Source organism: Rhinoraja longicauda, chromosome 2 (assembly GCF_053455715.1).
Source record: "Rhinoraja longicauda isolate Sanriku21f chromosome 2, sRhiLon1.1, whole genome shotgun sequence".
NCBI classification, from domain to species: domain Eukaryota; kingdom Metazoa; phylum Chordata; class Chondrichthyes; order Rajiformes; family Arhynchobatidae; genus Rhinoraja; species Rhinoraja longicauda.
This window is the reverse complement of record NC_135954.1, coordinates 71,971,451-72,032,398: the sequence shown is the minus strand read 5'-3', so window position 1 is coordinate 72,032,398 and position 60,948 is coordinate 71,971,451. Positions and strand designations below refer to the sequence as shown.

The window sequence follows — 60,948 nt, the reverse complement described above, 5'->3', positions numbered from 1 at the left end:
CGATGACACTCAGCTTTACCTCCCCCTGAAACCCAACAACCAGTCAAATTTAAACAGCCTCTTACACTGCCTTGAGGACATAAAATGTTGGATGGCACAGAACTTCCTCCAATTAAACGAGAGCAAGTCTGAGGTCATCCTATTCGCCCCCCCCCCCCCCCCCCGGACTCCATCAAATCGATAACAGGCAGTCTTGGAAGCCTATCCTACCTAGTCAAACCGCATGTCAAAAACCTCGGCGTGATATTTGACTCTGCATTAAAGTTTGACAAGCAAGTCAACGCTGTGGTAAAAGCCAGCTTCTTCCAACTTCGTACCATAGCTAAAATCAAACCTTTCCTCCAATTCGACGACACTGAAAAAATCATTCACGCTTTCATTTCCTCCCGCCTAGACTACTGCAACTCCCTATACACTGGGATCAGCCAATCATCCCTGTCCCGCCTGCAACTGGTCCAAAACGCCGCAGCGAGACTCCTGACAGGTACCCGTAAAAGGGACCACATCACGCCGATTCTGGCCTCTCTCCACTGGCTCCCTGTACGGTACAGGATCAACTTCAAGCTCCTCCTATTCACATATAAAGCCCTAAATGGACATTTCCCCCCCCCCCTACATCAAAAATCTTCTAACCCACCTCTCTAACTCCAGGTCCCTCAGGTCGGCCGACTTGGGGCTACTCACTATCCCGCGGTCTAGGCTTAAGCTCAGGGGTGACCGCACTTTTGCGGTTGCAGCTCCTAGACTGTGGAACAGCATCCCTCTCCCCATCAGAACTGCCCCCTCCATCGACTCCTTTAAGTCCAAGCTCAAAACCTATTTCTACTCCCTAGCGTTTGAGGCCCACTGAGGAGGCGCTGTGAACTGTTTTGTATGTGCTGTTTGTGTGCTACTGTATGTTTCATTTTTTCCTTAGTACCTAATCAGATGTACAGCACTTTGGTCAACGTGGGTTGTTTTTAAATGTGCTATACAAATAAAATTGACTTGACTTGACTTGACCACATACCGTAAACCAGGCTCTTTGGATTACTGCCAGTTTTTTTCCAATTTCATTAAAACTTTGTTCTAAAAGTGTTAATCTTTTCTCTTCATAAATGTTGCCTGACTTGCTGAGTACTTAAGTATATTGTCTACATTTGAATGTAAACATTTTCTTTATCCTAGTCTATACATCTCATATGAATTTTAAATCTTTACATTTGCTGAGAAATGAACCCAAGCATATACATAATTTCCTACAAGATACAGTCCCTGTTGTCAAAATTTTGTGTTTTCACTTACTATTTACAAGTAACCAAAACAATTCTTTCACAAAAAATAACCCCAATGATCCTTTGATAAAAATCACTTATTAGCCATTGATAGACAAAGTGCTGGAGTAACTCAGTGGGTCAGGCAGCATCTCTGGAGAGAAAGGAAGGGTCAGAAGATGAATTTTCCAGAAGAGTCTGAAATGTCACCCATCCCTTTTCTCCAGAGATGCTTCCTAAACCTCTAATTTACTCCAGCACATTTATTTTATCTTTGGTATAAACCAGCATCTGCAGTTCCTTCCTAAACTTATTAGCCAAATTAGTCTTTTTAGGTTAATTTAGGCTAAACACTCTGTGGCCTCAAACTTGCAAACAAAAATGAATCATGTCACAATTTACTGAAAATTGTCAATGACACACCCTTTCTATAGTTCATTAATATTTTCTTGTATCATTCCTATCAATATCTGTCTGAAATGGGTTTGTGGTAAAATGTACATAGGTACAAACATTGCTGTGTTTAGAAACAGTACTGCAACTAACCACGCATTTGAAATAAATGCAGCACATGTGCAGCGTGCATGAACATTAAATCTGAATAGAGAAAGCAAAGTTTAAGCCATTTATTGTTTATTTAGGCTAAGATTTTATCTTGTTAAAACTGTTTATTTTGTTACCCTCAATTGTAGATCATTATCACCTTCATGGAAATTTTCTGTTGGGCCCCTGACCTATCTACATTATGTCGAGTAATGACAGTCTTGGCAATAATAGAGCAATTCTAAAGATACAAAAATAAAGTATCCAGCATCAGCTATAAAGGATCTAAAAATACATAAAATGCATCAAAGTATGCTAGTTTAATGGTCATTTTAAAAAGTGATTCAAAAATTGCACATATATGACATCATGCAGTGAAAACATTTGAAAATAAAGCAATCAATATCCAATTATGTCCTTTGAAGGAATGTGTAAACATGGCAGCTAATTTGTGCAAGAGACATGTCTAGTTTTAGATCCATTTACACCATAATGGGTAATTTACGTAACATTGAAAACACAATATAAAACCCGAGATGTCAACTTTTATTCACCAAATGATACCAGGAAAAAAAACCCTTATACTTTATATTTTAATTATATTTGCCTTTGTAGACAAGTGTTTTTGTAAGTCACAATCAAGATTCAATGAAAATCTCGAATACTTTGCAAATAATGATACTGAAAATATTTTTAGTGCAAATTCCTGTTCTTTTGAATGTATTAATATAAAAAGAAACATGGTTTGAATTTGAAATCTTCTGTTGATGTTACTGATATTCATCTTTAATCGAAATATCCTTAAGAGTTATTATGATTTCCATAGGACATTCGTGATCATCCAAACTTTGTCTGAAGAGTTGGGTATGCTGCCATGCAACATCTCCATCGCCACCACTCATCTCAGCTTCCAAAATTAATTCAGCAGATCCATTAAAATTAGAAAATGAATGAGTGTTTTGATCTAAATTAAAGAAAGAAAGTATAATTAACACCACTTTTACCTACTGCTTTTCTTCAAATTATGTGAATCAAGGGAAGATATCATCAAATTTAATACCATAGCAACAATACACACCCCCACTTAGATCTACATTGGTCAAATTTGATTGAAGATGCCATTGAATATTTCCAGATTGAAATGTCTGGCTGGTGGATCGAATGGAAACATTGACAATCTTCAGTCCCACTGAACCACATTCAAACTTCCAACTGACTCTGGCAGATGCTGCTCCTTCTGTTCGAGCAATGTATACCTGTTTAAAAAGAAATACTACACTGTAGTAAGTTGCATATAGTTCTGTAAACAACTCATTATATTCTTCGTATAAAATAAATTGAGGGTGTCACGTTCAGCACCACTTGACCAATAAACAATTACAAGACACAATAATTTATAATGAAGAGGTTAATTTTTGATACTCCGATGGTGGGAATGACAATTTAAAACCAATTTTAAAAAAGAAAAACAAATGTCAGCTATATGACTTCATTCATTGAAATTTTCATCAAATCTGAGTGTATGCATGTTTTGTACAACACTACAAAACAAGACACGCATTTCAATTCTCAATGTTTATAGATCTTGGTGTAGCTTGCATAAGGGACTTTTCTGTTTTCCCTCACCTACCTTCCTCTGTACAATACTGTTATCATAAATGCTATCTCTTAGCATGGTCTGCACTACAAGAAATGAAAACTTACTGATACTTTTCATTCCTGTATTACTCCTTTATGCACATTCAGATATCCCTTACACTTTGTACTCTGAATCTGCACAGAAGCTTAGACTAAAGCAACTGAGTCCATGAAAATACAGTATTAAATGGCTCAGGCAAAAAATGATTCAGAAAGAGACTACCAGCTACTGTTACGTTTCCACTCAAGATTCCTCTTTTGTATAAATAGCTTGATGCATTACATTCCAATTATGCAGTTATTCCATGTTTGGCACATCTGCTCCACAGTAAGAAAAGCAAATTAAAGAAAGCACAAACAGGGATGGAGGATACAAGTGTCCTTTCTTAAAAAAAAACATTTACAAACCAGATACTGCTGAATTTTAGACATATTGGAAAGTCATATTGGGCGGTCATGGTGGCGCAGCGGTAGAGTTGTTGCCTTACAGCGAATGCCGCGCCGGAGACCTGGGTTCGATCCTGACAATGGGTGCTGTCTGTACGGAGTTAGTATTTTCTCCCCATGAGTTTTCTCCGAGATCTTCGATTTCCTCCCACACTCCAAAGATGTACAGGTTAATTGGCTTGGTAAATGTAAAAATTGTCCCTAGTGGGTGTAGTGTTAATGTGCGGGGATCGCTGGTCGGTGCGGACCCGGTGGGCCGAAGGGCCTGTTTCCGCGCTGTATCTCTAAACTAAACTAGAATTGTCATGTTGTCTTGTTGAACAACAGGCACAACAACAATTCACCTGCCAATCCTACAGGCCAGCTATGACTGTTTAACCTCAAGAATCATATAATAGCTAAAGTTTGAAATACAGCTCTATCAACACAATTGTGTACAAATTGAGCCCTTAGCAATGAAGCAGAAATCATATTCAACGACCTTTATCTTTGACAGTTGTAAAATAAAATGTTATATTGAGAATGAGCAGGATTATATTATATCAATGCTAATCTTTAAAATGCCATCTGTGAGTGCAGCTCAATATTTCAATTACATAACTCATGCAATGTAAAATAAATCATATTTTCAAGAGGTTATCTATGTAAAGATCAAGTATCTTTCAACTCAAGAAAAAGATTAAACTCATTTTTCTGAAGCAAAAGATCCAAAGTAAATGCACATGGTTAAACATAAGTATTTGAGGCTGAGATCAAAGACTACTTTTTTCTTTTAAACACAACATTTAAATAACATATTAACAAAGACACATATCTGGTCTGCAATTCCACAACTCAATTTTGTTTAGTACCTTTGTTAAGGTACGCTGATGAAGCTGCCTTTACAGAAAAAAAAGAGCATGGTATATAAATATTAAATACAAAATGCTGGCCTTTGCTTATGATGGCCACGTCTTGTGAATAAATAACAAAAAAACATTGATTGGAATACCAATAACTTGCAACAACTTAAAGCACTTAATCCCAACGGTGAGACAAATGCTGTTTCTCCAGAAGCCAGATTGAGACTCAGTAGTAATTCATTTTCCCCATGTAATCATGCACTGCATCTGTAAACCTCTTCCCAGAAATCAAATATCAGTCTAATACTTGACTATGTTTGACACGCCAATTAGCATGCCAATTTGAAGGAATTGTGTGGACAACCTTTGGTCAGGGGTCTACACAGTAAATGCACCCTTTCTGGTTTTTACTGTTTGTTCTCCATTGTTGTCTATAATCAGCTTTTAAACAAAAACACTCAATTTAGCCCAAAGTTTATCAGAAATTTATTAAAATCCCTAACGTAAAGTAAAAGGCTTTAAACTTTAAGAAAGCAGTGTACATAAAGCCATACCATTTTCCAGTCCTGTTCGACCTTTCGAAACACAGAATTCATTTTCCAAACACCGTTTTCCCAGTTATGAATGATTTCATTGTCGTTGGAGACTCGAATGTAGTTATTTTCAGCTGCACTGTATTTGAGATGAAATAACTTTGCTGCTTTTTCTTTTTCAGTAGCTAGAAAACTGAATCCATGATTCTGTGCAGGAAGATAATTACAAGGTGAAAAATTAAGCCCCATACCATAGAAGTCTCTGTGAACATTGTTAATTATATTATCGTAAAGAGTAAAATTTCAGGGTAGAAAGTAAAAATAACTCCACGTGCTTTAAATATGCAAAATTATTATACTGGGTAAATTAGTTGAATCAGTTGTGAAATTTCTTGTGCAAAATTCATAATATTCTTAATACATAATTTGCACGATTGCAACTCCAATTTCTTAAGTAGAACACCAGATAGGAAAGTCAGGTGGAAAAGAGACCATGGAGAGGGGCAGGCAAAAATCAGGCTATTCCCACTAGCAGGATGCAAAAAGGATTGGAACGTTACAGACTGCTTTTTTTCACGACAGGAAACATCAGGATGAATTACAGGAACTCTAACTCCATCAGAGCTGAAAACAATTTGGAGCACAAATCAAGCAATAATGGGGGCTTGCAAGAAAGGTACTGCAATAATCATAGGTGAATTTAATCATCAATGGACGTTACAAATCAAATTGTTGAAGTTATCTTGAGGACAAGTTCACAGGATGCATTTGGGATGGATTCCCAGAGCAATATGTTAAGAAACCAAATCAGGGAGCATGTTATTTACCATCTGCATTATGTAATGAGACAGAATTAGTTAATGATCTCACAGTAATGATTTCCCCAAGGAATGATCACGGCATTGTCAAATTTCAAGTTCACTTTGAAATAAGAAACTTGGGTTCAAAACTGGTGTCCCAAACTTAAATAAAAATCACTTTTCCAGGCTGACGCCAGCAACAGCTTACAGTGGGATTATTTCATAAATCAGAGCAAAGGTACATTCTAGCGAGAGTACACATGAAATATGCACCATCTGTGGCGACCTAAGGTGGAAGTTCCAGAAGGTATCAAATTGAAAGAAAAGGCATACAATGTTGCAAAGATTAATGGTAGGATAGAAAATTGAGAATTTTTTACAATCCAGTAAAGAATGACTGAAAAAAAGAGGAAATAGACAGAATATGAATGTAAACTAGCAAATAACAAAAAGAGACAAAGTTTTGATAGGTATGCAAAAAAGAGAGTAACTAAGGTCGGTCCCTTGGAGGGATGAGTGGGAAATTAATAAGGGAAAGTAGAGAAATAGCAAAGGTGGTGAATTATTCCAAGATAATATCCCAATAATAACAAATAATGAAAGAGCTAAAGGGAAAAAAGGTCGTAAAACAATATATCTCACTCGAGAAAAAGTACTAGGCAATCTAAAGGGTATAAAAGCAAATAATAGATGCATTGGTTGTAATCTACCATAATTTTCTCGACTGTACAGGTCCCAGAGGATTACAAAACTGTATATGTTTCATATTCAAGTAACTAGACAGAAACCAGAAAATCACTGCCTAAAATCTGTGAATGAGAAAATGCTGGAATCCATTTGCAGGATGTAATAGCAGGTTCAAAATCTTAAAACAAGCAAATTTTAACATTTTTCATGAAAGAAAAATCATGGTTGACCAATCTGCTGAAAGTCATGATGCAACTCTATAGGACTTTGGTTAGGCCACATTTGGTGTACTGCGAGCAGTTCTGGTCACCCCATTACTGGAAAGATATGGCTGCTTTGATTAGAGGGTTTCAACTACAGGGAGAGAGGTTGGATAGACTTGGATTGTTTTCACTGGAGCGGAGGAGGTTGAGGGGAGACTTTATAGATGTATATAAAATTATAAGAGGCATAGATGGGGTAGACAGTCAGAACCTCCAAAATATCCAACATTAGAGGGCATAGCTATAAGGTGAGTGGGAGAAGGTTTAATGGAAATGTGCAGCGCAAGGTTTTTTTATAAAGAGGGTGGTGGGGGTCAGGAATGCCAAGCGTGGTGGTAGAGGCAGATATAAGTGTGGCATTTAAGAGGCTTTTAGATAGGCACATGGAAGTGCAGGGAACAGAGGGATATGGATCATGTGCAGGCAGATGAGATCAGAACTGATCATCATATTCGGCACAAACATTGTGGCCCAAAGGGGCTGTTCCTGTACAAAATCATTCTATGTTCTATGGAGTTTTCTGATTACAAAAATGAATAAATGATTCCCAGAAGACATTTGATGAGATACCACGGAATAATTTACTGCACCAGAGTGCTAACTAGTAGAAAACAATTTGCATAAGTGGTTAACTTTCAGATTGGCAATGAACAATTGTATAAACGTGGTGAGGCTGCATTTAGAGTATTGTGTTCAGTTCTTGGCACCACATTATAGGTGAGAACTGTTCTCAGTACTCAGTTCTGGGCACCATGTTATAGGAAAGATGTTGTCAAGCTGGAAAGTGTAAGAGAAAATTTACGAGGATGTTGCCTGGACTAGAGGGTCTGAGCTATAGAGAGGTTGAGTAGGCTAGGACTCTTCCTTATTGCACAGAAGAATGAGGTGCCTCTTATAGAAGTGTATAAAATCATGAGAGGCATAGATCGGGTCAGTCTTTTGACCAGAGGACATAGGTTTAAGGTGAAGGGGAAAAGATTTAATAGGGGTAACTTTTTCACACAAATGTGGTGGGTGTATGGAACAAGTTGCCAGAGGAGGTAGTTGAGGCAGGGACTATCCCAACGTTTAAGAAACAGTTAGACAAGTACCTGGATAGGACAGGTTTGGAGGTATGGGCCAGACGCGGGCAAGTGGGAGTAATGCGGCTGGGACATGTTGGCTGGTGTTGGAAAATTGGGCAGAATGACCTGTTTCCACAATATATCATTCTATGACTAATTAGGGGGGTGGCACAGGGTTTAATGCTGGGTTCTTAACCATTCACAAGCTGTACTAATGACATGCAAAAGGAAGTTAAGTGTTTTCTTGCCATATTTGCCTAGAACACAAAAATGGACCAGTGGATTAGCAGGTTGTGACAAGCACATGAAAAACCTGCAAAGAGATCAAAATAGATTAAAAGAGCAGGCTAAAAGTGGGCAGTTGAAGTATAATATGGGAAACATGAAGTTATTTGCTTTGGAACAAAAATAAAAAATGTTACTTATGTAAACTTTGCAATACATAATGATCTGGGGATTCCAGTGCCTGACCCACCAGGAGTTGGCATTCAGCTAAGACAAGTAAAGGTCCTCTCCAGTTTACGAACCTTGATTCGTAAAGCTTTAGGAGACTGGCTGCATAGATTTCGCTGCTGCTGCAGATTTGTAATCGTCTTCTGTCATGTGGGAATTTGGTTCGTGGCCACCTTTCCAACGTGCATACTGTCTGGATACGAACAGTTTTTAGAACAAGAACCCCGCTATAACCTAGAGAGGACCTGCCATTAGGAAGGCAAAAGGAATATTGGTCTATGTTGCAAAGGATAAGTATTAAAGTTAGAACATTTTAATGCAATTCTACAGGGAGTTGCTCATATAGTTTTAGCCTCTCGTGCAGGGGTCGGCCTGTGGGCCAAATCCAATGGTGAGTTAATCAAATCGTGTTTGATTGCAGCAGCCGAAGAAATGTGCCCAGAAAAAATAAACTTGTTTAAGACTATTAGCCTTTCGGCAAGAACAGTTGCTTAAAGGATTGAGGACATTGGGTGCAAATGGTTTTCCCTGGCTCTTGATGAATCAACAGATGTTACCGATACAGCTCAATTGTTGTTTATTTGAGGATTCAATGCTGAGTTTGAAGTGACCGAAGAATTAGCCTCGATGAATAGTCTGAATGGAACAACTGCAGGTGAGAATATTTTAAAAGAAGTTGAGAAAACACTAATTCAGTACAACCTGAAGTGGAATGTGCTAAGATGTGTTAGTATTGATGATGGTAAGAGTATGTGTGGAACAGAACAAGGCTTAGTTTGACAAATTTACAAAGCTTGTAAAAATGTAAGGTGTTCAAAGCCTATGATTAATCATTGTAAGAATCATCAGCAGATACTTTGCGGAAAGATTTGAATCTATCATGTGTTCCTGAACCAGTAGTGTCAACGATGAACTTCATTCGGTATCATCCTTAACCATCGTCAGTTCCATAAACTTTTGTCGAAATAGAATCTGAATATCCTGACTTGCCCTACCACACAGCAGTTCAATGGCTTAGCAGTGGTAAAGTTCTATTGTGATTTTTTGATCTCAGGGACGAGATTAACATTTTTCTGAACAAGAAAAACCACCCTCAACCACTATTATCGGACACTGAATGGCTTTGGAAATGAGCTTTTGCTGCAGACTTGATAATGTATCTTAATGAATTCAATCTAAAATTACAAGGCAACAAAGCGCTTATATACGAAACTTATGCTGCAGTAAAGTCATTTTGACGACAATTAAGGTTGAATGAATCTCAAGTTATGTCAAGCTGTTTTATACACTTCCCATGCTGTCAAAAGTTATCACAAAAAGCGAGATCTATATTCCCACACACATTTATAGCGGATATATTTTCCAAACTCAAACTTCAATTTCAGCAGTGCTTTTCGGACCTTGATACAAGCGCAAAAGAAATTTCCATATTTCAAAATCCATTTAATTGTGCAATTGAGAGGATTTCCACCTAACCTTCAATTGGAAGTGAATAATCTGGAATGTAATGAAATGCTAAAAGGCAAATATCAAAAGAAGAATCCAATGGAATTTTATAAATGTCTTCCAAGTGATAAATATTCTCAATTACAATCCTATGTTCGTGGACATATCAGTATTTGGCAGTACGTATCTGTGTGAAAAGACATTTTCAAAGATGAAATATGTAAAATCTCACGACAGATCTGCATTCAACCCCAATTAAGTGAAATATTATCACAAAAAAATAATTCCATTCTTCTCATTAGTAGATCAGTGTTACAAAAAATTGTACTCGTTATCACTGTATTTTGAATTTCGTTAATAAAGAATTTGAGGTAAAAAGGTTACCGACCCCTGCTCTAGAGCAGTGGTGTCCAAACTTTTTTCAAAGAGGGCCAGATTTGATAATGTGAAAATACCCAAGGGCCAATGCCACCCCCCCCCCCCCCCCGGACCTTTAACTAATGCGCTCCCCCCCCCCCCCCCCCCGGACCTTTAACCTATCCTATTAGTAAATAAATCATTTTATAAGTGGCTGGCAAGAAATGAACCTATGCTTATTCTTCAAAAAGGAAGTATCAGTCCTTCTAACAGATGCAGGAAATGATTCCAAAGATTTGGGAAGATTTAGAGCAGCATACGCGAGTAAAAACAGAATTACCAAATGCAACTTTTGCAAGATCATCATGAAGTAGGAATCCTCCATGTCAGGGGGAACCAGGAAGACCCACTGCAATTCAGGTGAGAAAGACGAGGTTACCATGATCAACGTTTGGAGGGAAATGCCCAAGACATGAGGTGAAAAGGTCAATGACCATATCACAGACCTCCCAATATTTGATTTTACAAATTCTGAATTTTGATGTCCAAAATTCAGAATTTTACATCAAAATTCATAATATGGCGTGTAATGCAACTTTTCAGCAAAAAAAAGTATGCACGTCAAATGCGTGTACGCGTTGCGGTACATTCATGTGTGAAAAACGAGGCGAGTCGGGGCCAGCGGCGAGGCGAGTTGGGGCCTGCGGCGAGGCGAGACCGGACCAGCGGCGAGGCAAGACCGGACGAGGCGAAACCGACGAGCGGCGAGGCGAGGCCAGCGGCGTGAGGCGAGCGGCGGGCCGAGAGGCGAGGCATGTGGTTTGCGGAAAAATGTGAGGTGAAATCGGAATAGCGGAAATGAAATAAGAAAGCAGAAACTTTCCGCCAAATTCGGAAGGGTTGGTAGGTCTGATATCAAGATGATCAAGATCAGTAAAGATTTCAACAAGTTCTATGTCTAAACTAATGTACAGCAATCACACAATGCTTCATGCAAAACAGACACCCCCATTCACCTGGAAACAATCTAACAAAAACTCTTAGGATTTCACAGGTCCTTTAATGCTTCAAACATAATTTAGCAAAGAGGCGCTCCTAAATTGTAATCAAAACTAGAGGCCAATGTCACTTACAAATGGCAAAGGAACATGCTTTATGATCCAATTTTGTTGCTAGCATGTGTGGAATAGACACATTCTGAATTCCTGAAGATAGCAAAGGAGAGGTGAATGGAAGGCTTCTAATTATCAAAGTATGATCTTATAAAAAAAAGAGTCAATGCCCAAAAAGCCAAATTTAATTTGGGCAACAATGGAGGTCATTGTATATGTTTCTCAAATTAATAAGTAATAGTGATCACCTGAGCATGAGCTCCAGTTTCTCCTCTAGTTACTTTCCACAATACAGAACCTGATGTCCTTCCACCGAGTTCTCCTGGATTTGGGGGTTTTGGTGAAATGAATTCAACAAGTTCAACGATGTACCGTTCCAAAAGTTCCTGCTTCCTCTCTTGTGGAAGGAAGTGTTTTCTCTGCAATTATAAAACAGAGTGAAATCACATTTCAGGTTAACCAGATGGGTCCATGTATATTGAGGCCATCTTGTTCAATTCATATTACACAGTACCCTTAATTATAAGACCAACTTAAAAAAATAAATTTCTGATTAGATTTATTGCTTTTCCTTTAATGCCAATACTCAATGCAACATTTAACTGACTGCATTTAGTGAATAGCTCTGCTAGCAGTGCCACTTTTGTCAATTAATTCCACATCTTAAAAACATTCAGTTTAGTAGATTCATTGGCCAATGTAGATTGTAATTAGTGTGTGGAACAAAAGCTCAAAATCTGTGAAGGAGAATGGGGTGGGGGTTAAGAAAATGTAGGGAGAATAAGTTACTGGGGAAATTGGTAGGGAAATAGGACAGCACTATGAGCTGGGCCAATGTAGCCTCCATCTATTTTCACTGTACCTCAGTACATGTGACAATAAACTAAACTAAATCTATGTTGCAAAGAAATAGGAAAAATATATAGTAACTTAATAGAACACGCCTAAAACTGTTGGGGATCTCATGGGGAAGAAACTAGAATGGGATTATCCTTTGTTAAAGAGTTTGGAACGAGGGATTTAGGATTACGTTTTGGTCATTTGGGACGCCAATAATCAGAAATGTTTTCACTCGAAGCTTAGTTGGTCTTTGCCATTTCTACCCAAGAATAATGGTCCAGTATATTCAAAACTGAGATCGACAGATTGTGAGCTAACTGGAAAATATACTCAATGTAGGCATTCAGCCATGATCTTAATGAAAGGCACAGCAGGTGGTCTCTTTGTCTATCCCTGTCCTATTTCTTGCAATCTTATGTAGGGGAACATAAGCAAGAGACTGAGAACCAAGGATAGTGGGGGAAAGGAGATTCTCTTGCCCCCAGTCCCAAGGGCAGATGATGAATTGAAAAATGGCACAAATATTTACTGTAAATTAGTGATATTAAAAAAAATCTCAACCAACTCCTCATTGATTAAAGCTTTTGGTTCACTCGAACTATAAAGTAATTTATATTAAGTAATGTATTGTAAAACAGTTCAGTACATAAGTATTTCTGCGTTTAATTATTTCTGTTAACTGCTTTACTTTCCAAAAACAAAATTATTAGCACAATTTACACCTTTGCACTACATTTACCTCAGAATTTAATTTATTAATAGTTTCTCGCAGCAATCCTTCCCCAAGTTGTGTTCTGCGAGTCAGAAGCTCTGTATGCTTGCAAGAATATCTCCAACTGACATCAACCACCTGAAAGAGTAATTGGGACATCACACAAATTTCATTCAACAAATAATAATCAAAAGCTTCAGCTTGTAGTTAGATGGTTAAACAGCAAAGAGATCTGGTTTCTGCTGTAATTCTAATCCCGGATCGATGAAACTCTAAGGGTAGAGAAAAAGGAGTGAAGATGTACCAGACCATATATATAATATAAGAAAATAACTGCAGATGCTGGTACAAATCGAAGGTATTTATTCACAAAATGCTGGAGTAACTCAGCAGGTCAGGCAGCACTCAGGAGAGAAGGAATGGGCGATGCTTGGGTCGAGATCCTTCTTCAGACTGATGTTAACAGACCATAGTTGGAACAATATTAGAGTCCCGAGGGTTTCCAGACCAAAGTGGGTTGAAAGGTCATGAGGGGAATCAAACACAAAGATCAAAATTTTAAATTCTGAGTGCTGCTCAATTGGGAGCTGGATAATGTACTGGAATCATGGGTGAGCAGGAATAAGCGTGGGAAGAAGAACTGTTTGTGAGTTGCAGCTATGAGAAAATAAAGATGGGAGGTGGTTCCGATCTAAAACATGCTGCCAGAAGAGGCGGAATCAGATGTAATCACTATGTTAAATGGACATTTAGATGGGCATTCGAATAAGTAGAGAGTCTTAATGTGGGCAAGTGTGATTAGTGCAGATGGGCAAAAAGATCAACGTGGGTGTGGCGGGCCAAAGGGCACATTAGTGTGCTCCACAACAATGACTATGACCAGAATCATAGCTGTATCTATCTCTACATTACTAAAACTCTCATCTTGTATATTTGTGGGTTTGTGTGTTTATGGGTAGATTGTTCCCGAAATACAGCTAAAACAGTACACGACAGCGCAACAATTTTAGGCCCACCTTACTCACCATTGGCCTGCGGTTCAAATGGTTGTTATATTTTAAAGGTTTTTCATTTTTTAAACTTTAAAAATCACCTTTTTAAACTTTAATAAATCCCTTTTCCACTTGTCCCGGACGTCAGCCACGTTCGACGTCACAATGGGACCCGCCCGAGTGATGGGAATGGCGGCCAATGAGGGGGAGGGGGGGCGGTGCCCAAGATGGCTGCCAGGGGCAGGATCCGCCCAAGTGACGGGAGTGGCGACCAATGAGGGGGTGGGGGTGCCCATCTTCTCGCTCAAAGCAATGGCCATCCCCGTCGAGCTGCCGCTGCTGCTGAGCCGTCGAGCTGCCGCTGCTGCTGAATGAGGGGACAGTCTCGAGGATCTCCAAGATCTTGGGTGCCCGGGTTGAGGGGGGGTGGAGTGGGTGAAGAGGGATGGGAGGAATAAGGGGGGGATGGAGTGGGTGAGTGGGGGGGGGGGGGGGGAGTGCCGGACAACCCCTAAGTGTGGGGGGGGGGGTGAGGAGGGGGGGCTAAGGGGGGTTGAGCGGGATGGAGTGAGTGAGGGGGGAGGGAAGGTTGAGGGAGGATGGAGCGGGTGAGTGGGGGGGGGGGGGGGAGTGCCGGAGAGCCCCTAAAAGTGGGGGGGCGGGGGTGACGTGGGGCTAAGGGGGGTTGAGGAGGATGGAGTGTGAGGGGGGGGAGGGGAGGAGAGGGATAAAGGGGATGGAGCGGGTGAGGGGAGGGTGCTACACCAATGCAGGAGAGCTTTGGGCCCAAACGGGTCCACCCTGTTCTAGTCTATTATACAAACACCATGAGTACTGAAGTGGTCTACACTCTGCAACAATTGCCTCAAGTATGAAAAGCCTCGCAAATAAAATGTTCTATTCAGAATATTACTGAATACTTGCCACTCCTAAGACCACTTCTGTTGATCAGTGCATTTTTAACTAGACTCTTATCAAAGTATCATCTTCTCACAAACGTACTCTGACCACAGTGATCATCTACAACAACTCCAACTAGTGACTGCACCTGATTACCTCCCAATCAGCATTAAGAGAGTCAAGAGTATTTTATTGTCATATGTCCCGAAATGGAACAATGAAATTCTTACTTAAAGTAGCACAATAGATATGTGAACATAGTGCAATAGCACCATAAGGGAATGACCATGAATATTTTGAACACTATTAGCTCTAATGGAGACACGAGTATGCATATCTTGTGTAATAAAAAAGTGCTGGTGGAACTCAGTGGATCAGGCATCTGCAGAAGGAAATCAAAAATATTTCGGGCCAGGAGCCTTCTTCAAGCTGATGGAGTAGGGGTGAGAAAATATGAAAAGAAAGGGAGGGGTGGGGCAAAGCCTGGCAAGTGACAGGTGGATATGAGTGAGGGATGATTGACAGATGGGTGAAAAATAAAAATAATAAAATAAGTCATATTTTTGAAATGCAGGCGCATTACTTATTGAACTGCATAATTAAGGAATTAAATAATTTACAAAGATGTTTACAATAACAGGCTGACTGCCACCTTTGTCTCATTTCCAGAATCTGCATTCAGTTATGAAATCTCTCCAGGTGTAGAACGTGATTGTTAACCAGTCAGGAAGTATACAATTGTAAATCTTACCTCATCCTTTGAAAATGCAAAAATATAAGACAACTTTTTTCCCCATCCAATTTCATATAGGAGTGGTTTGTCACAGACATTTTCACAGGGATCACAATGCAGCCACCTTTTCTGGGAGGTTGAATACACCTCTGTCCACACATGATCTGAAACGATAACCAATATTCAGTTCCATCATTAAAAACTGGCCGCCTGATAATTGCCAGCATTAACTATGTGAATTTGGGAAAAATACGGTGGCATAAATTCTAATAGTTAATTCTTAATACAATTCATACCAAATCAAGTAAGAGCAGATCAATTATACATCAACACCTATTATAATTTATGCGAATTAAAACCCAGTTAACTACTGAACAATAGTTTATTAGAATGAGATACTTTATTGTACGTCTGATGACAGAAATTGAAGATAAATAGGCTGAAGTGTCAATAGAACCAACTATTAATTACCCACTAAGTAGTTCAATGAACTTTTCCAGTAAACTGCTTGCTGTCATTGCATTGCTAATTGTTGGTTATTTAACAATTGGTGCAAAAGCTTTGTGATTTTCCTATTAGAATTAACTATCTTAATTCATTATGGCAAATTTGAATTTAATTTAACGTGTCACATTCTTCTCCGGGATTCATGAAAAATTTCAAATTATATGAAAAACTATTCCACTAATACATTTCACTGAGGACAGGAAGGAACATTTCACCCCAACTTTCTTAACCATACACCACCAATTTTGTACTAGTTGACTTAATGCTCTGACAAGGAAAATCACTAAATACTTAATGTCTTTCATATCTCAAGAAGAGCAAATGTTATAATTAGATGATGTAAAAGTGCTTTACAAATTCACAAAACTCGAGGAATTAAATTATAATTTGCCACGACGCTTAAAAAATTTGAACATAATTTTTTTTCTAAGTGTTAGTTTGATTTAAAGAATTTGCAGTTGGAGTTGGACAACGTAGAAAAGGCCTTTCAGTCCAATTTATCTATGCCAACCAAGATGCCTCATCTAAGCTATTCCAATTTGGAAGTTTTTGGCCATATCCCTCAAAATCTTTCCTATCCATGTCCAAATGTCTTTTCATCATTACTGTACCTGCCTCAACTACTTCTTCTGGCAGCTCGTTCCATATACCCACCACCATCTGTGAAAAAGTTGTCCTTCAGGTTCCTATTAAATCTTTTCCCTCTCACCTTAATCTCACAACTTCTAAAGCTTTACTCTATTCAGGGCCAACTTAACCAAAAGACCATAAGACATAGAAGGAGAATTAGGCTATTCGGCCCATCGAGTCAATTCTGCCAATCAATCATGGCTGATCTATTTTTCTCTCTCAAATCCATTCTCCCTCTTTCTCCCCATAAGCTTTTGACACGCTTACTAATCAAGGACCCACCCATCTCAGCTTTAAAAATACCCAATATCTTGAACAAATGTGGATTATATTACCTGTTGTACACCAGACAAATCTTGCTTCAAATCCCATGGTTCTGCAGCAAAGCGTGAAGCAATTGGCCCATTCTCCGCAACGCCCTCTTCTGGTTTCCAGTAGCTTCTCTGCATGGTTATACCTACAGAGTTCACAAAATGAATATCAAATTCAATACACTGCCAAAGTGATGTACAAAAATGTGACAGAAATATTTCAGAATTTGTTTTCAAAACACAGAAGCAGCCTACAGCAATGGATATGCAATGTCAGTAATGGTCGACTTCCCATGAAATTACTGTTATAGCACAACGAAAATTGGAACCGAACTAAATACTTCAATGTGCTTGCGTATAATATTAACTCGCATATTGTCCAAGATAAAAAAATCCTGTCCTGGGCCTCAATTCTAACATAAAAGATCAATTACAAATTATTTTTTCCAGTTGTCAGTTATTTTCAACCTTCTAGATATATAGCTTTTACGTAGTTATATTTCAACTTTTTGAAATCATGACAGACTTACAAAGGCTTCCTTGCTCGATCTCATATGCTTACTACAAGCAACTAACAGGGATTACTGCATTCCGAAGAAACAAAGATCCATTTTGACATTGATATTACACTATTTAAAACAATTTTGAAAAATGGCACTGTAAAGCAGTAAATACAAGAACAAATGAAGCGGATGAATGACTAAACTTTACATTAATAACCCATCAACCATAGCTCACTCATTGAATTAAATGTTGATTTACAACATGTTAGCAGATTTTAGTTTACAATATTCTATAGGCTGGAATTAGCTTGATCCAGTCTGAACCTTGGACCCAACAGCTGCTTTAAACTTCTGCCAATCCAAGGGACAAATAGAATTCCAGTCCTTGTTGTCACAGCCACCCCTATAAAGCAGTCTGCAAGCAGAAGCAAGGCCTTGGCACTGTGTTTTGAAAACTCTTCCCCAAACACCCAGAGGCCCTTTTATTGACAGTTCATACACATGCTATTGCACTGATTTTTTTTTTCACGTGTAAGGAGAGTTAAGTAATCACAATTTTTACCTCAAAATATATTTTAAAGATATTTTAGTTATAAATTAAATATCAGCATTGAGATTAAAAAACAAACAGATTTCAATCATTTCCCCACCACTGAAGTTACACTAATAGACCTGTAATTATGGCAGACCGTGGTGCGGGCCTATCCCCCGGCAGCAGGCCTGGCTCACCAGCCGTGGATGCAGGAAACTCCTCCCCAAGAGGCAAGCTGCTGAGCCCTGCCTTCCTCATCCCCCATAGCCAGACAGGAGTGTGAAGAGATTCAAGACGGCGGCAGCGGATGGAAAGAACAAAGGGCTAATAAACAGACCAGCTGTAGGTGGCTGTGCAGTGCATCTTGATGATGGAGTAGGCCGCTGGAGGCCCTGCAGCAGCCTGAGGCTTGGCTGGATTCAGTTCAGTTCTAGTTTAGTTTACTTTATTGTCACATGTACCGAACCGAGGTACAGTGAAAAGCTGTTGTTGCGTGCTGACCAGTTAGCAGAAAGACAATACAAGATTACAATCAATCCATTTAGTGTATAGGTACATGATAAGGGAATAATATGATAAGGGATTGGGTGCCGCTCCAAGAGGTCATGCACGTGGGAGGTTATGCAGTGCACCTCAACACTTATTTTCTTTTTAAGGCATAAACATAGCATTATGATCATTTACCAGTGAACCAAAAGGGTTAAACAGCAGAGAAACCCTGATCCCAATGAATGTCAGGATAGTGCATGAATTTTGAACCTTGGAGCACAGAAACATCAGTCAAAACTCTAAGCAATTCTTAATTCTCTCATTTATTATTTCAACTACCATTGCACTCTTAACTGAATTGTCCTGCATCTTCCCTTCCCTAATAAACATTCTGACCAACAACGATACTACCTTGATCATGCCTCTTACCTAGCCTCTATTTCTGTCAAGAGAGCCAAGAATCAAGTGTTTAATAGTCCTACGTAGGAAAACGGAACAATGAAATTCTTATTTGCAGCAGCACGACAGGTTGATAAACATATTGTAAACAAACATAAATTAATACATACTAATATAGTGCACAACAATGTAAAGCAAGAAGCGCAATCAAGGCAGTTAGCAGTTTGAAGTTTAGTTGAAGTTTATAGTGTTCAATATTATTATTAGTTTAGTTTAGTTTAGAGAAATAGCATGGAAACAGGCCCTTCAGCTCACCGAGTCCACACCAACCAGCAATCCCCCCATAACAACAATATCCGACACACACTAGGGACAATTTACACTTGTAGCAAGTCGATTAACCTACAAACCTGTACATCTTTGGAGTGTGAGAGGAAACCGAAGATCTCGGAGAAAACCCACACGGTCAGGGGGAGAACGTACAAACTCCATACAGACAGCACGCATAGTCAGGATCGAACCCGGGTCTCTGGCGCTGCAAGGCAACAACTCTACCGCTGCGCCATAGAACCGGCCTGTACATGTGCCAAGATAGAGTGAAAAGCTTTTGTTGGTTGTCTGATGGCTGTTGGGAAGAAGCTGTTCCTGAACCTGGAGGTCACAGTTTTCAGACTGGTATACCTTCTTCCCGATGGCAGGAGTGCAATGAATGTGGCCAGGGTGGTGTAGGTTCTTGATGATGTTGGGTGCCTTTTTGAGGCAACGCCTCCTATATATCCTTTTGATGGTGGGGAGTTCAGTGCCTGTGATGGATGAGGCAATATCCACCACTTTTTGTAATCTACTTCGTTCACACAGGTTTGAGTTGCCAAATGCCATGATGCAACCAGTCAATATGGTCTCCACCGTACACCTGTAGAAGTTCAAGAGAGTATCCGTTGACATACCGAAGCTCCTCAGTCTGCTAAGTAGAGGTGTTGATGGGCTTTCTTCATGATTACATCAATGTGCTAGGTCCAGGACACATCTTCAGAGATATGCACACCCAGAAACTTGACATTGTTGACTCTCTCCATCACCTACCCATCAATCAACCCAATCAACCCTCTGTGTGGAAAGAGATATCACATATATTTTAAATGGAAACCAAAATGTCATCACGTTCTGTACACTATACGTCACAGTCTTACATACCTTGGAAATCGATTGCTGGTGTGACATTTAAGGCAAAGATGATTTTCAACTCTTTCAGCACCCCATTTTTGATCTTCACTGGTTGGTGGAAGTGAACCTGATGACTCTGTTACTTGTCCACAAGTGCTACAGGGAACAGAGTCTATCCACTGGAAAAAGTCTTCTTTAAACCATCGTAGAAGCTCTAACAACAAGAAGTCTTCCAGGCTTACTGTCGATCCTGTTGGAAGGAATGAAAAAGGTTACATTCATAACTTCAAACCGCTTAAGTACTTTTCCAATGTTGACAACAAAAGCAAAGAATCTGTTACAAAAGGTAAAGCAGCAAGTTTTTAACAAAAGGCAAAGCAGTAGGTGTTTACAAAACGCAAGTCAGTTGTTGTGGAGAAATATTCCAAATTGATATCTCTATTTCTTTGTTAATCATGATATTCAAGAACAAAGGATTTCCAAGTGAATTAAAGGTACTACCATCCTAATGCCTTTTCAATGTTTGAGGAAATGTGTGCCTTGAAAGCAATGCCTTCAGTCAATGTTAGAATTCTGAATGGTAAACAGAAACTTAAAATAATATCCAACATGGACTTTTGGACTTGATGAAGGGTGGGGGGAGGGTCCAGGGTAAACTACGTCACTTTAAAAATACGTATCTCATTCAGAGGCTGAGTCTCATGAAGAGGAAATAATTCACAAATATCTGGATAAATGCTAATATTATAGAATAGAATAGAATAGCCTTTATTGTCATCCAAAAACATGATTTTGGACGAAATTACTTTACCCACAGTCAACAATGAGGCAATAAAAAAGAAAGCAATAAAACACATAGTCACAAAAATCAGCATAAAGCAAAAAAACATCCATCACAGTGAGTCTCCTCCAGTCACCTCCTCACTGTGATGGAAGGCCAGAAAGTCTTTCTCTTTCCTGCCGTCTTCTCCTGCAGTCAGGCAGTCGAAATTGCCACGTCGGGGCGGTCAGGGCACCCAACATTGAAGCCCCCGCTGGGCGGTAGAAAATCCAGCGGCCTATTCGTGCCGGACGGTGAAAGGTCCGCAGCGGGCAGACCCAAGCCTCATGATTCGGGGTGGACGAAGACGCTGCCGCAGCTCCCGAAGTCGGCCGCCACCCAGGGACCTGTGAGCTTCAGACGTCGCGGGCTCTGTGAACCAGAGCCCCAGGTGGTCCCAGCTGGTGGCCGCCAGCTCCAGGTGTTTGGCTGATGGTGGGCCGCAGCGTGAACGGAGACACGACCCAGAAAAAAGGTCGTGTCTCCGTTCGGAAGAGACAATTTTTATAGTTCCCCCCCCCACACACAGCACAACAACCACAAAAAAAGACCACATCACATCCAACACCCACAATTAAGACAAAAAACAAACAAAAAAACCACAAAGACAAATGGACTGCAGATGAGCCGCAGCTGCTGCGCAGCGCAGCCACACGAATATGCCCTCAAAATGACTGCGTCATGGAAGTAAATCCAGTCTATGTTAATCCAGACTATAATAGCAGATAGAGAAACAATTAACAGACTCTCACAAAATAGTGGAGCATATAGTTCCAATTTGGTGCGAAAATGCTACACACTTGTACATTTTCAGATAATTTATGATAGAAGTATCACCATCTAAACCAGATGCTAAAGGTTAACTGGTCATCTGTAGAATTGGTTATTGGTTTCCAGAAATCCACGGATCGCCCATGATCTCTGAAATTGTTAATTTCTGAAATTGTTAAGCCATTCACCCAATCTTTACAATCATGGGGAACAATACAAAAATATACACCCTGAATTTTGGTCACTTTTAAATGACCTTTTCCAATACATCAAAGCCCACTTTTGGAGAAACAGGTATTCCAACCTTTCCTGACCGCACAAAGAAACCAGAGCAATTAAAAAATGCCCCTTCCCTGCGTCCCAATTGCAAAGTTGATATTCACTTCTGATTTATTCCTTCCACAACAGTTTGGAAGATCTCAAGCCCAAATTCATGCTTCAGCAGCCCAATCTGTAGTGTGATGGCATAACAATACAAGAAGGAAGAGCGGGATTAGACCACATGATTCCCTGGAGCCTGCCCAGTCATTCATGGCTAATGAATTACTGCCCAAAATCCTCAATTTCCTGTAAAATGTTAAAAAAAACTACAGTGCCCTCCATAATGTTTGGTACACAGACCCATCATTTATTTATTTGCTTCTGTACTCCACAATTTAAGATTTGTAATTTTTTTAAAAATCACATGTGGTTGAAGTACACATTGTCAGATTTTATTAAAGGGTATTTTTATACATTTTGGTTTCACCATGTAGAAATTACAGCTGTGTTCAGGGCACCATAATGTTTGGGACACATTGCTTCACAGATGATTGTAATTGCTCAGGTGTGTTTAATTGCCTCCTTAATGCAGGTAAAAGAGAGCGCTCAACACCGAGTCTCTCCTCCAGTCTTTCCATCAGCTTTGGAAACTTTTATTACTGTTTATCAACATGAGGACCAAAGTTGTGCCAATCAAAGTCAAAGAAGCCATTGTGAGACTGAGAAACAAGAATAAAACTGTTAGAGACATCGGCCAAACCTTTGGTTTACTGAGGTTTGGAACTGTTTGAAACATCATTAAGAAGAAAGAGAGCACTGGTGAGCTTACTAATCGCAAAGGGACTGGCAGGCCAAGGAAGACCTCCACAGCTGATGACAGAATTCTCACTAAAAATAAAGAAAAATCCCCAAATACCTGTCCAACAAATCAGAAACACTCTTCAGGAGTCAGGCGTGGATTTGTCAATGACCATTGTCCACAGAAGACTTCATGAACAGAAATACTGAGGCGACATTGCAAGATGCAAACCACTGGTTAGCCGCAAAAACAGGATGGCCAGGTTACAGTTTGAAGTACTTAAAAGAGGAACCACAGTTCTGGAAAAAGGTCTTGTGGACAGATGAGACGAAGATTAACTTACATCAGAGTGATGGCAAGAGCAAAGTATGGAGGAGAGAAGGAACTGTCCAAGATCCAAAGCACACCACTTCATCTGTGAAACACGGTGGTGGGGGGGGGGGGGGGGTGTTGTGGCCTGGGCATGAATGGCTGCTGAAGGTACTGTCTCACTTATCTTCATTGATGATACAACTGCTGATGGTAGTAGCGTAATGAATTCTGCAGTGTATAGACACATCCTATCTGCTCAAGTTCAAATGCCTCAAAACTCATTGGCCGGCGGTTCATTCTACATTAAGACAATGATCCCAAACATACTGCTAAAGCAACAAAGGAGCTTTACAAAGCTAAAAAATTGTAAATTCTTGAGTGGCCAAGTCAATCACCCGATCTGAACCCAATTGAGTGTGCCTTTTATATGCTGAAGAGAAAACTGAAGGGGACCAGCCCCCAAAGCTAAATATGGCTGCAATACAGGCCTGGCAGAGCATCACCAGAGAAGATACCCAGCAACTGGTGATGTTCATGAATCACAGACTTCAAGCAGTCATTGCAAGCAAAGGATATGCAACAAAATACTAAACATGACTACTTTCATTTACATGACATTGCAGTGTCCCAAACATTATGGTGCCCTGTAATGGGGGATAAGTATAAACATTGCTGTAATTTAGAAACATAGGAAATAGGTGCAGGAGTAGGCCATTCGGCCCTTCGAGCCTGCACCGCCATTCAATATGATCAGGGCTGATCATCCAGCTCAGTAACATGTACCTGCCTTCTCTCCATACCCCCTCATCTCGGTCCTAAAAGACTTCCCCCTTATCCTTAAGCTGTGACCCCTGGTTCTGGACTTCCCCAACATCGGGAACAATCTTCCCGCATCTAGCCTCTCCAACCCCTTAAGAATTTTATATGTTTCAATAAGATCCCCCCTCAGTCTTCTAAATTCCAGCGAGTATAAGCCTAGTCTATCTAGTCTTTCTTCATATGAAAATCCTGCCATCCCAGGGATCAATCTGGTGAACCTTCTCTGTACTCCCTCTAAGGCTAGAATGTCTTTCCTCAGATTAGGAGACCAAAACTGTACACAATACTCCAGGTGCGGTCTCACCAAGGCCCTGTACAACTGCAGCAGAACCTCCCTGCTCCTATACTCAATTTCCACACGGTGAAACCAAAATGTATAAAAATGGCCTTTATTAAAATCTGACAACGTGCACTTTAACCACATATGATTTTCTTCTATTACAAATCTCAATTGTGGAGCACAGAGGCAAATAAATAAATGATGGATCTTTGTCCCAAACATTAAGAAGGGCACTGTAGCTCAGACTTGCACGACTGCCTCCACAGTTCTTTGAGGTTGGGAATAATGTTCGAGCTTTGCCCTTGCTTGTCTCTATTTACTGGATTGCTGATGAACATTTACCAGCCCCCTTTATTCCATGCTTTTGTTTCCTCCTTTGTGCACCCAAACATTTAAAATAACAACAGAAACATTAACTATGTTTTCCTCTTCCTAGAAACTGAGTTTTTAATGTCAGATTTTTTAATGTCAGATTTCCCACATCTGCAATTCTTTTGGCATTTTAGATTCCAAACATTAACTTAACTATATCACTCCAAGTTATTTGTTTAATCAAAGGTCATACCTGGATCCAGTTTTGTAGCACATAACAACTTTTCATTTGCTCTTTTTTTCAATTCCTCGACGGGAATACAGGGCAAGGCTTTTTGTTGAAGTCTCATATCCTCATACATCAAGACTTGCTGAAAATGTGTTTTCATAGTTGCCAAAAGACTCCTTGCAGAATTCTTTGGAAATCAAAAAAAAACATCAAGAATATTTAATGATGCCTCAAATCAATTAAAAATTAGAAAATTATTTTATACTCTATGTGTTTTCAAGTGAATTTTAATTATAAAATATATGACTTTTTCACTTAATTTGCCAATCAGCGATACTGGAGTACACATCCTAAACCATTCCCATTTGATGCCAAAGTAACTTAAAACTATTTTCAAACCATAAATCTTTGAACTAATAAAGTAAGAAGGTAGCTTCATATGACCCCCGCTATCCCAACCTAAATATTTTGGGAGAATAGACTTTGCGATTTACACCTCCATTTGTGTGATCCACTTCTAGGCATCATCATTGAATAGTCTACCATCAATTATGATATTTCTTGCTTTTGTTCGGGACTGTGTATGGCAAAATTTAAAGATATGTGGGAAAGTGTTGCCAGGGGTGTTGATGGAAGCAAATATGATAGTAGTGTGCAAGAGCCTTTTAGATGGGTACATGAATATGCAGAGAATTGGAAGGTATGGAATATGTGCAAGTAGATGAGATTAGTGTATCTTGGCATCAGGCTGAACAGTGTTTCTGTACTGTACTGTTCCATGACCTCTGGGTCAACTATTGAAGACTAAGTAATTTGATATTTCTTACTTCAGCTCAAAGAAGGATATTCTTCTAAGTGACTAACTTTTTGGGGAAGGGTATGAAAGGCTGAATAAAAGATTCATTTATTATTAATGGTTTAAAAAAGCTCTCCTCACCATTGAAAGTATCGACATGAGGCACCGTCTCCACAAGGTGACATTTATCTTCAGGGATCTCTATCATCCTGACCATGCCCTTTCCATCGGGTAAGAGCTACAGAAGTCTTAGCACACACTACCAGGTTCAGAAACAGCTACTTTTCTGCAACTATCAGGTTGTTGAATCGACTCACACAACCCTAATCATACCTTGGCAATAGAACACTCCAGACCACCACCTACCATGGACGTGTTTTTTTTAAAATTACATTTTACACGATTGTTTTTTTTCCTCTTTTTACTAATTTGTGTTGAATTGATGAATAATCTATGTACAATTTATGCTTTTGTGTGTTGTCTGAGTCGTTGTGCCTGTGAAGCTGCTGCAAGTAAGTTTTTCCTAATACCTATATCTCGCCATACTTGAGCATGACAAAAACTGGTTAATGAGATTCAACACTTAGGATCAGGTTTCGTTTACAAAAGTAAATCATGAGGCATTTTATTAATATTGTTATTACAAATTTAGGGACAGTTTCTTCCCAGCTGTTATGATCCTACCACAACCAGATAGCAATGCTGAACTACTATCTCCCTCATTGGTGACCCTTGGACTATCCTTAATCGTCTTTGCTGGCTTTACATTGCACTAATCGTTATTGGTTTATCAGTTATCTACACACTGTAAGTGGCTCGATTATAATCATGTCTTGTCTTTCTGCTGACTGGATAGCATGCAACAAAAGCTTTTCACTGTACTTCGGTACACGTGCCAATAAACTAAACTCATGTCATTGCCATTCTGAAACTGCTGAGAAAAGGGCGCAATCAAAGTTATAAGAATAAGCATGATAAGCTGCTACTGTCTTTATCACTCTGCAACTTTTAACTGTTACCCTTTTGAGCAATATCATTCACAACCACACCTTAGGAATTCATGAACTTTAAAATCTATGTGTAGGAAGGAACTGCAGATGCTGGTTTAAATCGAAGATAGAGACAAAAGTAACTCAGCGGGACAAGCAGCATCTCTGGAGAGAAGGAATGGGTGATGTTTCGGGTCGAGACCCTTCTTCAGACTGATGTCAGAAGAGTGGGAGTTACATAGATAAGGAAATGTATAGATAAGGAAGTGTAAGGTGTGAAAATAGGGCAGAGGGATTGGAAATCAAGGACAATGTAGAATAGATCATTCTTAGTTGGGAGAAGGTAACAACAAAGCAAACAGAGATAAAATGTAGTCACAGACAGTAAGACTGGCCGGAGAACTGGGAAGGGGGAGGGGATGGAGAGCGAAGAAAGCAAGGGTTACTTCAAGTTAGATAAGTCAATGTTCATACCGCTGGGTGTAAGCTGCTTAAGCGAAATATGAGGTGCTGTTCCTCCAATTTGCGCTGGGCCTCACTCTGACAATGGATGAGGCCCAGGTCAGAAAGGTCAGTGTGGGAATGGGAGGGGGAGATAAGTGTTTAGCAACCGGGAGATCAGGTAGGTTTCAGCAGACAGAGCGGAGGTGTTCAGCGAAACGATCGCCGAGCCTGCGCCTGGTCTCGCCGATTTACAGGAGTCCACACCTGGAACAGCGGATACGGTAGATGAGGTTGGAGGAGGTGCAAGTGAACCTCTGCCTCACCTGAAAAGATTGTCGGGGTCCTTGGATGGAGTAAACGGACAGGTGTTGCATCTCCTGCGTTTGCTGGGGTAAGTACCTGGGGAGGGAGTGGTTTGGGTGGGAAGAGATGAGTTGACCAGGGAGTTGTGGAGGGAACGGTCTCTGCGGAAAGGGGTGGAGATGGGAAGAAGCCCATAGTGGGATCCCATTGGAGGTGGTGAAAATGTCGGAGGATTATGTGCTGTATGCAATGGCTGATGGGGTGGAAGGTGAGGACAAGGGGGACTCTGTCCCTGTTACGAATGGGGGGAGGGGAAGCACGAGCAGGGCTGCAGGATCATCTTGGGCGCAGATGCGGCGTAGACGGAGGAATTGGGAGTTGGGGATAGAGTCTTTACAGGAAGCAGGGTGGGAAGAAGTGTAATCTAGATAGCTATGGGTGTCAGTGGGTTTATAATAGATGTCAATTGATAGTTTGTCAACTGTGATGGAGACGGTGAGATCAAGAAACGGTAGGGAGATGTTGGATATGGTCCAAGTGAATTTGAGTGCAGGATGGAAATTAGTCGTGAAGTTGATGAAGTCAATGAGTTCTGCATGGGTGCAGGAAGTAGCACCGATTCAGTCGTCAATGTAGCGGAGGTAGAGTTTGAGAATAGGGCCAGTGTACGCCTGGAACAGTCATTGTTCAACGTATCCTACAAAAAGGCAGGCATAGCTGGGGCACATGCAGTGCCCATAGCTACACCTTGGATTTGGAGGAAATGGAAGGAGTCGAAGGAGAAGTTGTTAAGGGTAAGGACCAGCTCTGCTAGACGGAGGAGAGTATTAGTAGACGGAAGTTGGCTGGTTCTGCAGTCGAGGAAGAGACGGAGGACTTTAAGACCTTCCTGGTGGGGGATGGAGGTGTAGAATGACTGAACATCCATAGTAAAGATGAGGTTGTGGGGGCCTGGAAAACGGAAGTCATTGAAGAGATGAAGGGCTTGTGAGGTTTCTTGGACATAGGTAGGGAAGGATTGGACCAGGGGGGATTGGATGGAGTCGAGGTAGGTGGAAATTAATTCAGTGGGACATCAACAAGCAGAAACAATGGGTCTGCCAGGGCAGTTCTGTTGTGGATTTTGGGGAGAAGATAAAATTGGGTCGTGCGGGGCTGGGGAACGATAAGGTTGGATGCGTTGGAGGGCAAACAGCCGGAAGTAATGAAATATGAAATGGTGTGTGAGATTAAGGCCTGGTGCTTGTCTGTGGGATCATGGTCCAAGGATAAGTAGGGGGAGATGCCTGAGGGTTGTCGCCTGGCCTCAGGCCCGGTAGAGGTCAGCGCACCAGACTACCATGGCACCTCCCTTGTCAGCGGGTTTGATTATAATGTCGGGGTTGCTGCAGAGTGAGCGGAGGGCTGTACGTTCAGAGGGGTAGAGGTTAGAGTAGGTAAAGGGAATGGAAAAGTTGAGGTCACGCCGGCAGTTGGAAATAAAAAGGTTTAAAGAGGGTAGAGGGCTATGCGGGGGAGTCCAAGAGGAGGGGGACCGGTGGAGACGGGAGAAGGGGTCATCACTGGGTTATGAGGACTCCTCCCGTAGAAAAAGGCACAGAAACTATGTCACAGCCACTGATGTTTAAAAGAGACACCATAAAGATAATTTTTAAAAAAGCAAATCAATTTGGCAAATCGACTTGTTCTGATGGCATGAATCATTCAGCCGTACCTGGTTGAGACCCTGTTGGATCCCCCAGTTAATACTTTTAAATTACTTTGTTCTAACTGCTCCGGACATACATTCACCCTTATAAATTTTGATGAAACAATCTTACATTGGTAGCTGGCCTGAGTGTCTGAGCTGGCAACTGCGGAGATGTTTCATTGAAAAATGGTCGAGCACGGAAGGAGGTTTCAGGCTGACTTGGCTGGACATGGGCAGGAGCCGAAAGTGGCGGTGATATTGGGACTGATCTATTAGCAGCTGTCCTCCGATTCCTTTCAGCAGCAATTAGATCTCTAATTCTTTTCAGCCTCTGCACTGAAGCATTTTTAGGAAATACAAGATGTGTTTCTTCCTGTGGATTTAAAATCAATTAACCATGAGCCCAATTATAATTGCACTATATGAAAGAATCACTTGTAACCATATTTTCAAAAGAGCACAAAATGCAGCTTTTACTATCAACACATATACATATACATGAAAGCAATGAGCATTTAAAAGACAATTTTAAATCAGCAGTTTAAGTTGACTTTAATGAATAGGATAGGTATTAAAACTAGTTTTCCCCCAGGTATCGAACAGGTTCCATTTTTAAAGATGTTCATCAGTTGATTTTGTTCGCACGTTGGAAAATGCACAAAAATGACTCTATATTGTAATCATTCCTTCAGTGTATTGTAATGAATGTCATCAAAAGCACAAACGACTGATAAGAACAATGACTAAATGTGGAGAGGGTAGTAACAAATGTTTGTATGTACTACAGACTTTTGAATTTAACAATATTCCAGGGGCTTGCTTGTAGGCAGGGATGTTCATTAGTCAGGTATTTGTAACCTGAAGATGGCCTATAATTGATTTTAGAAGAATAACCAATTTTAAAACTATATCCATTGAATAATGTATCCCAATCACTCAGATTCATTTGATAATAATCACAGCTAATGGCATTCTGGACGGCAATGCACAAAATAAGACTGAGAATAAATACATGCTCTTGGTGAATTTTGACCATCTATATTATGTTGGCCACATTGGTAAAATTAGCTTGACTATAATTCCTTCCAAATTGTCCTATAGGTTTGATGTCGTAAAAAAGATCATGAAATCTACATTATATCTTGAAACGGATACAACAATTTTCTTAAGCAATAAAACAAATAAAACTCAGTGACTTTTAAGACTCTACTCATCAGGTTTGGTACAGAGAAAGTTAACATGCAAAACTGCCTTGATATATTAAACAACAAAAGCAGAATTGCACAGACCAAGAGAAAGTGATGGTTTAGTCAGTCATACAGCATGGAAACAGGCACTTTGGCCCAACTTGTCCATAACCAAGATGCCCACTCTATGCTATTCCCATTTGCCCGCGCTTTAAACCTTTCCTATCCAGAGGTTTGATAATTTCCCAAATATAATGGCCCAAGTTAAACATGCTACCCATCAGTCAGCATCTTTAGCACAGCCATCCATAAACTGAAAGTGACTGCACAAGATCAATCTTCATCACAAATCCAGAGTGTTTTCCGGTCATATCTCCCAAAACAGAACAAACTTTTAACTTGCAGCAGCATAACAGATATATAAACACAGTTCTGTGTAAGAACAATAATAAACATCACGGCAAAGTTCAGTATATATATATTTAAAAAAAGCAAATAAACATTAATAGTGCTAAGTCAAAAACAATGCCTACCCCCCCCCCCCCCCCCCCCCCCCCACACCTTAAACCGTCTATGTAGTTTGGAGCTTATTTGGAGGTTGTAGTATTTGATAGCCTGATGGGAAGTTAGAGCACGGCCAGCGTGGTGTGGGCCTCTAAAGATGCTGGCTGACGTTTTGAGTCAGCGACTCTTGTTGATCATTTCGATAATGGGAGGGTCAGTACCGGTGATGGACTGGGTAGTGTCCACCACATTTTACAATCTTCATCACTCCTGGGAATTTGAGTTGCCAAACCAAGCTGTGATGCAGCCTGTCAATGCACTCTCTACTGTGTACCTGTAGAAATTCAAGAGAGTATTCATCGACATACCAAATCTCCTCAATCTTCTCAGGAAATAGAGGTGTTGGTGGATTTTCTAAATGATTGCATCAATGTGCTGAGTCCAGGACAGATCTTCAGAGATGTGCATGCTCAAGAATTTGAATTTTTTGACTCTCTCCACCACTGTCCCATCGATGAAGACAGATTTGTAGATCCTCAGCCTTCCTCTTCTAAAGCCAACAATCAATTCCTTGGTCTTACTGACATTCAAAGTTGTTTTTCGGGCAATAGAAGGGACATAAACCTAAAATGCTGGAGTAACATATCTGGAGAGAAGGAATGGGTGACATTTCGGGTCGAGACCTTTCTTAAGAATAGAAGGGAAGTTGGTTTGTGTGATGGTCTGGGCAGTGCTCACAATCCGTTGCAATTTCTTGTGGTCTTGGATGGAGCTGTTCCCAAACCAAGCTGTGAGGCACCCTGATAAAATGCTTTCTATGATGCATCTTTAGAAGTTGGTGAGAGTTGTAGGGAAAATGCCAAACTTCTTAAACCTTCCAAGTTGGTGTGCTTTCTTTGTCAATGTTTCAATATGGATGGACCAGGAGAAGTTGTTGGTGATATTAACTCTTAGGAATTTGAAGTGTACAACCATTTCCGCTTTGGCATGTCAATGCAAACTGGGGTATGTGGACCACTTTGCTTCCTGAAGTCGATCACTAACTCCTTTGTTTTGCTGACATTGAGAGAAAGGTTAACACAAAATGCTGGAGTAACTCAGCGGGACAGGCAGCATCTCTGGAGAGAAGGAATGGGTGATGTTTTGGGTCTAGACCCTTCTTCAGAGAGAAAGGTTGTTGTTTCGACACCAGGATACGAGGTTCTTGATCTCCTTCCTGTACTCTGTCTCATCATTATTCGACAACCGGCCCACAATGGTGGTGTCATCCACGAATTTGAAAGTTGAATTAGATTTACACATGGCTGCACAGTCGTGGGTATACAAGGAGTAAAGAAGGGGGCTGAGAACGCATCCTTGCAGAGGCCCCGTGTTGAGGATTATCGTAGAAGATGATTTGTCCCCTATCCTTACTGATTGGGGTCTGTTGGTCCGGAAGTCGAGGATCAAGTTGCAAAGTTGAATGCTAATACCAAGTCCCACGATTTTGGTGATAAGCTTGGATGGTATAATGGTATTAAAGGCAGAGATATAGTCTATGAATAGGAGTCTTACGTAGGTATCTCTCCTATCCAGGTATTCTCGGGAAGAAGGAAGTCGAGGATCCAGTTGCAAAGGGATTACAGAGACCCTGTTCCATGAGCTTGGTAACCAGTTGAGGGGATGATGGTGTTGAACGCCGAGCTGCAATCTATGAACAACAGTCTGACGTATGTCACATCCTCAAACATCACATCCTCCGTTGACCTGTTCCAGCAGTTGGCAAATTGTAGTGGATCCAGTTTCTTGTTGAAGTAGAAGTTGGTAAGCATCATAACAAGCCTCTCAAAGCACTTCATCACCATGAACGTTAGTGCCAATGGACGGTATTCATCCAACTCTTCTTGGGCACAGGTATTTTTGATGCCTTTTTGGGGAATCAGGTGAGAACCTCAGTCCTTTGTAATGAGAGGTTGAAAGTCTCTGCAAAAACTCCAGCCAGTTGGTCTGCAGAATTAAGACTGGGTATTGCATTGGGTCCAGACGCTTTCTGAGGTTTTACCCTCCTGAAGGATCTTCTGACGTCGCCTTCAGTGAATTAGATTATAATAACATTGCCGTACTAGTAATACTAATGAATGGCACAAGTTATGTTCTTGGTACCTGTAACACCACTGGCTTATTTCTCCTCATCCTTCATGACCTGTGTACATCCTCCCAAGCCAACCAACCTGTTCTCCTCTGATACTTCAATACTGGTATCCAATTTTGATTGCCTTCACTTCGGTCCATCCTACACATCCAACAAGTATACTGTATCTCTTGCTGCTTTTATTGTTTTAGCTTTTATTCCCTTTCTCAATTATGTTTAACTCATTGATGACTGCATCTATGAATATATACCACTTTATAACGAGATGAGATGAGAGATTTACCCAAGCTATGTTTCCAGGGATGGAGGCTTTAATCAGAGGGTTTTTTTTTTAGCAGCAAGGTAACTGACAGGTGAATTAAAAATTGAAAGCATGAAAAATTAGACAATGTGAAAAAGAAATTATTTCCCTTCAAGGAAATATCAATGACCAAGAAATAATAGATTTAAAGGGATTAGAAGTGATTGTGAGGTCTACTACTCACTGATTGAAAGTGCTTTTGAGACAGAAAGCCTCATCACATTTAAGTTACTGGGTGAGTACTTTATTTGCTGTAACATACAGGGCAAGAATTGGGAAGCCTTTTCTTTCAGCATGCAAGTGCTCAACCAACCGACAGAACACCTTCAACTGGGTTTTTAATGTTTACAATTGTCAGCGCTAATTGCTGCTCTTCACAGACCACACAGACCAGATGGAGCAGCAGTTGAACGCTGTGGAGCACAGGAAGGCAAAAAGGGTTTCAGATACATGTTTTAGGAAGGTGGTCACACCAATGTTTCAGCATAATAGAAGGGAAGATGGATGGTATAGGAGTTTCTTGGGGCTGTATCCATTTCAAATGAATATACTGGATACTGAGGGGCGGGAGGTGATAATAGCCTCTCAGGAGAAAATGCTTTAAAATACCCAATGATGGCCTCCACATCTGTCTGTGGCAATGAATTTCACAGATTTGCCACCCTCTGACTAAAGAAATTCCTCCTCATCTCCTTTCTAAAGGCATGTCCTTTTATTCTTGAGGCTCTGCCCTCTGGTCCTACACTCTCCCACCACTGGAAACATCCTCTCCACATCCACATTATCCAGTCCTTTCGCTATTTTCTCCTTTGCACGATTTGATGTAATCACGTACAGTATGATTTGCCTGGATAACATCCAAAAAAGTTTTTTGCTCTTATCTCGATATATGCAACAATAAGCAGGACATCCAAATTTGTCTATCTCCAAGCTCTGCCAATCTCTCGAAATGTTTTAAAAAAATTATTCCTGCTTTCTCACCACCTTAACATATCTACAATTCTCTGTAACCTCTTTATGTCATTTTTACAGCTTACTTCCTAACCATCATTGTCTCAGCGGGAAATCTAACGATCATATTTTTGGTATGTTCATCCATATCTTTTATATCAATTGCAAAACGTTGAGACAGCAAAACCAATTCCCATTGCACACTACTCATTACATCTTGGCAATGGGACAAAACATATTTATGCCTTTTATTTTCCTGATAGCTGACCAGGCTTTCATGCGACCAAAAGAACAATGAGCAAAGGTAGCCCAAATGACCTCAGAGCTTGTTCTGTCATTCAATAAAGATTATTCCTAATCTAACCTAAAACTCAATCCCACCTCTTACCTACTCCTAGAAATCTTTCATGACCTTACTTGACAGGAAACTTGCCTTAAAATATTCCAAAACAATGCTTCCACCATCCTTTCACAACCCACAACAAAAAAAAACAGGTTGTATCATAGCCAGTGGATGGCTCTTAGTTTTGAACAGTGATCCTCTATTTCTGGATTCTGCTGCAAGAATAAACATTTACACCCTCGACCCTTTTTCTGAACTGCTTCCAACACGTTAAGGTAATTAAATAAGGAAACCAATACTACACATGATTGTTCACAACTAAAGCCAGAGTCAAAAAACATTGTTAGGAACTGTGTCCTGTTAGAAATTAGACATCAAATGTAATTAATTGTTCTCCACTTCAATTTAGCCTCCTGACTTCCACCCATCACCCCCAAATTATTCTATTGCCTTTAACAATATAATTGATTATAGAATTATTATTATTATTATTACTATCTCATTTTACTGTACCTCTTGAAATCCCATTTCAAGGAGACACTCAATAGCTCCCTTGACTGGCATCAACCTGTTTGAAAAGGTTTGATTTCCAATCTTAATTGATTTGTATTTGTCTTCATTTGGGTTTCTGTTAGAAAGAAAGAGAGTATAAGCTGATGAATATTGGAAATAATGAGCATGGATATAATCTTCATTTGATTAAAAGTACTTATTTCAAAATAAATCACATACCACTTATTGTTACCGATTGAATAAAATGATCGTCCATGGCATGATTTAGGTTATCTAGAGCCTGTATTGTGATGAATGTTTATTTGCTAACTAGCTTGACTTTTGAGGCTACTATTCACAGGTCAAACTCCCTATAGGAAAGTAATCTGAAACGGAATAATTAGAGAAATAATCATTATTTTTCCTGATCGGCAGTAATTTGTCTTCACTCTTTGGAGTTATCCCAAGGCCAGAAAATAAACAGTAGGGACTTTCTGGCTCTTATATCAGTTTGTGTTCAATGGTCAAATTGTAATTTGCAGTGTTTCTTCTCAGGAAGATCTGGAAATTAATGGGTGCTGCAAATTTAATCTGTTATGGTGTTGCACTATGTGAATCAAATACAGTTAATAAGTTGTTTGACTAAAATGACAGTTAAGGCATGTTAATTAATAAGTACATTAACTGGGTGATTTGACGAGGGATAAATCAGTACTTTTAAATGCTGGATATCACAGGTGGTTGGGACGTTGAACCTGGTACAGTTACCAATCGCAGTTAACGATGTTAACAATGCTGTCTGTGTGCGTTTCTGAAAGAGGCAAAAAGTGTACTGGCGGCTCTGGGAAGGGAACACAGACAACCCTGGCTTCGGAGGGACGCAGCGGGTCTGGCAGGGCCGGGCAGGGCGGGGCGGGGCGGGGCGGGGCGGGGAATGGACAGACATTTCAGGTCGGGGCCCTTCCTCAGTCCCGATGAAGTTCATCCGACAGGTTGCCTGCTGCTGCTGCAGACAGTCTCCAGGCCCTGTGCCTCTCTGGGTCGGGAGGCCAGTCTGACCTGATGCCCTTCCCCGGAGAGGAGCACAGCGGAGCGGAGCAGAGCTGCAGACGCCAACCACCTGTGAGCCCGGGCCTCACCGCAGGATGTTGTCCGCGTATCGCAGCAGCAACTCGGACGCATCGAGGAAAAGCGTCTCCGGGTTCTCCATCAGCTCGGCCACCGCCGCGGACGCCATGGCGCCGCCGCCTTTCTTTGCTCCGATCCTCACTCACTCCGCCACTTGGACGACGGCCGCCCGGCCGGCCTCTGGCACCGTCAGCACAGCACAGCACCACACCGCCCGGGCCCCGGATCTGGATCCGCCCGGACTCGCCCCGTCAGCGGCGCCCCGCCCCTACACTCCCCTCCCCGTCCGCCACCTTGCGGCGTCATTGGCAGCGGGACGGCGCCGGCGCCATCGGGCTGAGGCGGGGCGCAGGCCGGTAATCGCGGGTCCAGCTGACGCCCGGTGAGCTGAGCTGAGCTGCGGTGGTTCCCTCTTTCTTTCTCTCCCCCACTCTTTCTTTCTCTCCCCCCTTTCTTTCTCTCTCTCCCCCCTTTCTTTCTCTCCCACCCTCTTTCTTTCTCCCCCACCCTCTTTCTTTCTCCCCCCTTTCTTTCTTTCTCTCCCACCCTCTTTCTTTCTCCCCCCTCTTTCTTTCTCTCCCCGCTCTTTCTTTCTCCCCACTCTTTCTTTCTCTCCCCCACTCTTTCTTTCTCTCCCCCCTCTTTCTTTCACCCACCCCTCTTTCTTTCCCCCCTCTTTCTTTCTCTCCCCCTCTTTCTTTCTCTCCCACCCTCTTTCTTTCTCCCCCCTCTTTCTTTCTCTCCCCCCTCTTTCTTTCTTTCTTTCTCCCCCTTCTTTCTTTCTTTCTCCCCACTCTTTCTTTCTCTCCCCCACTCTTTCTTTCTCTCCCCCACTCTTTCTTTCTCTCCCCCACTCTTTCTTTCTCTCCCCCACTCTTTCTTTCTCTCCCCCTCTTTCTTTCACCCACCCCTCTTTCTTTCACCCACCCCTTTTTCTTTCACCCTCCTCTTTCTTTCTCCCTCCTCTTTCTTTCTCACCCCCTCTTTCTTTCTCCCCCTCTTTCTTTCACCCCCCTCTTTCTTTCTCCTCCCCCTCTTTCTTTCTCCCCCCTCTTTCTTTCTCCCCCTCTTTCTTTCTCCCCCCTCTTTCTTTCTCCCCCCCTTTCTTTCTCCCCCTCTTTCTTTCTCCCCCTCTTTCTTTCTCTCCCCCTCTTTCTTTCTCCCCCCCTTTTCTTTCTCCCCCCTCTTTCTTTCTCCCCCCTCTTTCTTTCTCTCTCCCCTCTTTCTTTCTCTCTCCCCTCTTTCTCTCCCCCTCTTTCTTTCTCTCCCCCTCTTTCTTTTTCTCTCCCCCTCTTTCTTTCTCTCCCCCCTCTTTCTTTCTCTCCCCCACTCTTTCTTTCTCTCCTCCTCTTTCTTTTTCTCCCCCCCCCCCCCTCTTTCTTTCTCCCTCCCTCAAATTTTTACATTCTCGCCACGTCCCCCCCCCCTAGACAATAGGTATAGGAGTAGGCCTTTCGGCCCTTCGACCCAGCACTGCCATTCATTGTGATCATGGTTGATCATTCACAATCAGTACCCCGTTTCTGCCTTCTCCGCATATCCCTTGTATCCGCTATTTTTAAGACTATCTAACTCTCTTGAAAGCATCCCGAGAATTGGCCTCCACTGCCTTCTGAGGCAGAGAATTCCACAGATTCACAACTCTCTGGGTGAAAAAAGTTTTCCTCATCTCCGTTCTAAATGGCCTACCCCTTATTTTGAACTGTGGCCCTGGTTCTGGACTCCCCGAACATCGGGAACATGTTTCCTGCCTCTAGCGTGTCCAATCCCTTAATAATCTTATATGTTTCAATAAGATCCCCTTTCATCATTCTAAATTCCAATGTATACAAGCCCAGTCGCTCCATTCTTTCAACATATGACAGTCCCGCCGTCCTGGGAATTAACCTCGTGAACCTACGCTGCACTCCCTCAATAGCAAGAATGTCCTTCCTCAAATTTGGCGACCAAAACTGCACACAATACTCCAGGTGTGGACTGACTAGGGCCCTGTGCAACTGCAGAACGACCTCTTTGCTCCTATACTCAACTCCTCTTGTTATGAAGACCAACATGCCATTAGCTTTCTTCACTGCCTGCTGTACCTGCATGCTGTACCTTCAGTGACTGATGAACAAAGACACCTAGATCTCATTGTACTTCCTCTTTTCTTAACTTGACACCATTCAGATAATAATCTGCCTTCCTGTTCTTACCACCAAATTGGATAACCTCACATTTATTCACATTAAACTGCATCTGCCATGCATCTGCCCACTCACCCAACCTGTCTAAGTCACCCTGCATCCTCATGGCATCCTCCTCACAGTTCACACTGCCACCTAGCTTTTTGTCATCTGCAAATTTGTTAATGTTACTAAATCATAAATGTATATTGTAAACAGCTGCAGTCCCAGCACCGAGCCTTGCGGTACCCCACTAGTCACCGCCTGCCATTCTGAAAGGGACCCATTAATCCCTACTCTTTGTTTCCTGTCTGCCAACCAATTTTCTATCCATGTCAGTACCCTACCCCTGACACCATGTGCTCTAATTTTGCCCACCAATCTATGTGGGAACTTATCAAAGGCTTTTTCGAAAGACCAGGTACACTACATCCACTGGCGCTCCCTTGTCCATATTCCTCAAAAAATTCCAGATGATTATGACAATAGACAATAGGTGCAGGAGTAGGGCATTCGGCCTTTCGAGCCAGCACCCCCATTCAATGTGATCATGGCAGATCATTCTCAATCAGTACCCCGTTCCTGCCTTCTCCCCATACCCCCGGACTCCGCTATCCTTCAGAGCTCTATCTAGCTCTCTCTTGAATGCATTCAGAGAATTGGCCTCCACTGCCTTCTGAGGCAGAATTCCACAGATTCACAACTCTGACTGAAAATGTTTTTCCTCGTCTCCGTTCTAAATGGCCTACCCCTTATTCTTAAACTGTGGCCCCTTGTTCTAGACTCTCCCCAACATTGGGAACATGTTTCCTGCCTCTAACGTGTCCAACCCCTTAATAATCTTATACGTTTCGATAAGATCCCCTCTCATCCTTCTAAATTCCAGTGTATACAAGCAAGTATGATGTTGTGGGAATCACTGAGACATGGCTACAAGAGGACCAGAGCTGGGAACTGAATATTCAGGGGTACACAACATATAGAAAAGACAGACAGGTGGGCAGAGGGGGTGGGGTCGCTCTGTTGGTGAGGAATGATATTCACTCCCTTGCAAGGGGTGACATAGAATCAGGAGATGTAGAATCAGTATGGGTAGAAATGAGGAATTGTAAGGGTAAAAAGACCCTAATGGGAGTTATCTACAGGCCCCCAAACAGTAGCCTCGACATAGGGTGCAAGTTGAATGAGGAGCTAAAATTGGCATGTCGCAAATGTAATGCTACGGTGGTTATGGGAGATTTCAACATGCAGGTAGACTGGGAAAATCAGGTTGGTAATGGACCCCAGGAAAGAGAGTTTGTGGAGTGTCTCTGAGATGGATTCTTAGAACAGCTTGCCTACTAGGGAGAAGGCAATTCTGGATTTAGTGTTGTGTAATGAACCTGATCTGATAAGGGGACTCGAGGTAAAAGAGCCATTAGGATGCAGTGATCACAATATGATAAGTTTTACTCTACAAATTGAGAGGGAGAAGGGTAAATCGGAAGTGTCAGTATTACAGTATAGCAAAGGGATTACAGAGGCATGAGGCAGGAGCTGGCCAGAATTGACTGGAAGGAGGCCCTCGCAGGGGAAGACGGTGGAACAGCAATGGCAGGTATTCCTGGGAATAATGCAGAAGTTGCAGGATCAATTTATCCCAAAGAGGAGGAAAGATTCCATGGGGAGTAAGAGACACCCGTGGCTGACAAGGGAAGTCAAGGACAGCATAAAAATAAAAGAGCAGAAGTACAACAAAGCAAAGAAGAGTGGGAAGTCAGAGGATTGGGACTCTTTTAAAGAGCAACAGAACATGACTAAGAAGGCAATACGGGGAGAAAAGATGAGGTACGAGGGTAAACTAGCCAATAATATAAAGGAGGATAGTAAAAGCTTTTTTAGGTATGTAAAGCAGAAAAAAATAGTCAAGGCAAATATCATATCATATCATATCATATCATATATATACAGCCGGAAACAGGCCTTTTCGGCCCTCCAAGTCCGTGCCGCCCAGTGATCCCCGTACATTAACACTATCCTACACCCACTAGGGACAATTTTTACATTTTACATTTACCCAGCCAATTAACCTACATACCTGTACGTCTTTGGAGTGTGGGAGGAAACCGAAGATCTCGGAGAAAACCCACGCAGGTCACGGGGAGAACGTACAAACTCCTTACAGTGCAGCACCCGTAGTCAGGATCGAACCTGAGTCTCCGGCGCTGCATTCGCTGTAAAGCAGCAACTCTACCGCTGCGCTACCGTGCCGCAAATGTGGGTCCCTTGAAGACAAAAGCGGGGGAATTTATTATGGGAAACAAGGAAATGGCAGATGAGTTGAACCGATACTTTGGATCTGTCTTCACTAAGGAAGATACAAGCAATCTCCCAGATGTTCTAGTGGCCAGAGATCCTAGGGTGACGGAGGAACTGAAGGAAATCCACATTAGGCAGGAAATGGTGTTGGGTAGACTGATGGGACTGAAGGCAGATAAATCCCCAGGGCCTGATGGTCTGCATCCCAGAGTACTTAAGGAGGTGGCGCTAGAAATTGTGGACGCATTGGTGATCATTTTCCAATGTTCTATAGATTCAGGATCAGTTCCTGTGGATTGGAGGGTAGCTAATGTTGTCCCACTTTTTAAGAAAGGAGGGGGAGAGAAAACGGGAAATTATAGACCAGTTAGTCTGACATCAGTGGTGGGGAAGATGCTGGAGTCAATTATAAAAGACGAAATTGCGGAGCATTTGGATAGTAGTAACAGGATTGTACTGACATGGATAGAAAATTGGTTGACAGACAGAAAGCAAAGAGTGGGGATAAATGGGTCCCTTTCAGAATGGCAGGCAGTAACTAGTGGGGTACCACAAGGCTCGGTGCTGGGACCGCAGCTATTTACAATATACATTAATGATTTGGATGAAGGGATTAAAAGTACCATTAGCAAATTTGCAGATGATACAAAGCTGGGTGGTAGTGTGAACTGTGAGGAAGATGCTATGAGGTTGCAGGGTGACTTGGACAGGTTGTGTGAGTGGGCGGATGCATGGCAGATGCAGTTTAATGTGGATAAGTGTGAGGTTATCCACTTTGGTGGTAAGAATAGGAAGGCAGAGTATTATCTGAATGGTGTCAAGTTAGGAACAGGGGACGTACAACGAGATCTGGGTGTCCTTGTGCATCAGTCACTGAAAGGAAGCATGCAGGTACAGCAGGCAGTGAAGAAAGCCAATGGAATGTTGGCCTTCATAACGAGTTGAGTATAGGAGCAAAGAGGTCCTTCTGCAGTTGTACAGGGCCCTAGTGAGACCGCACCTGGAATACTGTGTGCAGTTTTGGTCTCCAAATTTGAGGAAGGATATTCTTGCTATTGAGGGCGTGCAGCGTAGGTTTACTAGGTTAATTCCCGGAATGGCGGGACTCATATGTTGAAAGACTGGAGCGACTAGACTTGTATACACTGGAATTTAGAAGGTTGAGAGGAGATCTTATCGAAACATATAAGATTATTAAGGGGTTGGACACGTTAGAGGCAGGAAACATGTTCCCAATGTTGGGGGATTCCAGAACAAGGGGCCACAGTTTAAGAATAAGAGGTAGGCCATTTAGAACTGAGATGATGAAAAACGTTTTCAGTCAGAGAGTTGTGAATCTGTGGAATTCTCTGCCTCAGAAGGCAGTGGAGGCCAATTCTCTGAATGCATTCAAGAGAGAGCTGGATAGAGCTCTTTAGGATAATGGAGTCAGGGGGTATGGGGAGTAGGCAGGAACGGGATACTGATTGAGAATGATCAGCCATGATCACATTGAATGGCGGTGCTGGCTCGAAGGGCCGAATAGCCTCCTCCTGCACCTATTGTCTATTGTCTAGACGCTCCAGTCTTTCAACATCGGACAGTCCCGCCATTCCGGGAATTAACCTAGTAAACCTACGCTGCACGCCCTCAATAGCAAGAATATCCTTCCTCAAATTTGGAGACCAAAACTGCACACAGTAATATAAGAAAATAACTGCAGATGCTGGTACAGATCGATTGCACAGTAATCCAGGTGCGGTCTCACTAGGGCCTTGTACAACTGCAGAAGGACCTCTTTGCTCCTATACTCAACTCCTCGTTATGAAGGCCAACATTCCATTGGCTTTCTTCACTGCCTGCTGTACCTGCATGCTTCCTTTCAGTGACTGATGCACTAGGACACCCAGATCTCGTTGTACGTCCCCCTTTTCCTAACTTGACATCATTCAGATAATACTCTGCCTTCCTATTCTTACCACCAAAGTGGATAACCTCACACTTATCCACATTAAACTGCATCTGCCATGCATCCGCCCACTCACACAACCTGTCCAAGTCACCCTGCAACCTCATAGCATCTTCCTCAAAGTTCACGCTACCACCCAGCTTTGTATCATCTGCAAATTTGCTAATGGTACTTTTAATCCCTTCATCCAAGTCATTAATGTATATTGTAAATAGTTGCGGTCCCAGCACCGAGCCTTGCGGTACCCCACTAGTCACTGCCTGCCATTCTGAAAGGGACCCATTTATCCCCACTCTTTGCTTTCTGTCTGTCAACCAATTTTCTATCCATGTCAGTACCCTACCTCCAATACCATGTGCTCTAATTTTGCCCACTAATCTCCTATGTGAGACCTTGTTGAAGGCTTTCTGAAAGTCGAGGTACACCACGTCCACCGGCTCTCCCCTGTCAATTTTCCTAGTTACGTCCTCAAAGAATTCCAGAAGATTAGTCAAGCATGATTTCCCCTTCGTAAATCCATGCTGACTCGGAACAATCCTGTTACTACTATCCAAATGCTCCGCAATTTCGTCTTTTATAATTGACTCCAGCATCTTCCCCACCACTGATGTGACTAACTGGTCTATAATTTCCTGTTTTCTCTCTCCCTCCTTTCTTAAAAAGTGGGAGAACATTAGCTACCCTCCAATCTACAGGAACTGATCCTGAATCTATAGAACATTGGAAAATGATCACCAATGTGTCCACAATTTCTAGCGCCACCTCCTTAAGTACCCTGGGCTGCAGCCCATCAGGCCCTGGGGATTTATCTGCCTTCAGTCCCATCAGTCTACCCAACACCATTTCCTGCCTAATGTGGATTTCCTTCAGTTCCTCCGTCACCCTAGGATCTCTGGCCACTAGAACATCTGGGAGATTGCTTGTATCTTCCTTAGTGAAGACAGATCCAAAGCACCGGTTCAACTCGTCTGCTATTTCCTTGCTCCCCATAATAAATTCCCCTGCTTCTGTCTTCAAGGGACCCACATTTGCCTTGACTATTTTTTTCCTCTTTACATACCTAAAAAAGCTTTTCCTATCCTCCTTTATATTATTGGCTAGTTTACCCTCGTACCTCATCTTTTCTCCCCGTATTGCCTTTTTCGTTATCTTCTGTTGCTCTTTAAAAGAGTCCCAATCCTCTGGCTTCCCACTCTTCTTTGCTTTGTTGTACTTCTTCTCTTTTATTTTCTCTTTTATTTTTATGCTGTCCTTGATTTCCCTTGTCAGCCACGGGTGCCTCTTACTCCCCTTAGAATCTTTCCTCCTCTTTGGGATGAATTGATCCTGCAACTTCTGCATTATTTCCCCTTCGTAATACCGATCCTATTGCTGCCATCCAAATATGCTGCTATTTCATCTATTATAATTGACTCCAGCATTATCCCCACCATTGATGTCAGACTAACCGGACTATAATTCCCTGTTTTTCTCTCCCTCTTTTCTTAAAAAGTGGGATAACATTAGCTACCCTCCAATCCACAGGAACTGATCCTGAATCTATAGACAATAGACAATAGACGCAGGAGTAGGCCATTCAGCCTTTCGAGCCAGCACCGCCATTCAATGCGATCATGGCTGATCACTCTCAATCAGTACCACGTTCCTGCCTTCTCCCCGTACCCCCTCACTCCGCTATCCTTAAGAGCTCTATCCAGCTCTCTCTTGAAAGCATCCAACGAACTGGTCTCCACTGCCTTCTGAGGCAGAGAATTCCACACCTTCACCACTCTCTGACTGAAAAAGTTCTTCCTCATCTCCGTTCTAAATGGCCTACCCCTTATTCTTAAACTGTGGCCCCTTGTTCTGGACTCCCCCAACATTGGGAACATGTTTCCTGCCTCTAATGTGTCCAATCCCCTAATTATCTTATATGTTTCAATAAGATCCCCCCTCATCCTTCTAAATTCCAGTGTATACAAGCCCAATCGCTCCAGCCTTTCAACATACGACAGTCCCGCCATTCCGGGAATTAACCTAGTGAACCTACGCTGCACGCCCTCCATAGCAAGAATATCCTTCCTCAAATTTGGAGACCAAAACTGCACACAGTACTCCAGGTGCGGTCTCACCAGGGCCCGGTACAACTGTAGAAGGACCTCTTTGCTCCTATACTCAACTCCTCTTGTTATGAAGGCCAACATTCCATTGGCTTTCTTCACTGCCTGCTGTACCTGCATGCTTCCTTTCATTGACTGATGCACTAGGACACCCAGATCTCGTTGAACTCCCCCTCCTCCTAACTTGACACCATTCAGATAATAATCTGCCTTTCTATTCATACTTCCAAAGTGAATAACCTCACACTTATCTACATTAAACTGCATCTGCCATGTATCCGCCCACTCACACAACCTGTCCAAGTCACCCTGCAGCCTTATTGCATCTTCCTCACAATTCACACTACCCCCCAGCTTAGTATCATCTGCAAATTTGCTAATGGTACTTTTAATCCCTTCGTCTAAGTCATTAATGTATATCGTAAATAGCTGGGGTCCCAGCACCGAACCTTGCGGTACCCCACTGGTCACTGCCTGCCATTCCGAAAGGGACCCATTTATCCCCACTCTTTGCTTTCTGTCTGTCAACCAATTTTCTATCCATGTCAGTACCCTACCCCAATACCATGTGCCCTAATTTTGCCCACTAATCTCCTATGTGGGACCTTGTCGAAGGCTTTCTGAAAGTCGAGGTACACCACATCCACTGACTCTCCCCTGTCAATTTTCCTAGTTACATTCTCAAAAAATTCCAGTAGATTTGTCAAGCATGATTTCCCCTTCGTAAATCCATGCTGACTCGGAATGATCCTGTTACTGCTATCCAAATGCTCAGCAATTTCGTCTTTTATAATTGACTCCAGCATCTTCCCCACCACTGATGTCAGACTAACTGGTCTATAATTACCCGTTTTCTCTCTCCCTCCTTTCTTAAAAAGTGGGATAACATTTGCTATCCTCCAATCCACAGGAACTGATCCTGAATCTATAGAACATTGAAAAATGATCTCCAATGCTTCCACTATTTCGAGAGCCACCTCCTTAAGTACCCTGGGATGCAGACCATCAGGCCCTGGGGATTTATCAGCCTTCAGTCCCATCAGTCTACCCAAAACCATTTCCTGCCTAATGTGGATTTCCTTCAGTTCCTCCATCACCCTAGGTTCTCCGGCCCCTAGAACATTTGGGAGATTGTGTGTATCTTCCTCAGTGAAGACAGATCCAAAGTAACGGTTTAACTCGTCTGCCATTTCTTTGTTCCCCATAATAAATTCCCCTGCTTCTGTCTTCAAGGGACCCACATTTGCCTTGACTATTTTTTTCCTCTTCACGTACCTAAAAAAACTTTTGCTATCCTCCTTTATATTATTGGCTAGTTTACCCTCGTACCTCATCTTTTCTCCCCGTATTGCCTTTTTAGTTAACTTTTGTTGCTCTTTAAAAGAGTCCCAATCCTCTGGCTTCCTGCTCATCTTTGCTGTGTTAATCCTCCTCTTTTATTTTTATACTGTCCTTGACTTCGCTTGTCAGCCACGGTCGCCTCTTACTCCCCTTAGAATCTTTCCTCCTCTTTGGAATGAACTGATCCTGCGCCTTCTGTATTATTCCCCAAAATACCTGGCATTGTTGTTCCACTGTCATCCCTGCTAGGGTCTCTTTCCAGTCAATTTGGCCAGCTCCTCCCTCATGCCCCCATTGTCCCCTTTGCTCAACTGTAATACTGACACGTCCGATTTTCCCTTCTCCCTCTCAAATTGTAGATTAAAACATCATATTATGGTCACAACCTAACGGTTCCTTTACCTTGAGTTCCCTTATCAATTCCAGTTCATTACACAACATTAAATCCAGAATTGGATGCTCACCTTCCCTCTCGAGGATGCTCTGAAGTTGGTCCGAGACATCTTGAACCCTGGTGCCAGGGAGGCAACAGACCATCCTCGAGTCTCGCCTGCCGCCACAGAATCTCCTGTCCGCACCTCGGACAATGGAGTCACCTACCACTATGGCTCTGCCCGATGTTGGTCTCGCCGGTCGAATCTCATCGCTAGGATTGGAGCCACCGACCTATCTGCCACTCGGACTGGAAGTGTCATCTGCCCCGACAGCTCCCAAGAGGGTGTACCTTTTTTCATTAGGTACAGCAACCGGGGTTTCCTGCACTCCACGTTTACTCCTCTTTCTCACAGTCACCCACCTCGCTCTTCCTGGATCCTTGTCATGACAACCTCACTGTAGGTCCTGTCCAAGAAACTCGTTTTCCCGGATGGCCCTAAGGTCATCCAGCTGCTTCTCCAGTTCCCCAACATGTTCAGTCAGGAGCTGCACCTGGACACAATTTCTGCAGGTGTAGTTTCCAGAAGCTCCAGCGGTGTCCCTGACTTCCCACATCCAGCAGGAAACACACTGCACCAACTTGCTTGCCATTTCTTCAGTGGACAAAAATCACAAATTTCGATCAAGACTCAGCCTCCTCGCCAAAGACGCTTTATTCTCTCGAGCTAAAGACTCACACTTTACTCACCAAGGCACTTCACCGCAACAAGGCCGCTCATACACAGCTGCACTTCTTGATCTGTTACCTAATCAACTACTTTAGAGCTAATTTATAAATTACTCTGGGCCTTTGGCGCTCTTTTTAAATCTTCTTTCCCTTTCGTATCAGATAAAAATTAAAATCATACATTTTCAGCCTTGGGGTGCATCAAAAATGATGCACTGATGAAATGGAGCAGGGGCAGTAAATTAATGTTGCCAGGATATCCTGCTTCTAAGATTGTTAACATAAATTTTCAGATTCACTTGGCCTCTTTCAAGACTCTATAGCAATCCAATTGCATGGGATAATTGCGAAATGTGATATTTTCTGTGGAATTAATATAAACTCGCTGCTTTGTATAAGATTTTATTTATCAAAGAGATTTAGTATGACTTAAAATTGTGCTCTGGAATTTGTCTTCAATTTAAGAAATCATCCCACATTTTTAGAGGGGTTCTTTGTGGGGTTTTTCCTGTTAATTCCTCAGCCTGCCTGAGAGTGAAAGTATCTTATAAAAGGAAGACGTAGGTATTCAACTTTAAAATGTAAGTTTATCATGTCTATGTCCCTAGACAAAAATTACTTTTCTAAACCATTTTAATTTGGAAATTAAGATTTGAAACAAAATATTAAATATATTTCAAAATATCTTGGTCAAGGAATTATCCAAATGCAGATGGTCCAAAATAGTTGAAGTTTGGAGAATAGGTAATGAATGTCATGTTCAATCTGTAGATAGACACAAAAAGCTGGTGTAACTCAGCGGGACAGGTAGCATCTCTGGAGAGAAGGAATGGGTGATGTTTCTGGTCGAGACCCTTCTACAGACACTCCTTCCTACTCGTATTCAACGGTGTTGAATGTCTCAAAGAACTGGAAGACAATTGACCCCAGTGGCAGGAAGGTAATTTGTGCAGTTGGTTCGAGTGGTCTAATTGATCAGCTAAGCTACAGGAATTTACATTGGGAATTCTGGGACTGTTGATGGTGGCTGAGTAATGTGAGCCCTTGTAATATCAAGAAACGAATCAGATGGTAGAATGTCATGGAGGAAAGGCACCAAACCAGTAAGGTAAATTTTACAGAAATTATGCTTGAAAGGCAGAGGGAGAAAATGAAAGGATAAGTGATTTGCTATGGAAATGGGGGACACTTGCTGAAAATGAGTAATAAATGGAAGTTTGGTTAGAATTGATGATGTCCATGGACAGAAATAAGATTGATTAAGCCCTTTTCATCTCGCACTAGATATTCATTACATTTGTTGATAAAATGATTTAATGAATTTTTTTAATTATCAGAAGTCACCCATGTATATTTATCCTTTCAAAAAATTCTATAGTACTCGAATTCAATGATGAATGCACTGGAAAACTGGTTAAAAATGTGTGCAGTACTTTTCATGTGGTCATAAGGAATAGGAGTAGAATTAGGCCATTTGGCCCATCAATCTACTCTGCCATTCAATCATGGTTGATCTATCTCTCCCTCCAAACCCCATTCACCTGCCTTCTCCCCATAACCTCTGACATGTGTACTAATCAAGAAGCTATCTATCTCTACATTAAAAAATATCCACGGACTTGGCCTTCTGTGGCAAAGAATTCCACAGATTCACGACCCTCTGATTAAATAAATTTCTCCTCATCTCCTTCCTAAAAGAACATCCTTTAATTCTGGTAGGTACTTTTACAACAAATAATTCTGAATTGTTAGTAGCACGCAACAAAAGCTTTCCACATGACAATAAACTAAACTGAACTAATAGGACTGACCTAAATAATTAGAGCTGATGACACAGTGTAGATCTAATGCTTGCACATTGAAACAATTAAATTTACATTAATTTAGAAAAATGACCATTGTAATAGCCATTGGTATGAGTATGACCCCACATAAGTTAATTTGTCACAGAATCACGGTACACTATTCCACACCAATAAAAGAAAAATTACTTCACTTTTATTTGTCTTTTTAAAAATTTAGTAACAAGAAAAACTGCAGAACAAGACACCTGACTACTTATCTCTTTTTCTGCTCAGAATGATGATGAATAAATTCAACAGCAAATAAACTTGGTAAAATAAATGCAGAACCGAGTAAGATCACTTTTCAGGATTTTTAATTTGGAATTGGACTGTATTTAATTGTGCCCCTCTTATATCATAGTTTAAAATTAAATAAGTGATCTTATTGATGGAAGGAATTCATTGGTCGCATTATACTTTTTTATTACAGAAAAATTATGATACAAAGACCTGAAAGACATTTTTGAAAAAGAATATCTGCTTGGTCCTTGCAGCCATTGTAAAGAATTTTCTTGTGCCATTAAAGAAGAGGAAAATATATGCTTTGCTCCTCACGTAATGAAGATCAGTAACATATTAGCACAAAGGATGCAGCTGCTCATGAAGATGGTAAAGTATCAGTTCTACAAACAATGTACGAGTACAGAATTGAAAACTAGAAACTTCACTCGCATGGCTTTTGCAAAACATCAGAGGCGTGTTGTCATTACTGGAATTGGTTTGGTGTCTCCACTTGGAGTTGGCACACAACTCACGTGGAACCGAATCTTGAAAGGGGAGAGTGGTGTTATATTTTTAGATGCACCAAAGTACAGAGACTTGCCTTGTAAAGTGGCTGCCTGTGTACCACGTGGTGATGGAGAGGGAGAGTTCAATGAAGAGAAGTTTGTTTCAAAATCTGAGAAAAGGTCCATGTCGGATGCTACAATAATGGCAATAGCAGCAACTGAACTTGCACTCAAAGATTCCAACTGGATCCCACAATCTGAAAAAGAGCAAGTAACCTCTGGTATAGCTATTGGTATGAGTATGGCCCCCCTTGATGAAATTAGTAACACTGCTGCCCTTTATGAAGCTCAAGGCTATAAAAAAGTGAGTCCCTTTTTTGTTCCCAAGATTCTTCCCAACATGGCAGCTGGACAGATCAGTATTAAATACGGACTTAAAGGTCCAAATCATTCAGTGGCGACTGCATGTACAACAGGAACACATGCAATTGGGGATGCTTCAAGATTTATCCTCTATGGAGATGCAGAGGTGATGCTGGCAGGTGGCACAGAGGCTAGCATTTGCCCTTTATCTATCGCAGGCTTTGCAAAGGCACGTGCCCTCTGTACCACTTGTAACTCTACCCCTAACTTGGCTTCACGTCCTTTCCACCCTGACAGAAAAGGATTTGTAATGGGAGAGGGGGCATCAGTGCTGCTGCTCGAGGAATATGAACATGCTGTTGCAAGAGGAGCACGGATCTATGCAGAAATACTCGGTTATGGACTCAGCGGAGATGCCAGTCATATAACTTCTCCCAGCACTGGAGGAGATGGAGCTTTTAGGTAAATTTTGGTGTCTTGTGTAATTGCTCACGTTTGTTAGAAATGGGATAAAAAAATCAAAGTCCAAATTTGAAATATTCTTCACTCCGTACTAGAAGGTCAGGCTATTTGGGTATGAATTAAAATGATGGACCAGACATTGTACTACTGCAATTTCAATATTAGGTTAATCAGAAACATTATATAAAGTCTGCTCCCATTCTGCTAAATTATGATGAGGGAAATGTGTGCAGAAATTTGCCCCTATTTCCTTTAGAGAAGGCACAGTACAGGTTCAGAATCATCATTTAATCCCTTCGGATAGCTTCAGAACACTAAATGTTGAGGATTGACTGGATAAATCTTTCTTTTTTCATTTTGTATGTATGGCATCTAGTCTTTGGAAATGCATAAGATTTTAAGTGTAATACAATTAAAAAGTGCAGAATAATACTTAAACATTACATGGTCAAGACTCAAATTTCTGCCAAGATGGTTATGGAATAATAAACATAAGGAAAGGACATAATTGGCTCTTGGAGGCAATCATTTTGCCACTATGAACAGTTAGGAGCAGTTAGATGGGCAAATTTTAAAAAAGTGGTGCTTTGCTATCCTATTCCATGTTTATTTTACGAATTCTAAAATGAAATTCGGCCTTCTTCCTTAAACTGCATTTTAAATGCAATCAGTTGCCACCATGCTTTCAAGCAGTGAACTTCTGATCCTAACTGTCTGTTACATTAATAAGATTTTGTTTCTCCTGTCTACTTTGATTCTTTTGCCAATCACCTTAATTTGTATTCCGTTTTTCAACTAATCTGCCAGTAGAAACAATGTGTGTGAGTGTATGTGTTTTTTGTAACCTCAACGGTTCTGCCTTCATAACACATTTGTGCACACATATTCTCTCTGCTCCTCTGCCCACTTTATACAATTTTTATTGTCTTTGCAAGTTCTTCCCACAAAATAAATCACTTCACACCTATACACATCGGCCATGTATTCGTCCACTCCACATCTGTCCAAATCCTGACTCTGCTCCCTTAAAATCTCTCATTACCTTTCTCACTTTTCAGACAATTTACAGTTGTCTGAAATTTTGAAATTATTCTCCCATGCCATAACATGCCTTTGGAATAGCTGTGAGCCTGGCACCAACCTCTGCTTCCTCTTAATTCCTTTCAGTGTTCAGAAGGAATCATTTGGTTTGCAACACACTTTATAGTCCCCAATCACCACAACAATCCCCCCCTTCTAAAATATCTTCCCATCTAAATGAAACGGAAAGATTTCTTCCCTTTTCACCATCCATAATCTCAAACACTATGTCCGGGGGAATAGCAATTTGATGTTGTTTAGTTGCTGCTACTTATCCACCCACTGCTACATCCGGGAAATTAAACACTGATTGGGTGCCTTTTTATAATATTATTCAGTCCACAAACATGAACCTGAGCTATGTCATTTTAATTCTGCATTCCACATCTCCCTGTCCATTGCTTCCTTTCGAGCTCCAGTGAAATTCTGCATTACTTTAGGATAGCACCTCACCTTTTGAATAAATATTTTATAGTTTATTTACCATTCCTTTTGCATTCTGGCTTCATTTCTTTTGCTTCTTCATCTCTCTTCTACCTTATCATACATATTCCAAATCCACCCTAATGAACCATTTACATTTCTTCTTGTATCAAGGGAAGAATACAGAGCACACACAAATTAATTCTATATAAGAGCGACTTCATTCCCAATAGGCTAATTCTCATTCAAAAGAATTGATGTTTTTATTAAACAAATTAGGTTTGGGGAGTACACTGTGGGAAAATTGATTCATGAATCATTTATACCTTCATATCAAGTACTTTGTTCTAGTATGTCAGTAGACTATCCAATCATGACCTCAATTAAAGAAGAAGATGAAGGAATTTCAATAATTTAGATGTTTATTCATCTGCCTTCTTGTGCCACAAATTCATGGGATTTGTGCTTTAGTAGGATTTAATTTATACTCCTTTCAGGTGAATTTCCACATTGGTTCTCAGTCATCAGTAATTGTTGAGAAAAATGTGAATGTCAAGAATGGATAAATCATTTAAGACCTTGAGTTTCTACACTTGTTTCAGAGAGGATGTCCTCTAAAGAAATTCACCTGTATATTTATAACCTTCAGTATCATTTGTGACTCAATAAGGAGCTAGCTGTTTGGATGTAATTACCCGATACAATACCTCCTACATTTCTGATAATTATACATATTTTTTTCCGTTTGGGCAGATAAAGCAATATCAGTTCTGGTGTTTTCTATCAATTTTATTTAAATAATCTAAATAAGTAAGCAGAGAGTTCAAAGGTAGAGAGATTGAAAATAGTGATATAAATTCAGTCAAGAGATTTCATAATATTTGGAAAGGAGTGACTGCATTATCTAAGTTTTAACCTCCTTATAAATGAATGGAATCAATCTAAGTGAATATGTAACATGTGTCAAACTAGCAAGTTGCTGTGGTAGCTCAAATTTAATTTAATAGTTCTGATTTCAGTTGATGTTATGTAGTAACCAATAAGACTCTATTTTAATGTGAGCTTTTAGAGGCTGGGCAGTTGGAGACATTTTAAATTGGTTTCTGCTTGCTGAAATCAGTCTGTTTATATGTATGAGTATGCAGATTCCTGTGTCCAGAAAGATTAATCTCCTCTGACAAGGTGGTCTGGGAGTTAGATACAAAATTCAAAAAGGGCCACATAATGATTGTAAGAAGGAGATAATGCAGTGGAACAGGTGCCCACCATGTGTATTATAGGAGCCAATATGCTGTGATTCAAGAAAATTTATCAAGCATTTTTGTTATCTTTTGACTTTTTGATTGTATCTAATTGTGAAAAACATTCATTTGATCTTCCCTTGATAATGTTTCAGTACAAGGCAATTTATTTGGGACCCCATACTGGGGTCATTTAATTGAAATTGCTTTAAAAAGCAATTGAATCTGCTTAATGCAAAATTAATGTTGTCCAACATTTGCTGAAAGAACGGAAGGGTGATAAAATCAATCATTGATGTTAAGTAATGCTGTATGAGAAGATCTAAGAACAGTTTTTTCCACAGTTGCTCACCAGATGCGGGCCAGAATGCCCTCTGGGCTAACCTTAACCAATCCTGTCTCCAGAATGAGTGATGAGAGGCAGGATTCTTCCTGCTTTCAGTGGGAATGCTGAATTTCTTCAGACTTTGCTTGACCTATTCTTTGCTTTGACCTTGCTCGGCAACATGGCAAATGCTTAAGTTAGGCATGGAAGACAGTCCACACCAGATAATATTGCAGCATGAGACTCCAGGTCCCAACCATTTCACATGAACCCTTACTCGTGGATATGAAAATCAACAACTTTCACTTAAACAGCATCAGTCGTGTGGTAAAATGCCCCAGTGCACATCACAGGAACATTGCCAAACAAAGTTTAACCTATATAAAGGTATAAAATGGTAGAAGACCATTTGAAGAAGTGGGTTTTAGGAGAATATCTTTAAAGACGTGAAAAGACAGAAAGACTTCGGGAGGAAAATCTGTATCTTGGCATAATATCAGCTGAAGGCATGAAGGGATATAAATATCTCAATTGTAGAGTGCAAAGGAGCAGCATGACCTTGGAAAGATTTGAATACTGTATTTGTTCTCAACACCTAATAGTTAATAGTCTTCAGAGAATCAGTGCAGCCCGGCAGACCGAAAGAACAAGATGCGGTATAAAAAATTAAACATATATCCTGTGCACACTGCATTAATATACATCAATGACTTGGATGATGGGATTAAAAGTACCATTAGCAAATTTGCCGATGATACAAAGCTAGGTGGCAGTGTGAACTGTGAGGAAGATGCTATGAGGTTGCAGGGTGACTTGGACAGGTTGTGTGAGTGGGCGGATGCATGGCAGATGCAGTTTAATGTGGATAAGTGTGAAGTTATCCACTTTGGTGGTAAGAATAGGAAGGCAGATTATTATTTGAATGGTGTGAAGTTAGGAAAAGGGGATGTACAACGTGATCTGGGTGTCTTAGTGCATCAGTCACTGAAAGGAAGCATGCAGGTACAGCAGGCAGTGAAGAAAGCCAATGGAATGTTGGCCTTCATAACAAGAGGAGTTGAGTATAGGAGCAAAGAGGTCCTTCTGCAGTTGTACAGGGCCCTAGTGAGACCGCACCTGGAGTACTGTGTGCAGTTTTGGTCTCCAAATTTGAGGAAGGATATTCTTGCTATTGAGGGCGTGCAGCGTAGGTTTACTAGGTTAATTCCCGGAATGGCGGGACTGTCATATGTTGAAAGACTGGAGCGACTAGGTTTGTATACACTGGAATTTAGAAGGATGAGAGGGGATCTTATCGAAACGTATAAGATTATTAAGGGGTTGGACATGTTAGAGGCAGGAAACATGTTCCCAATGTTGGGGGAGTCCAGAACCAGGGGCCACAGTTTAAGAATAAGGGGTAGGCCGTTTAGAACAGAGATGAGGAAAAACTTTTTTAGTCAGAGAGTTGTGAATCTGTGGAATTCTCTGCCTCAGAGGGCAGTGGAGGCCAATTCTCTGAATGCATTCAAGAGAGAGCTAGATAGAGCTCTTAAGGATAGCGGAGTCAGGAGGTATGGGGAGAAAGCAGGAACGGGTACTGATTGAGAATGATCAGCCGTGATCACATTGAATGGCGGTGCTGGCTCGAAGGGCCGAATGGCCTACTCCTGCACCTATTGTCTATTGTCTATTAATTGGTCACTGGTTTGTTGCAATCAAAGGCTTACATTGAGAGTGACTTTTTGTGTTGGGTACCAGGACAATAAATGTCACAAGTAGTTGGTTTATAAAATCTTGGTGTACCAAATAAAATTACAGAACATAATTTTAACTGACTATTAAAGTGCAATGCATTGACTAATCTTATTGTTAACTTCAACAAATATATTTGAATTATAGGGAAAACAATTCCAAGAATAGACATTTGCATGTTCATTGTATTGCATGAATTGTGCAATTTAATTTTTTATTGTGACGATTTATCTGAATGTAATTTTGCATCTTCTCAGGTGTATGGCTGCTGCGATAAATAATGCTGGACTGATACCGCAGGATGTTACATACATCAATGCACATGGCACCAGCACACCACAAGGAGATGCAGCTGAAAATAATGCCATTAAGAGATTGTTCAAAGAACATGCATATTCTCTTGCTGTCTCTTCCACTAAAGGAGCCACTGGCCACCTCTTGGGAGCAGCTGGAGCCATCGAAACGGCATTTACAGCACTGGCCTGCTTTCATGCGGTCTTGCCTCCTACTCTGAACCTTGACAGGACAGAACCTGAATTTGATTTGAATTATGTCCCTATTAAAGCTCAAGAGTGGAACACCTCAAAAAGACGCATTGCACTAAGCAATTCATTTGGATTTGGAGGCACAAATGCAACACTTTGCTTGGGGAGCATCTAATTTAACATTTTTACAATAAATAATTGAAAGGGTGTTTTGCTGGAGTGTACATTTGCAGAAACACATGCTAAAGGAAAAGCTGGATGTGGCAGCACAAAAATGTTGACATGGAAATTACTCAACCATCATGATAAAAGAACTGTAATTTTATTGATTTATTGCTTTCCTGCACAGCTAGTTTTCTCACTATTGGCAGCAGAAATAATTTATAAATCAACTGTGCCCCAGTGTTTTCATTAAAAGTATGTTTGTTAAACACACTATGTAAACATTTCAGAAGCTTTTTTTTAGAAATGACTAAGAAATTTTGTTGTCTTTCACAACATAACATGGTTTCAGTTCAAAAATTTTTTTTTGCATATTTAAGGTAACATTTGTTGAGTCTGTAATTTTCACTTCTAAATGCCTGATATGTTAATACACAGAATCACGTGAGTTAGGGAAAGCTGCAATCTATCTATCTTCTATATATTACTAAAACTCTCTGTTTGATTGTATGTATATTAATTGTATATTATTTGGGGCTGGACACAGCCAAACGGTACACGATAGCACGACAATTTTAGGCCCACCTTACTCACCATTGTCCTGGGGTTTCAATTAATGTTATACATTGGGGTGGGGGGAATGGAGGGGGGGAGGGGGAGTAGGGCTGGGGAGGGGGGGAGTGGGGATACGGGGAGGGGTAAGTGTGGGGGGGGGGGGGGAAGAGGATGAAGTGGGGGGGGAATAAGGGGGATTGAGTGAGGGGTTGCAGTGTAGGTTTACTAGGTTAATTCCCGGAATGGCGGGACTGTCATATGTTGAAAGACTGGAGCGACTAGGCTTGTATACACTGGAATTTAGAAGGATGAGAGGAGATCTTATCGAAACGCATAAGATTATTAAGGGGTTGGACACGTTAGAGGCAGGAAACATGTTCCCAATGTTGGGGGAGTCCAGAACAAGGGGCCACAGTTTAAGAATAAGGGGTAGGCCATTTAGAACTGAGATGAGGAAAAACTTTTTCAGTCAGAGAGTTGTGAATCTGTGGAATTCTCTGCCTCAGAAGGCAGTGGAGGCCAATTCTCTGAATGCATTCAAGAGAGAGCTGGATAGAGCTCTTAAGGATAGCGGAGTCAGGGGGTATGGGGAGAAGGCAGGAACGGGGTACTGATTGAGAATGATCAGCCATGATCACATTGAATGGCCTCCTCCTGCACCTATTGTCTATTGAGGGTGCTGGACCAATACAGGATAGGATTTGGGTCCATAGCTCGCTCTGGCTGCAGTGCTGGCGCCACGGGGCCGAGGTGAGTGCCACCCTCTCCCCTTCCTTGTCCCCCTTCTATGAGGAATGGGCCCAACGGGTCCACTTGGTCTAGTGGACACTAAAACTGTTGACACCAAAGTTATCACCCACCATGTCTAAAGAAGGTTGTGTACTGAATGTCATGCTTTCATGTCTAGCTGTTTTTGAGCCTCTTTCCCCCCCACCCCACATTATGTCCAGATATGTGCCACAGTCTAAAACCCAGAAGGGCACGCCCAAACACTGGTCCACAATGTTTCAATACCCATGCTAACCATCGCGTTTCCAGTGTTTAAATAAAGTTGTCGATACAATACCAAGTTTGGGGCAGTTTAGTGCTGCAGCAGGATACCCATTAAATGGGCAGTTCTAATTGTCTAAACTCAATACATTCTCGATCCTATGATCCAGTAATTCCTTAAAATAAATAATGATGGTGTTCAATTTGGTTAAAAAAAATGCCTGCACATAAAGTCACAGATTTCCTTGCTCGTCCGAATTGAGTTGAAGGAATTATTTTAAAAATGTAAGTAGCTGAAGAGATGAGAACTCGTATATTGTGCAGATTATTGGGCATGCAACTTCAACAATGAACTATCAACATTCTGTAATCCCTTCGATTTATATTTTAAGACACATTTATTATCATTTAACAGGGTAATGGAACTCGTGCATCAATTTTACTTGGAGAGCAATGGCCTATGACCCTTTCAGGGGAAGAATGTGAAAATAAAGGTAAGAATCATATGATGGAAAATGTTAGTCTATAAGCATTATTGTCTGAAAAGGGAGTGGAGATATATTATAAGTATCCACATATCATTATCAAGGCCTTGTAGTGGGTCTGGACGCGACAGGAATCAGGCCAGACGCCAGGTAAGAAGTAACAATAACTTTAATATAGTATCTGAACATTCACTCACTCAGTCACCCGCACGAGTAAAACAATAACCCCTTCCAGCAAACCCAGTAGCCCCAGACCAGTCTGTCCCCAGGGGAATGACCCAGGGAGTGGCCTAATCCCCCCCTGACCACTCAGTGCCAAGGGGAATGACCAAGGGAGTGGCCTAGCCCCCGGGCACCGCCACAGCCTTTTTTTTGCCATTCCTTAATTGAGCTAATCGTGCATTACCTTATCGAACCACTAGACCTTCCAGTGAGGATACCCTTGGAGTGTTGTTGGTTAGGGAGTTCCAGGATTTAGAATCAGGAAGGCAAATAAAGTTGATATATTTCCAAGTCAGAATTCTGTGTGAGTTGGAACAAACCTGAAACTGATGGCGTTGTCATATGCCTGATATTTTTCTCCTTGATGCTAGAGGCAATGGGGAGTTGGATTGTTTTCTCTGGAGCATTAAAGATTGAGAGGAGACCTGATAAAAGATTATTACACTTCAAGAGGCTTTATATAGGTTAGCAGACAGTCACTTTCATCACAGGTATGTTGGATCAATTCATTTGAATTGAGATAAAGTAGGTTTATTCCTTGTGCTGCCTTGCTTACTATTTGCTGCAGATCAGTGTGCAGCTATGTCCTTCAGCACTCAACTAGCTCAGTCTCTGGTAATGTTACCAATCTTCTCTTGGTGACAGACTTTGAAGTCTCTCACCCAAGTACATTCTGTTCCTTTACTGCTTATCAATATGGAGAGGCACTGATTCATCAGATGAGTAAATAAGGTAGGGTGTCCTTGCCTATATTAGACCAAGTGCCAAGAGTTTTCATGAGATCTGAAGTCACTGTGGAGGAATTCAAGAGTTAATCCTTCTTGACATACCAATATATTTGTATCTGGTGCGTTAGTCCTGCTAAAGGCAAAAGATGTTCCCAGAGATTGTGATAGAGGAATTTGACATGTTATTAGTAAAGTACTAGACCAAGTGGACCCATTGGGCCCAAACCTCTCCTGCATTGGTGCAGCAGCCTCTCCTCCCCCTCCTCCTGCCTCCTCCCCCTCCTCCTGCCCCCTCCCCCTCCCCTCCCCCCCTTCCTCCCCCCCTCCCTCCCTCCTGCCCTCTACCTCCTCCCCTACCTCCTCCACTACCCCATTCCCCTCCCCCCTTCCCCTCCCCCCTTCCCCTCCCTCCCACTCCATACCCTCAACCCTCCCTCGCTCTCTCCCTCCCTCCTTCCCCCCTTCCTCCCTAGGAGATAGATTTAAACTTTAAAATGTGAATAACTTTTAAAATATAACACCGATTTTAATGAAACTTCTTCCATTAGCACCAAAGGGACGATGGTGAGTAAGGTGGGCCTAAAATTGTCCCGCTATCGTGTACCGTTTTGGCTGTAGTTCAGGAACAAACAAACAAACAAATGAGAGTTTTAGTATATAGATAATTCTGTCAGGCTGTTACTTAATTCATCATAGAACAGCCTTCGGATGTTTATGAAAAGGACATTTTTTTTGTGAAACTGACTAGCAGTAACTGCCTCATTCAAATTTAGTACCTAGGTCAATACTAGGTATATTCTAGTTGTATTCTTTTTCTGATGTTGAAGCTTGTATCAGGAAAACAATCTGGCAGACTGATAGCTTTCGTAGGACTATAGGAGGTGAGTCTTTGGTTAAAGTGATCATAGTTCAAGAATAGTTTGAAAGTGCAGTGGCAAATTATTTTTTTCCAGCGATTGATACGGAAAGAAGTGGTATTGTGCAGGAGAATGGTTTGGGTGGAAAACATGAGATTATCATTTTTCTAAACTCTGATTTGCAAAATGTAAAAAGTGACAAGTAAAAAATGGTGTAGGAGCCATTTTGCATTTATTAGTTATTTTTTCATATTATTATTACTTTGTATCCTGCTGTAGTTTGAACACTATAGAGTTAATGCGATCTTACGTATGGGCTGGGTGGAGCTAGAGTTACGGCAGTTTGGTACGTGCTGGGCAGTGGTGTGTGTGTGAGCCAAGAAGGTGCTGACAGAGGTTCACCCAAAGGCTCTGCCAAAAGATTCATTAGCCAAGATGTAATCGGTTGTAAATCTTATTGACAAGAAGATTAATACAGATTTCCGCCGAAGTTATATCTGGCAGTTCGTATCGATCGCATAGACTGTGGTAAGATATGGAATTTTACCTAGCAAATCAATAACCAGTCGATGACAAGAGATATGCCAATATGATTATTGCGCCTTCAAATAAAGATGACTAACTATTTCAAACGTCGGGAAGGTCTCTGTTATTGATATTTGCTCGAGTCATTAAAGCATATCGTTTCACCTGATCTATGCAAGTGGCAGCTTGGGAGCTAATTGATAGACGAGAAGCTGGCCGCTACAAATGGTAAGCTCAAGGGTGTGTCTATGGTTAAAAGTGGGAGATTTAATAGAAATTAGGAGATGTTTGCATAACAGTATTACATGAGAACTGACAAGATGAATTGAGATGGTGGTTGAAATCACCAGATTGAAAAGTTGCTCAATGTAGGTCTGTGGGACGAAAGCAGTGAAGATTTCTGAGTGAGGAACTTTTGTTGGTTGGTTGGGTAGTGAACCATTGGGGTTGTGAAAGAAATGCAAGAAAATAGGATGCTCAAAGGAGAATGTGCCAGGGGAGTAAAATAAACAAAATAAACTTAACAAAAATAGTCAAAGTCCAATTGAGTGATAGGGGCCACATTGCTACAGTGGCAGTTTTGACAAGGCAGATTATGGATGATTTATCCAGGGAGCAAATCTTCCTTTGGTAGGCAAGGCATCTATTCCCTTCAGCCAGTTTTGGGTCATGACCATTTTGTCAATACAATCATTCACAATAAGCTTTGAGATGAAATGGACCTAGTTTACAAGTAAATAGACATTTAGTCAGGATGTGTGAAGAGTGTCATTA

The 60,948-nt window shown here is 41.4% G+C and overlaps 2 protein-coding genes across 6 annotated transcripts; one reads left to right on the top strand and one right to left on the bottom strand.

Annotated features, from left to right (window-relative positions):
• Positions 1 to 771: 771 nt before the first annotated feature.
• On the bottom strand, positions 772 to 36,286 carry ngly1 (N-glycanase 1). 4 transcript variants are annotated; one of them, XM_078420894.1, is made up of 13 exons: positions 36,024 to 36,280; positions 35,125 to 35,270; positions 34,906 to 35,020; positions 29,106 to 29,348; positions 24,778 to 24,940; positions 20,181 to 20,400; positions 17,088 to 17,209; positions 15,634 to 15,779; positions 13,018 to 13,128; positions 11,687 to 11,857; positions 5,278 to 5,463; positions 2,875 to 3,052; positions 774 to 2,760 (listed from the first exon to the last, which is right to left on the bottom strand). In XM_078420894.1, exons 3-13 carry the CDS (start codon positions 34,954 to 34,956, stop codon positions 2,567 to 2,569), a joined length of 1,785 nt encoding a protein of 594 aa, XP_078277020.1. In that variant the 5' UTR covers positions 34,957 to 35,020; positions 35,125 to 35,270; positions 36,024 to 36,280; the 3' UTR covers positions 774 to 2,566. The 4 variants fall into 4 exon arrangements, with proteins under 4 accessions (XP_078277028.1, XP_078277020.1, XP_078277012.1 ...); XM_078420886.1 differs by lacking the exon at positions 35,125 to 35,270 and having other exon boundaries at positions 775 to 2,760; positions 36,024 to 36,285; XM_078420902.1 differs by lacking the exons at positions 29,106 to 29,348; positions 35,125 to 35,270 and having other exon boundaries at positions 772 to 2,760; positions 36,024 to 36,285.
• oxsm (3-oxoacyl-ACP synthase, mitochondrial) lies at positions 36,046 to 56,049 on the top strand. Of its 2 annotated transcripts, XM_078420932.1 has the most exons (4): positions 36,046 to 36,394; positions 46,290 to 46,600; positions 49,240 to 50,362; positions 55,423 to 56,049. In XM_078420932.1, exons 3-4 carry the CDS (start codon positions 49,368 to 49,370, stop codon positions 55,823 to 55,825), a joined length of 1,398 nt encoding a protein of 465 aa, XP_078277058.1. In that variant the 5' UTR covers positions 36,046 to 36,394; positions 46,290 to 46,600; positions 49,240 to 49,367; the 3' UTR covers positions 55,826 to 56,049. The 2 variants fall into 2 exon arrangements, with proteins under 2 accessions (XP_078277058.1, XP_078277049.1); XM_078420923.1 differs by lacking the exon at positions 46,290 to 46,600.
• Positions 56,050 to 60,948: the final 4,899 nt, after the last annotated feature.

Excerpts from the sequence above, each read along its gene's own strand:
- ngly1 (XM_078420886.1), bottom strand. The coding sequence starts at position 36,121 with ATGGCGTCCGCGGCGGTGGCCGAGCTGATGGAGAACCCGGAGACGCTT. Across the intron at positions 15,780-17,087 it reads ATTTGTCTGGTGTACAACAG|ATCATGTGTGGACAGAGGTG; the intron begins GTAATATAATCC and ends TTATCGTTTCAG. Across the intron at positions 13,129-15,633 it reads TTGCATTTTCAAAGGATGAG|GTGGTTGATGTCAGTTGGAG; the intron begins GTAAGATTTACA and ends TTACTCTTTCAG.
- oxsm (XM_078420923.1), top strand. The coding sequence starts at position 49,368 with ATGAAGATCAGTAACATATTAGCACAAAGGATGCAGCTGCTCATGAAG. Across the intron at positions 50,363-55,422 it reads GGAGGAGATGGAGCTTTTAG|GTGTATGGCTGCTGCGATAA; the intron begins GTAAATTTTGGT and ends GCATCTTCTCAG.